Source organism: Gossypium raimondii, chromosome 12 (genome assembly GCF_025698545.1).
Source record: "Gossypium raimondii isolate GPD5lz chromosome 12, ASM2569854v1, whole genome shotgun sequence".
NCBI classification, from domain to species: Eukaryota; Viridiplantae; Streptophyta; class Magnoliopsida; order Malvales; family Malvaceae; genus Gossypium; species Gossypium raimondii.
In genome coordinates, this window is record NC_068576.1 from 47,486,843 (window position 1) to 47,558,931 (window position 72,089).

Sequence of the window (72,089 nt, forward strand, 5' to 3'; positions counted from 1 at the left end):
ATGGCCATTTGCGGGTTCATTTTTGAAGTTCCATTAATCTCGTGTTTACGAAGTTAATTAAAACAGGTGATGGTCGGATATTCTGATTCTGGTAAAGATGCTGGACGCTTCACCGCTGCGTGGGAGCTTTACAAAGCACAAGGGGATGTTGTTGCTGCATGCAATGAGTTTGGAATCAAAGTTACTCTTTTCCATGGTCGAGGAGGGAGTATTGGTCGTGGTGGTGGCCCAACTTACCTCGCCATTCAGTCCCAACCACCTGGTTCTGTAATGGTGAGTGCCGCTTAATTTTTATCTCAGAAATTTGGTATTATTATTTGATTATTTCCTCAATAATCCGTATTTGAGAGATCATTTTTTTCTCGGGTAATTGAAAGATAGATGAAATATCTTATTTGGTTGTCTGGTGTTGTAAGTTACCGTCACTTCAATTTACAGTTTGCTACTTTTTTTATTAATGTGGAAAATTCAATTGTTGTGTTCCATTTATTTGTTGTTGAAAGGCCTTTTTCAGCAAACTGATACGGAGTTGGATGCTTCGCTTTGAGGAATATTTAGTGTGGTGTCTGATTGATAATGGCATGTTGAATTGGCAGGGCACACTTCGGTCAACAGAGCAAGGGGAGATGGTGCAGGCAAAATTTGGTTTGCCACAGATTGCTACTAGACAGCTAGAAATATATACAACGGCAGTGCTGCTTGCAACTCTGCGGCCCCCTCAACCACCTCGAGAACAGAAATGGTGTAATCTGATGGAGGAGATCTCAAAAATCAGTTGCCAGAACTACCGGAGCACAGTTTACGAGAACCCGGAATTCCTGGCGTATTTCCAAGAGGCTACACCCCAGGCTGAATTGGGGTATCTTAACATAGGGAGCCGGCCGACAAGAAGAAAAGCAACGACAGGAATAGGACATCTTAGAGCAATTCCATGGATATTTGCATGGACGCAGACCAGATTTGTACTACCAGCATGGCTTGGGGTAGGAGCAGGTTTAAAGGGGGTATGTGAGAAGGGACATACGGAAGACTTGAAAGCGATGTACAAAGAGTGGCCGTTTTTCCAGTCCACGGTGGACCTGATAGAGATGGTTCTAGGGAAGGCGGATATTCCAATAGCCAAGCATTACGATGAAGTGCTAGTGTCAGAGAGCAGGCGGGAACTTGGAGCGGAACTTAGGAGGGAACTGATGATGACAGAAAAGCATGTATTGGTAGTGAGTGGACATGAGAAATTGTCAGAGAACAATAAGAGCTTGAGAAGGCTGATAGAGAGCAGGCTCTCATATCTGAATCCAATGAATATGTTGCAGGTGGAGGTTCTGAGGAGGCTTAGACGTGATGATGAAAACAACAAACTCAGAGATGCTTTGCTAATTACTATAAATGGAATCGCTGCGGGGATGAGGAACACCGGTTAATGTTAGATTAGAGGATCTCTCTCTCTCTCTCTCTCTCTCTCTCTTTTAGCTTCATATATATTTGTTGTCCTTAGCCCTACCAGTTAATGTCTATCGTGTGGAGTTTGGCGAATGCAATACTAGCAAGGGTGAAATCTGTTTAAACTTTGATTTTCAGATTGAAATTTTAATCTCTATCTATCATGTACTTTGTCTGTTGAACTTACTTAGCAGAGTAGAAATGCTATAAAATATGAATCCATTGCGTCAATTACTAGGAAGAGACTGATTGGTTCAATCAAATCAGATCAGAACCAAAATCAAGGAATCGAGATTGAGCCGAGTAGAAATGTTAGGGGCTTATTACCCAAATAGTAAGCGATGATGATTGAATTGTATCGATATGGCAATGCAGTCTTATTATGCTACTTGCTGCGCGTGTTGGTCGCGTAATTTTATCTTTCTTTCTACAGAACTCTTTAAATTTATGTTTTAATGCTTAATAGAGCACTTGAGAGAAAAATGAGTGAAAGGCGAGTGAAAATTTGAGTGTTGGAGCAAGCTGGAGGAGCCACACGGGCTGAACCATTCCACACGACCAAAACGCATGGCCGTGTGACCCACACAGGAGTGTGGTAGGCCATGTTGATTTCACGGAATTACGCACCGAACTATAGAAAATTATAATTTTTAGGTTTTTCGGTATTCTAAGACTTATATATGACAAAAATAAGAAGATATGAGTGAGTTATCATAGACTATTTAAAAAAAACTCGAAAAAAACTATTGAACCCGACTCTAAAGCATATTTTTGTGAAGATTGAAAATTCCCAGTTGATTTCTTAGGAAATTATCTTGAGTTTCTTTGTTTCTTTCGGTTATACTGTATCTTGGATGTTTTTATTTTCAAGTATGAACTAATTTTCTAAATACCTAGGGGAGATGAACCATATGATAGATTTTGTCGTTTGATTTATATTTTTATGCAATAAATGCTTAGTTTATTGTTCTTAATTATGTGTGCTTAATTCTTGGTTAATATTTCTAGATTATTGATCTATGTTTGATGTACTTAAATCGGTGGTGGAATAGACCCTGTTTAAGAGTAGATCTTGCATAGCTAAGTGGAGTTACATGCAATCCTAAAAATATGACAACATAAATCTACGAGATTAGAATCAAATCTAATAAGAGAATCCATAACACGAGTTAATGTGATAATAGAAGTTTTAATTAAAAAGAAATTTCAATTAATTAACCCAAAGTCAGTTGTTCTTATGCTCGAAAAAGATATTAGCATAATTTAGAGATTTTGTAACGCCCCAAAATTTGAAAATGTGATTGTTGAATTCTATCAATAGTTAGGTGTCTGCTTCAGTGGTTTATAGCGTTAATGGTGTGTCTGAAATTCGGGGTTCAAATCCCATTTTTTGAAAATTGTTAACTGTTTTGAATCAACTTTTACTTTGAATTTTTTTACTTAAGTTAAATTTTGTGAATGTTGTGTCAAAAATGAGCTTGTCGGTTTAATGGTTAAGCTTCTAAATATCGCGCTAGCGGTGGGGACATATTTTTGTGTTGTGCGGTAATTAGGTTAACTTTTAAGTAATTAAACATTTTCTTTCTTTCTTTCTTTATAATGTTTTCCCTCTTACGTTTTGTTTTTAAAATTTTTCTTCTCTTTTGCTACTGTTTCTTTTTCTTTTCTTTACTTTCCTTCCTTCATCTTTCTTCTGCTCTGCTATATTGTTAACTGTCGGATCGTACCATCCCGTGGCCGACTGTGGTTGTCAAGGGTGAGATTCAGTTGTTCTAATTTGTTTGTAGTTGTCTAATCTTTTGTGAATTTGGGGTTTTTCTTCAAGCTCTGAAATTGTGGTTTTAATCTTTTTTTTGTTGTCCTTTGTTATTTCGGTACATTGTGGGGGAAGACCGAGAGACGTCTAACGTCCCTCCAACTATCTAAGTTTGAGTAATTGTTGTTGGTTCGTCGGTAAGCATTAGTTTCGTTATGGGATTTTGCATTGAAGTTTTCGACATAGTTGGTTGATTTCTAATTGTGCGAATTGTTACGTTTAAAATGATTGATTGGACTTTGGTTGTCGTTTTTAGTTTTTGGGATCACTTTTGTTGCTTCTACGTTGAATCCATATAGGGTGTGTAAGGAAAACCCCAAATTCTGCGTTCCGAAAATCATGGTTATCGACGCCACACGACCGTGTGCCAGGCCGTGTGTCAGGTCGTGTAACTTATCATTTTAGAATTAGAGTCACACGGACTAGAGACATGGGCGTGTGTCCAGGCCGTGTAACTTACTGTTTTGGAATTAGAGTCACACGGGCCAGAGGCACGAGCGTGTGTCCAGGCTATGTAACTTATTGTTTTGGAATTAGAGTCACACAAGTCAGGGATACGAGCATGTGTCCTCGCCGTGTGAGAGGATTTTTGGGTCTTGAGTCACATAGGCGTGTGCTTGGTCATGTGCTAGACCGTGTAACTCACTTTTTTGAGACACGCGGTGTAACAACCCGATTTTGGGCTTAGCCAGAATAATGGTTTCGGGACCACAAATTTGACGAGGACAAAATTTTTTTTTATTATATTTTTATGGTCTACGATTTCACGAAATAATTTTTTGAAAAATTTGTTCGAAAATTTTGACGTTTGGGCACTCAATTTAGTCAAAATGACTAAATTGTAAAAAGTGTAAAAGTTGAGTTCTACATGTTAGGGGTGTCTTTATATCGTAATTAGACCATTGGTTAAGTTATGGACAAAAATATACATGAGATAAGTGAAATAGAAAATTTTTAAGTTAGGGGTAATTTGGTAATTTAGTAATAAAAAGAATTAAAAAGGGAAAAAGATGGAAAATGTGTTTATCTTCTCCATGATGAACGAAAATAGCAAGGGGGAAGCCATAGTTAGGGTTTTCAAGCTTCCAAGCTCCATAATAAGTGATTTCAAGCCCCGTTTTTAATGTTCTTTACGATTTTAGAGTTCCAGTAACTTGATTTAGCTTATTCTAGCAATAATTTAACCTAGGGTTTATATTTGGAAAAATACCCATAGGTGAAATGTGTTTCTTTTGATGTTTTATGGTAGAATATAAAGCTTAAAATTATGTTAAACAACTTTTGCTAAGTGGTTAAGTGATTTTAAGTGAAAATGAGTAAAACGACAAAATCGGTAAAAATACCTAATGTTCATAAGTAAGTGTTAGAGTGGGAATTTGATGTTGCCGTAGAAGGGAAAAATGTTCAGAATGTCATAATACATGAGAATAAGGGATGAATTTTAATTTACGAGCTTTAGGGAAAAAGTGTAAATATGCAAAAGTTTAGGGGAAAATTTGTAATTTTGCCAAAGTTTAAGTCAAGGACTGTTTTGATAAATGTGAGTATTAAATAAATCAAATGTGTTATTATAGATCAAGAAAGAAGTGGAATCAACCTTGATCGGAGAAAAGAAAAGATTAAAGACTAAATTGCTAAATTTTTATATTGTTGCATCAAAGTAAGTTATGTGTAAATAATAGCAATATATTTTTTATAAATTGTGAATTATATTTGATATGTGAATTATTATTGAATGTGGAAGGAAAATTTTTCATGAATTATTCAAGTGATAAAGTGTTTAAAATAAAGTGTTAAGTGTAAATTCCTGGTTGAACTTAGGAATAGAAGTGGATACAAGTGACTTGTCACTAGAGACCAGTGTTACAGTGTTACAATGGGTCCCGGGTGCTAGGTGATCTAGCATGTGTTGTAGACACCTGACAGCTTGTGTGAGTAGGCCCGTAGACATTTCCAGTGTTATTGATCAGTGGTAGCTACAGCTACATATCAGTGGTAGCTTCGGCTACATTTCAGTGGTAGCTACGGCTACGTATCAGTGTGGCACTCATGTGCTAATTCTCTACGTATCCGTGTATATTCCGAGTGTTCAACGGGAAATTTACTAAGTGAAAATATATGAGATTATGTAACGACTAAGTGTAATTGAATGATGAATATATGTGTGGAATTGAATTGAATAGTGATCGAAAGTGAAAAAGTGAAATTATGAAATAGTAGAATTAGCAGCAAAATAGTTTTGGACAGAAACAGTTGCATGACTTTGAAAAATCACCAAAAATGATGGAAATCGAATTAGAGGTTGAATAAGATATTAAATGAAAGGTTAATGAGTCTATTTTTACATAAAAGAAATAGAGTAAGCAAAAGAGTTATATATTTTGAGATATTTTAAGTTTAGTGAGACAGGGTCAGAATGAATTTGGAATCCCCTGTTCTAACTTTGAAAAATTGTTAAAAATTGTAAAAAAATAATTACGGGCTAAAATTTATATGTTTAGAACCCTAAATGAGTTTATTTTCAAGTGAAATAAACGTAAGTACCATCTGAATTCTGTACAATGAGATAATTAATTTTTAGTGAAGAGATGTCAGAATTGTTGAGCAATGAAATAGGGGAAAATTTAAAGAATAAACTGTACTTATTAGCTAATCCAAAAATTATGAAAATTTTATGGCAAGAATATATGTGAATCTAGTTTCAGGAAAAATTAACGGATCTTAATTTGGAGCTCTGTAGCTCCGGATAAAAATAATTTAGTGACTCTGACTCGGATAGACATCTTTGAATTACATGTGAGTGAATAGTAAAATTATAGAAAATGTTATTTATAAGAGTGTTATGTACATTAAGGATGTGGAATGGAGAGGAGGAGGAGGAGGAAATATAAAATATATGAATGATTTGTATATAAATTAGTCATATGCCCGATTATATTTGATAAACGTTGAATTAGAAATGACATAATGTTTCATTTCAATTAGTTATTATGAATTGAATTGTAAATTCATATGGCTGAAACCAAAAAATTATTTGTTAGTATTATGCATGACATAATGTATTATTCTATATACATATTCATGGTTGAATTATGATGGTTGAGAAAGATAGATAAATTGGAATGAAAGTTCAAATTGAGTAGAACGCAGGGTTGGGTACTTTCGTTCAGTGATAAAGACGAATTGACAGAAAATACCAGGGATGGACCATGGCAATAAGTGATATGTAATTTCGTGTAAGACCATAGCTGGGCTATGGCATCGGTATATGTTATGAGATTACGTGTAAGACCATTGCTGGGCTATGGCATCGGTATATGTTATGTGATTACATGCAAGACCATAGTTGGACTATGGCATCGAGAAAATAAGTACTCAATTCCGTAAGACGTTCACTAATTTGACAAAGTTGGTGAGTGTTACATGGACTCATATTCAAGTGATAGATTTATTGTGATTGTTGAATTTGAATTCAATTAAGTGATTTCACCAATTGGATATTGTATATGGCAAGATGTGTTAGTGAATTACATATTTATGAAATGATATACGAAGTTCAGTAAATGATACATGAAATTAATATGAAAAGATTTATGATTGTTATTAGTATTGTTTCTGACATAATGTGGATTCTTCGATGTTGAAATGATTTAAAGGATTTATTGAGCATATGAATGAGTATGAGACTCATACGAGTTAGTATAGATATGTACATGTGTCTTATAAGCTTTGAAATGATAAGACTTGTGAATTGTGAATTAATCTGTGTGAAAGTATATGGGATAGATTAGCGAATCTTTACGAGATATTGAATATTTAATATATTACAATGGTGGTAGCTATAAGGCTTGGATCGAATGAGTATCTATTGGGCCTCGTAAGCCCTAATTAGCGATTTGAAGATAATAATTTGAAAGTTTTAATCTGTATGAAATTTTATAACTCGGTTTAATATGTTTATAAGTGTATATGTTCTGGTAATGCCTCGTACTCTATTCCGGTGTTGAATACGGGTAAGGGGTGTTACAATGTGACATCGCCAGATTCGGCCATAACGTTTAGGCTGGGTTTGGGGTGTTATACACGGCCATGTGTGACATTAATGAGGGCCACAAGGCGAGTGCTTGGCCATGTGGACCACACGAGCCAGCCATTCAAGCCGTGTGAATCCACACGGGTGTGTGGGCCAGAAATCAAATTTTTTTCCTAGAGTCATAAACATCGTTCGGATTGAACGTATGCCTATCTTAGGGTCCGTATGATTTGAATTAGACAATGAAATCTAATATCTGGTAATCTATTACTGAATAATCTGTTATTTAGACATATATGTTTGATATGAAATCTAATAAGTAAGTGTGACAGTAATACGTGAGTATGATTTGAAATTGTACCACTGTATACGCATATCTATTATCTGATATATCTGCATTTGCATCAGGTTTGGGAACTTGTAAAGGAGGAAGTGTGGATAGTTTAATAATCTGCCAATTTTGGTGGCTAAGCCATAACCGTATATCTGACTCTGGTGATTTATCGCATTTTAATTTGGCAGCTAGATTGCAATTACTTTGAAACGTGACATATAGTCACTACACGGTGTGTAGGGATGGATGGGTACTTGATACCCTATATGCTGTGTAGGATTGGACGGAGGTGGTGTGTAGCGGTTGGGGGTAAGACTTTGCATCTGTATTTGATATGTTCTGCTACTGAATTCGATGCCCTCTGCTTTTGTCTCTGTGTCTAATTCTAAGAATTGTCTGAGAAATGAAACTGAAATCATACCTGTTATATTACTGATTATTTGATTATATAAGTTAGGCACTGAGTTGTAAACTCATCTAGTCTATTTGTTTAGATGACAAGTAACCCACAGACTTAGGTGGGTCGGAGTGTTAGGAGCTCAGTCACATCGTTTAACTGATTTATTATGTTATTTGGATTTATGCTTAATTGTTATTCTGGGTTGTGGATTTTAATACTGGATTTTATATTTTTCTTTTGAACGTTTCAATTTCTGGGATGGTTTGAATTTTTATTTTTAAAAAAATGGACTTTCCTAGAATGATTGATGTAGCTCTCCAGACTTGGTCATATCATTAGGTCGGGTTTGGGGTGTTACATATTTCTATGGATCAAAATACTAAGTAAAGAAATTGTGTAATTTAGATTGATAGTGACAGATGAAATCTAGGTAAATTCTTTCTTGAATATTGTTTCGCTTCATGGTTGTTAATCGATTATTTTTAATTTATTCCTTATTGTGTTCGTTAGTTAATTAATTTAGTTAATTTTAGTTTTAATCAATCACTCAATTATTAAGTTAAATAATAGAAAGACGATAATTATTAGTACTTTTAGTCTTCGTGGGAACGATATATTTACTCACCATAACTATACTATTAATTGATAGATGCACTTACCTTACTCAACTTTTTAGTTAATTTTGTGGACATCAACCTCCATTATTACTAGACTATGGGCAACTTTATTTCTTTGCCAATGATTTCATAGTTAATTTTAAAATTTTAAAATATTATTTGGTTCACTTTTAATAATTAATTTGATACTTTTAGGTAGATAATTTTCATCTTTTAGTTAATGCATAGAGATAGAAATAAATTTATGAGATTATTTCGTAATCATGTCATTTTTTAAAAGATTTTATTTGCCTCTTTTATATTTTAATATGGAAAAATTATTAGCAAATAAACATAGATGATAAAAAAACTCCAATAGCTATCAACATTTTAGGGCAATTTATCAATAAAAGCCCTTTTTTTTCAAAAATTACCGAAATAGGCCCATTTTTTAATTATTTACCGGAATGGTCCTTTTTCCTGGAAATCGCGTCCATGTCAGCATCTCGCGCTGACGTGGACGCGATTTCGGCCCGCGCGTGAACAGTACCCAACGGTCAAAAAAATAAAATACCGGGCCCATTTCGATAAATTTTAAAAATATAAGGCTTTTTTGGTATTTTGAAAAAATAAATTTTGAATCTTTTTGTACTTGTATTTATTTTTTTAATCAATTAACTCTTCAATATTACATCTGTAACACCCCTTACCCGAGACCGTTGTCGAAGTCGAGCACGAGGCATTACTTAGCTTATCTTACTAATTCGGAGTATAAAAACTTGTTTTGAAAATTAATTTCACTATTTACTGCAAATCTGTCCAATCGTGCATCAGTTACTAAATTAATTATAACTCGAGTTACGGTACTCGAAATTTAATTCCGCAAATTTTCCCTGAAACTAGACTCATATATCTTCCAACTATAAAATTTTTATTCAAATTATCTCATACACTATTTCTTAATACAATTTATACCATTAATCTTTCAATAAACATTTAATACATTAAATCAACTTGTTTCAACAATAACAATGATAATAATAGCTATCTTTCAATTCGATTCGTTCATTTATAATCAATTTACACTTATGATCTTTTAACACTCAATTTGTACATTAAATCCGTAAATAAGTTTTAATAACTTGTATTAAATTTTCGTATTATTTCACTATTTCAAGTCATTTTATTTTCACTTCTCATTTCTCAACAATAGCTATTTCAATTTGCTTTTCTTTACTTATAATTTTACATCATCTCATACTATCAAAACCATTTCATGAACTATATCATTATCTATTTCTTGAGCCGCTAGTTCATACATTTTATTTCCATATGTCAATTTAATATCTCATTTTGATTCATATTTAAGATCATTCAATAAAATTTATATTATCAAAATTATCCATTTACCCCTATTAACTTGACTCGGACCTTGGCGGATACACGGATTCCAACCAAACACACCGATGTGAATAATCAATAACAATAACGATTGTTCGACACACAAAGTGCCGAATCGGTAGCATGATGGCGATAAGATATGATTCGACACACAAAGTGCCGAATCGGTAACAGTAACAATAGTCGGCACATAAGTGCCTGATTAGTAAGCCGGCAAATACCCCGTACTTTTCCATATCCTATGGCATGCCAACTATATCCGACTAGCCCGACTAGTTAATAGGATATTTAACTCACTTTTCAGTACAATTTTCGTCTTAATTCAGTATCAATTATAAATTCCTTATTTCAATCAGTTTCACAGTATTATAATAATTTATTACTTTAGTAATTTCATAATTCAATGCATTATACATAACAATATTCAGTATTTTCATAATTCACTCAGTACTCAAAACAATATCCAGTATTCCCTAATTCAGTTCAGTATCAGTCTTACATATCAATTTCCACTTTCTCAATTCAATTCCAATAAAATCCATATCAGTCACCAATTCCAATATTCCAGTTCAATTCAATGATTCAATTCAAACCATTTCAATTTCTATTCAATAATCACATTTCAATTTCACTTTCTTAATTCAATATTCATCTCAATTACTCACATATAATTACAATTCAATCTAATTTCATTCAGGTTCAATATCGATACTTAATCTCAATAATTATATTCACTAGAAATCTACTCCATTCAAAGAAATATTATCATACCAAATTTCTTACTTTATTTATTTACCATACATTCTAATTAAAACACAATAATTAATAATAATTAGATTTGAATTATGATAATACTAACCGAAATTTCTCTCGAGTCACTCTTTGTTCACCTTCTCCTTTCCTTTCTCGGACAATAACTCTTGCACGACATTAGCTACGTAATTAAACAATTAAAAATCATTAATACACAATTTCATTAAAATATTTCCTTTTGTACCTAAACTTTACCTAAATTCTAATTTAATTCCTTATCAATATTAATTTCATTTTCCCATTCTAACTCCATATTCTCTCTTAATTCTTACTACAAACTCAATTTAACTCTTCAATTTCACCATAAATCCCTAATTTCGGGATTCTTTCAATTTAGTCCCTACTTTTCAAAACTTACACTTTATTTCAATTAAATCCTTTACTAACTTCTAACTTGAAATTCAATCAATTTAACCCCTAACACTTCAATTTATTCAACATGAACATCATCTAATAATCTACTAACTTTCAAAATATCAACATAAATCAAGTAGTTTTTATCTCTAGGATTCCAAAAACATCAAAACTAAGAGAAAAGGGATTAAATTGACTTACCAAATTAACTCTGAACCTTAAAACCCCAAATTTCTCTTTTTCTTTTTCTTTCTTTCTTTCTCCCCTGCTTCTTCTATGTTTCGTTTGCCTATTCTGTTTCTATTCTCTTTTCTATCTTTTATTTCATTTATTTAATTAGTTTAATATAATAACAATAAAATAATAATATAATATTACTTATGTAATAGGCCATTTTTGCCCGGGCCCATACCAGCAAAATAGACCCAAATAATAAAAACAAAAGCAGCCCATTTTCAGCCAATTTAAACCCAAAAAAACTACAAGCCCAAATGCCCAATATTAATAAAAACCCTAGAGGCCCGAATGGCCCAAAACTACACCAGCTTTCAAACACAAAAAGAAACCCCAGTCGCATGTTGTTGCTGCCACCTCCTGCGCACGCCCACCGTCGCTACTCGCCAATCGCCGGCTTCGCGTGTCCACGCGTCTGACACCTGCAAAACGAAGCCACACGCAACAGTACAAGGATCCAAAGCATAAAACGACAGAAATAGAAGTTTAGGGGTTGTAAAAATTTGCTATATAGGCTGAACAAAAGCATTGTAATTTTTTCTTCTGGCAATTTCATGAACTTTAGAAATAAAAGAAAACTAAGTTTTTCTTCTCTAGACCTGTTATTTTATTTTGGTTTTGCTCTATTTTATTTTTTTAACAAAAACAAAATAAAGAAAAGGGGGCTCACCGGAACCTTTGTGACCGCATCGTCGGGAAAGGGTGAAGCTACGCCGCCATCGGGACCGGATCCATAAGGAGGCCGGGGTTCTCCTCTGTTTTGGTCGCTTGCAGGGCTCGACCCTCGATGGCGCTGCCAGGCAGAGGCTGAAAAGCCCATTTTTTACGCGTCAGACACCGGCTACGGAGGCGGTGCGGTCGTTCATCGACGGTGAGTGGGCCTGGAACCCAAGCAGAAAAAGGGAAACCTCCCTTTTATTTTTCTGTGTTCTTTGCAAGAGAATGAAACAGCAGAAAAAGAAGTAAAATTTTTGCTTTTATGGATGATTAAACCGGTGCCGTTTGATGGGGGAGATCTGCGCATGCTTTGCCCTAATGGGTAATTTATGCCTTTAGTCCCTCCATCTTGCGTTGAAGTGCAATCCAGCCTTTTATTTCTTTTCTGATTTGGGCCATAAGATTTACTGCTTGTTTCATTTTAGTCCGTGTCAAAACGCAGCATTTTGGGGATGGGGATTATTTCCCAGTTAGTCCCTATCTCTCTGCGCGCATTTAGTTCAGGTCCCGATTGTCCTTTTTATTTAAAATCTGTCATTTAATTTTGTTTTTAATTTCTGTCTAGTCCCGGGTCCATTTAATTTATTTGTTTATTATTATTATTATTATTATTTAAAAAAACAGAAACTCTTTTATTATTATTTGTTTTAAATTTTTATTTATTTATTATTTATTGTAAACTATTATATATATATATATATCTTTTAAATTTTCATACGCATGTATATATTCTTTGAAACGGTTTGTACTTATTTTTTCTATATAATATTATTTACTTTAAAATGTTTTATATTTATTTATTCTAAGTTTTCTTGTATATTTTTATTCAAAACTTTTATTATGTATTGTTCTTATTAATCATTCATGTTAAATTATTATTTACTTTAGATTGTTATATATATTATCTTGTTTTATTTTCCTTTGGTTATTAATGTCGGTATTAAATTAGATATATTGTGTGTTCCTTGCCATTGTGTGTACTATAACTAGCTTGTTCGTAGTTCCATATTATTGTCATTTATCGATGCAACATTTCATTCATAAACTGTTATTTTATGCTCTATATTACCATTCCATCAATGTAACCCTTCATTCGCACATTATTTTTAAATGTTACATTTTTTACCCAAATTCGTAAAAAGAAAATTTCGAAAATAAGACAATATTTTGCGTTTGGAAATTCAAGAAAACATGCCCTAACGTACTGGGTTTCGATTTCTTGTTTAACCTAAATAGCAAAATATCCTTTTAAATTATGATTTTTGAATAAGCAAAATTTCGTGTTTAGATTCGAGAAGGTCGTACCCTAACTTACTGGGTTCCGATTTTCGTGATAAATCTAAATACACGAATCTTTTCAAACTTGAGTTTTTAAATGATCTCGGGAATTAATAAAGGATCGTGTCCTAACTTATTAGGCATAATCCTTTTTTAAAATATGAGATAGCTTAATATCTTTTAAATAAATAAGTTTTAGCATTCGTTCATGTATCGGGAATTCAAGACATTGCGTCCTAACTTACTGGATATAATTTTTTTCTCGATTAACGTAAAGTATGCCCTCCTCTCGAAAATCTTCAACATTTGACGAATGATCGTATTTTTAATTTCTTTTCGAGTTTTTAAATTTTTGACACCAAGACATTAAGTAATCGACTAGGTACCAATTTTGGGCGTATCGAGGGTGCTAACCTTTCCTCGTGCGTAATCGACTCCCGAACCTGTTTCTTTGAATTTCGCAGACCAAAAGCATTGTTTTAATAAATTAAATCGTTTATTAAAAACAACCACTTTTCGAGGTGACCCAATCATACCTCAGCAAAAAAGGTTGGTGGCGACTCCCATTTTCGTTTTCATTTTTGAAATCCAATTCAACCCCGTTTTCATCAAAAAAATGGTGTCAACAACTTACTTAAATAATAAGTAAATACATAATAATTACTAATATATGTATTTTATTTTTCCACATGTCATCATATACACCATACATTTGTCAACAATTTTGTTTATTTAAAATATAATAATATAATAATATAATAACATAATAATAATATACTTCAAAAAAAATCTCAGATTTTATCATGCATATGCCGCCTCATTTATGGGACTTGGCATATTTACCTATTTAGTCCTTTTAACTTTTCTTTAATTTATAATTAAACTTTTACCCTTGTTGCAATTTAGTCCTTTTTAATCAATTAACTATCGGAACATTAAAATTTCTTAACGAAACTTTAATACTACCCTAATGACACTCCGTAAATATTTATAAAAATATTTACGGCTCAATTTATAATATCGAGGTCTCGATACCTCGTTTTCGACCCAATTTTCCTAATAATTTATTTTAAATCACAAAATTCGCTAATTCAATAATATTTCTAAAATCACACTGAATTTATAATTATTAATTAATAAATTTTTCTAACGTTTTCATCAGATTTAGTGATCTCAAATCACTATTCTGACACTACTGAAAATTGGGCTGTTACAACATCAATAGCAACAAGTACAAAAAAGATTCAAAATTGTTACCAATAAGATTTGAACCAAGGTACTAAGGGAAAAGAGCAAGCATCTTAACCAACTAAGCTAAACTAATTAATTGACATATTATAGAAATACTGTTATTATCTTAATTATATTACTTACGTTCTAACGATTTATCGGACCTATTCCATACACGTGTCAAATCAGAAAAAATAATACAACAATTCTGTAAAAAAATCCGGTGTTTAATTTAAATAAATAAGGAAAATAATGATTTGAATGTTTTAAAATTCAATTTTAAACCGAAAAAATCGAAATTTAGGGGCAAAAAAGAATCTTTTTCGACGAAAACTGCGGCAAACCGCCTTCGGCTGTTTGTCAGCGCGTAGATCTCGAAAAGTTATTTGAAATAAAAAAAATCGTTTCAATCGGATAACCGAGCGAAAAGTTATGGCCTTTCAAAGTTTTCCAAGCTAAAAAATATAAATTGTTCATCCACGTCAGCAAATCGCGTCCTCGTAGGTGCGATTTGTGTCCACATAAGCAAAGCGCGCTGATGTGGACGCGATGTTCTGACACGTCCCCTGACATCGCGTTGACGTGGACGCGATTTCGGGGAAAATGGCCCATTCCGGTAAATAATAAAATACCGGGCCTATTTTGGTAAATTTTAAAAAAAGAGAGTTTTTTTTGGTAATTTGCCCAATATTTTATGCTGATAAAAACAATTCCCTATAGGGATTTGTTTTCATGTGTCGTGCGTAGTGCTTTCCAGCTTCAGGTTTGACTATAGATAGCATTGGTTCAATGTTTTTACTGGTGATGCTGCCCCTACACTCACTGAAATATATAAGCTTTCTATTGTACATTTGTACTACACACAGACAGCCTCGTTAAGTGTATATTTTGAGTGGGAAAGTCACCTCATATCTTTTCTTGGATTTTGACATCCATTAACAACCTCTTTCTCACTCTCTCTTTCTTTATTTCTCAATATATGTATGTGTCATATTCGTGTATATAAATGTAATTCAGGCAACTGTTGCCTAATTAATTAATGTATACTTTACAGTTTAAGCTACCAAGATAGCTTATTTTCCATTTCCTTTCTAATGGTAACTTCTGTTCCCCCTTAAGAACGGTGATAATCATCTCAATTACTTGTTCCTCCAATCACTACTCTACAGTTAATTTCTTCTCTCTGCATAGACAAATTGTATATATAGGTAACATACCTATATGTTAGCTGACTTCAAAAATTCCAGCCAACTTCAGGTCCTGCTGCCCAATCAAACATAACGAAAGTCGGTTTTCCCATGCTAACATCAGCTTTAAATTAAATTAATGGGTTAACCGCGGAAGGTTACTGTGAAAGTGTCTTGTACCACCATTCGCTTTAAGTGGGTCACGCACCCATCTATGCACTACTATATTCATGACAATGGCATATTGCATGGCAGGTTCCTAGATACATAGTTGGATGCCAAGAAACAATTTTCCAACTCATCGCTAGCTTTAAGTTGGAATATTATGTACAATTCACAATATACTCTTCAACTTGAATCAAATCTACACAACATGATTTGGAAAGGGTCTTACACCCTCAATTTGACAGACTGTATAACATAGATAGATAGAACCATTCAATAGAAACCAGAGGAATGAACCTATCAATATTTCCACGTCTCCTTAATAGCTGTCCTTGATTTGTAACAATTACAAAACACTACAGTAGCTTAAACAAAGTCTGCAAGTAGATAAACACATATAGCTAGCTTGTGTCAATGAGTAATAGTTTGTTTGAAAAAGATAGTAGTTGGGTTGGGAGAAGGTGCATTTCAGTGTGTTTGTTGTTGTAGTGCGCATTATTAGGGAGTTAGACTGATAGATTGATCGACAGGTTTTTCTGCACGAAAAGTTATCCCTAGAAATGGAAATGAATTAATGGGATTGCAGATGATGTTACTTTATTGAAATTAAGAAAAAAGTTGTGCGGTGTTTGTGTTGTGTTGGGCTGTGCTGCATAGCGTAGCGTAGCGTTTTTTGTTTGTTTTACTCGACAAGATGCTGAGATACTGTGGTACTAAAGATTCACACATACAATCTCATACTCAAAATGAAATTAGTGATGCTTCACTTTAGTGCAACATCCATTAATTATTATTGGCATTTAGAAAGGTCAATTGCTTGGCAGTTCGGTGGAGGCAGGCAGGGAGATATAATTGACACACACACACACACACACACTCTCTTTATTGTGCGTCCTTGAAAGCATTTGGCCCCCAGCGACCTACTTGCCTTGGTACTGTCAAATATATATATATTAGTCTGAAATTGTGTGTAGACCCCTTTTTTTAGCATTAGATTTACAAGTGTTAGTTTTCACTTAATTATCAATTAGCCGCCATCTACACCAAAGTGCTGATGCTCAATTATCTGCTCATTATGGAAATTTTGGGCTTTTTTACCCTTCATCCCTCAAATATTAAAATAATAAGAAGAAAACCAGTGCTAAAACAAGTTTTGTATTATCTATGCGTATGGATGTAGGTGTATGAACATAAACATGCATGCATATTGCATGGAAAACCTAGGGTTGGCCAGGTTGGTCGTATCCGAATTAGGTTTAAATAAAAAAGACACAACAGTTGCCCCAACCCAAAAGAAATAGATGATAGTATACCAAATTAATTGGGCCACTCAAGATTTACACAGAAAGCTGCAAGCAGAAACATAAGTTAAAGTAGGCAAAGCTGGTAATGAAATGAAAAAGAAAGTGAGATTTTGGTTTGCACTTGTGCTATTGTTCTAGGCTTAGCTATTAGGGATTTTTTTTTTTCCAAATATATAAAAGAAAGTCTACATTACTTGCTTTCGCTTTTCTAGGGCGATTCCCCACTTGTTTCCTTTAATTTATATACATAATATGTGAATCGTCCAGGTCCTACAATCGCATTTTCATTCTCAAACCTGGCTGTTGCCAATTTTTGGATGGACAAATAATATCACAATCTCAGGACAAATTTATTATTCCTTTTTTTCTTATATACTAATAGTGGCCTAGTGAAAATGACCGGAAACGCCATAGGTCACTTCACACCTTTCAATAATCGTACACAATTTTTCTTTATTTTTACAAGATCTCAAATTTTATTTAAATTTATTCATATTTTGTAAAAACCTGTTTGGGCCCAATTATATTTTTTAATATTTAGTAAATATCTATATCCTTAACTATCATTATATATTTATTCTTTTATTAATAAATTAACACATTTTAAATATTTACATTATAATATAATTTTTTTTTAATTTTTCAGATGATATAATTTTAAGTAATATATAAAATAATAAAAATAAACCTTTAGATTTTAGGCTTATAACTATCTATTTGTAAAGCACGATTGGCGTTGGTTTTGGTGCAAACGCACGACAGTCATCTGTTCGGATGAATTGTTTTCAGCCAGTTATAGAAACTTCAACGCATTGGCCATGGATTTGTTAAGAAATGGATACTTCAGTGAGACATTATTCCCACTTTAACCTTTTATTCATATTATAAAAATATATGTATTATATTATAAATTTATTAATATAATAATTATATAAATTCATTATCATAATTTTTTTCATTAATATTTGATATAAAATAATTTTAATATTTAAGATAAAAATATAAAAAAAATGTTATATTATTTTATTAAATTATTATATAACACAAATAGTTTTGAGTTTTATAATAGTTTAATAGATATATAAAATTTATATTAATAAATGTTGATTGGCATGAGTATTGTTATCAATACATGAGGACTTGAGTTGAAATGCGTTCAAAATAATATAAACAATTACAAATATAATTAGTGCAATGTAATAATGCTGTGTAACCCGATAATATTTTATATAATCCGGGTTACATAATTGCGTCAAATATTAGTAATGAAAAGACAATGAAAGTAACAATAATTAAAAGTGAAGAGGCAAAATAATAAAATCTCGTCTCAAATTCATACCAACGAGGGATGGATGATTGGTGGCCTTTGCTTTTAATCTAGCTTTGGAATGCCACATCTGATGCCTCAAACCTTAGCTTCTTTATTCATTTCTACTTTATATTTATCCCACAGCTTTCAAATTTTATCTGTCTTCTTTATGCACTACTTTTTCACCCATTCGTCTTTTTCCTTTTTGATATAAGCATTTAAATACATAATATTCTTCACTAATTTAAATTTTTTATCACTATAACAATATAATGAATTATTAACGGAAAACTAGTTAATTAGTTGTTTTTAGATTTAATATTTCTTTATCCTCTAACATTATAATGGATTTTGTTTTGTAAATTTAACGGAAACTTATCATAGTAAGTTGTTAATTAGTTTTTTACATTTATTTTAATATTATTTATTATTAACAATTTTATTTAGTTTTATATATATAATTTAATTTTTAAGGTATATATATTACAAATGGGAGAGGAGATGTCTTGATTTTAATTAGGAAACAGCTTAACGAATTCACTGATGTTGGGTATAAAAGAACTTTCGTTATTTCATAATAAAACATTAACTTTACGTTCAATTTTATTTTACAATAGTTTTAAAATAGTAATTTTAAATTTGCATAACAATGAACTTTAAATGTTCATATAATTTTTGATTAATATACACTATTATTTATTTCCCATTTATAGAATATGCAAGTAGTTATTTGAAAATAAATAAAATATTAAATATTAAAATTTTATCACACATGCATGCGTGTGAAAATTACATATTTAGAATAAAGAGGTATTTTAAAATGACATATAATAAATAATGAAGCATATGATTTTAAATTAAATAATAATAGCATATGAAATATGTACGTCATTAAAATTTAAAAAGTAGATTAAATTGTGAGTGAAATGAAATTTAAACTTGTAAATACATCGTTTAAGAATACTGAATATATCTTACAATTGTTTAACCTGGTGTCATCATCAATCTTTAGTTGGAGTCTAGGTAATTAACTTGTGATACTAACTTAATCAACAACTTTATCACTATATATACAGTTGATGGAGGTAATAAAGTTTTCATAATACAATTAAAATGTTTTTTTAAATGGAAAATTCATTAATTCATTCCATAAATGGGACCATATAATTCGGGGAAAAGAAAAAAAACAACAAACACCCATCATCAACGATGAAGAACAAGCTCCGTCAACACGACCAAGGTTTCAACCTTAGCATCAATATGGCATTACAACACGTTGACAATCGACTTTGTCACAACTCAAGCGCGGCTAGAGTGATAGAATGCACCTATCACGGTAAAGAAATCAACCTTGAATGGTCCAAAAGGGTGGGCAGAACCGGTAAAAGGGCCAAGCATCCACCAAATTGGAGAGGACGATCACAAAACCATCTCAAAATCACTTGCAAAAATAAGACTAAAAAACTTATACAAGACAAGACAAAAACTTCTTAAATTGAAGACTTATTAAATAATGGAAAACAAACAAACAAAAATATAAAACTTAAGGCAACACAAGTACAAACCAACTTGTAAAATCATTTATTATTCTGGAATACTCTCAAAACAGAAATAAATTAATAAGTCGAAAAAGAGCCACCATTCGAGTATTTACAGCTAGCCCATTTTCCAAAAGAAATTATTGGTGGTCGATGGAGGTTCAGTGAAGGTAGACATCATCATTTGTCCAACACAACTTGTGAAGATAGTGAAGGTACCCATAAAACAAATCTGCAAATTGAAAAGAGAAAAAGGCATGTGAAGTGAATCATGAGAAAAAAGAAAGAGAAGATTAATGGGAGGGAGAAAAAAGTGGGTGATAGTCAGTTCGGAGGCTGACACCGCCTTACTGGACAAAGCAAGAGAGAAGAAGTAAACAACTTGAAGAAGAGAGAGAGAGAGAGAAGCTTTTAGGGTGTTTTAGTGCTCTATTAAAATGTAAATATTAGATCAAAATAAAACTTTGGTTTAGTGGAAATATTAAGGATTTGTTGATGTAAATAGCATGGGTTCAAATTCCATTATATGTATTTTATTTATTGTTTTATAAAAATAAAAATTTTTAAAGCACACTCAAATAATATAACTTATTTTAATTATGAAATGACATTTTCGTAATTTTTCTAACCGAATTAGTGCTCAATATATATACACTTAATAGAGATAATAAAGTATGCATAATACAATGAAAATGTAAATATTAGATTAACATAAATGTTCGGTTTAGTGGAAAAGTTAAGGATTCATGAATGTAAATGACACAAGTTTAAATCTTACTATATGTGATTTATTATTTTTTTTATAAAAAATTAAAGTATATATCATTGAGGAATATAACTTATTCTAAGTATAGGAAGACATTTTGTAATTTTTCTAATTAAGTTGATGCCCGATTGACTCCTAACACCAACTCAAGGGTTTAAATAATAGTATAAATAGATATACAATTGATGGATGCGATAAAGTATGCCTAATACAATTAAAATCTAAACATCATATAAAAATAAAGTTTAAATTTAGTGGTAAAATGAATATTTTATTGAAATAAATAGCATGGATTCAAATGACACCACATGTGAATTTTTTATTAATTTATTAAAAAATTAAAAGACTATAACTTATTTTAATTATAAAATGATATTTTCATAATTTCTCTTATTTATTCATAACACCAATCCTACTAAGAAATTAATAGTAGAAATTGGCGTACAAAACTCATAAAATTAAATAGAATCTCGTGAAAAAAGTAATTGATAGAAGGTGATAATTATATAAAATATGTATAATATACTTGAGATATAAATGAAGAATTCAAGCACGTATTATGAATTAAAAAGAAAATATTGCAATATTTTTCATTAAAACAACACCATAATTAACTCTGAGAATATCTTCAAGATATCTGATCTAATTCGATCTCTTTAGTATCATAGCTAAATTTGTCAATTTCACATTTCACAATTGTATTAATTTAAACAGTATCAAACACTAATTGGCACTACTCGTAAACTTCCTCCACCTAACCTTTTCAACTAAATTCCTTTTGAATCAATCTATGTCACTAATTTTCTTGCCAACTTCAATAAATATTTTAAAGTTTCCATCCTCTATATTAATTTTAAAAAATAATTTAGTACACATAAACAAAAAACTAAAGAAGTTAATATATGTGTTTAAGTCATATAAAAGCATGAGATATTTGTGACTTAAAACTGAGAAAAGATGAAAGTTAACAAATAAAAGATTTGAAAATAGCAAGCAGAAAGGTGGCAATGTTATTAAAAAAATGATGTTTTAATATATTTTTTTATAAGTCTTGCAAGTAAAATTATTTTTTTTAGTGAACTATAGGATAAAGTCCGAATAATCAACGCGATTAATGTGACTCGCACTCAGGCTACACCTAGAGTAGTAAATATCCTTAATTATCAAGCTATCACACGAAGTTCATAAAACTAAAATTTAGATTCACACGTTATAACTTGATATGATTAGTAAATTAGTTCAAATAAGTATTGATTAGTAAATTTAAAGAAAAAAGCCACAAAAAAAAGTTGTAGCTTTCGTTTTTAATCCATAACACATAAAATTAAATTACAAAAGTTACTTAGAAAACCAAATTAACTTAATTTAACGTATGACTATAAAAAATTATCAAAATTGTGAGAATTAGTTAATACAATATCTAAACCATTAAGACCCCACAATTAATTAATTGATTAGGTTTCTTTTAATGATTAGAATCTTATTCGTAATTACCCAAAATACATGATTGAAAAACAAATATTGTAGAGTTTACGAGAAAAAGATGTGGTAACAAAAGGTGACTACTTGATACACATTTACTCTTCATAATTTTAATACCTGAATTATATTTTGATTTGCATTAATCGATAAATTTAGTAATTTTTAATTTGATATCTAAGCTTAAATTTTATTAAGGTATAATGGTGTCATATTATCACATAAATTTTTTTATGATACAAGTGATGATTTAGACCAATTTTAAAGTTTTACTTCATTACTCTTGAGTGGAATCTAAATTGAGAAAAATTATCAAATTCAAAATTAACATGGACAACAAAAATTGAAAGAGATCTAAAATTGTTTTATCCCTTTTGTATAATAAAGCTTGCAAAATTTTGTGAAAATAAAAAACTCACTTATTAAATACACGCCATATTCTTTTTTAAAAGTTTAGAGGTAACATTAAGTAGTATTATATAATTTAACTAACAAAGCACAAAAAAAGTATAAATTAAAACCTAGAATCATATCATCTCATGGCTAGTCTCAAGTTCAGTAAAGAATCGGGTAAAGGGAGGTCAAGGCTTGGCCTAGACCGAATAAAGAAAAGTAAAATAAAATGGAAGCCGATCAAATTATTGCGCAAAAAAAGAAAAAAAAAAATCAAAACAATGCAAAAGTTGCATTGCATTTGCTGTTGTTTGATGGCAAAGTGGAAAAAGAATGAAAGAGAAAAACGGGGGAGGGCTGCTGCAAAGCAAAGGCAAAGACACTTGGCATATGTACAACACCCTGCTGGGGTTGCCACAGTATCAAATTTGCTGTTCTAGGTGCTACCTCTACAGTTTTTTAAAGTTTTAAATCCGCTGCTGCTTACCTATACAACACTGCTCTCATCCTTTGCCAAATATATTTAATTTAAGGTTATTTATGAAATTATAAAAATATATCTTTTAAATAATATATCTAAAGATCAAACATATATTTAATAATATTAAAATATAAGTTAGTTACCACTCCATCGATTTTCATTATTAAATAAAATTTTAATTTTTTAACATAAAATATATATTTTCACCCACATTATGAGTCCGCAAAATCTAGTATATAAAAAAGTTTAATAGAATTCGGTCACTCATTATCCAGGTTTCAACTCAATTGTTAAATAACCAAATGTTCATTATTTTAACAAAGTAATAAATATTATCTTGACGATATTTTATCTTTTATCTTTTTATATACGTATAATGAAATTTGAACTCAAAATATTATAACATTTTATTATTTCAATTAAATCCATTTATCTATAAATTTAAAACTTACCATTGATGGATTGAAAATTTTAATTATAGCATTATAGTTGCATCCCTTCAAATGTTATGTTTGATTAATATCTTAAGCTGTGTTGGCATGTGTTTTCAATTACTATTAGAGTCAATTTTATATCAATATTAAATTGATTTCCTTATCCTTACTCTCAACCAGACTACTTGATTTAATTTGAGTGGGTTGGTTAGCATTAAATGTAGTATTTTGTATGTGTGAATAATTATATTTATTCTGTATGTTGTCTAATGACGAGTGTCAAAATCATTAAATATAAATTTTCACGCTCTAATTAAATAAAATAATAAAGTGATTGAGATTCCTAATTTTCCTGTTTAAATAACTAAAAGGAAATTATGGAATACTAGAATAGGTTTAAGTGTAATGGTGATAGATGGCGGAAGGGACTTAAAAGGACAATTTTGTCAAAAACAAGAAAAAGAAAGAAATTGGCAATCAGCTTTGCCACGCTATCTATAGACGAGTGGAAAGGAAAAAGGAAAATAAAAATATACTCAATTCAACTTCAAGTGCAAATTAAGTGTGTTTTTTCAAGCCCTAATATAAGTATTTATACACTTTTCAAGTATTATATTTAACATGAATCAACCAACTAAAATCAACATGATTCCTCTAAGATTATGCTACCTAAAATTAGATTTTTCTTATTTATAGAATTTGATCATTTCAAGTATTAATTTAACTCTGTAATTTTTCTAATTCAGCTTCTTTTATTGCTTCTTGTTCCGATTTATTCAATTTTACTTGCTTTTGAATTTAGACACTCTAATTTTATCCTGATAAGATTTAAGCAAGAAATCACAAGTTCAATAGTATTCCATTAAAAATTAGCCAAAAATAAATACATTAAAAGCACCAAATTATTTTACTATCATCTAAGCATTCTTTAGCAGCGGTTGAAACTCAAATTAAATTGTTGAAATATATAATTTTGTGCTAAAATTGTTTATACATATCTACAAGTAAATATATGAAAAATATTGTAAAATGTAGCTCTTCGAGTTTTATGTTGATTGGTCGAATTTATTTATTTGTTTGTATTTAATTATGATGGAATTTAATGAATTTGGATCAATTCTACAATCTAGTGAGAAATAGTTGAAAATCGCAAACGATACATATTTAAAATTTTAAAACATACATATTTTCATGTTCTTGGTTATAGATTTACCCTTGTAACAAAGTTTTAACATTAATACATTGTGCAGCAAAATTATTCACAATAAAATTGATTGGCATCTTTTATACCTACAACCCAGAATAATTTATATATTAAAATAAATATTTTAAATTTGAATATTAACATTTAACTTACCAATCTAATTGCTTACAAGTCTTTAGAAATGATTATCAATTCAATACAATCTTTAAAATTCTAAAACATCACGATCAACTTAAATGTTTTGCCTCTAATGATATTATTCGCGAATGAGAGCCAACACCTTCCAAAGACTTCAGGGTTTCTCTAGCACTAGCAAGAAGACTGACAATCTTCAGTAAAAGATTCGAATTTCATAATTTCTCTTCTTAAAGATCCTATCCAAAGTGAAAAGAAAAAGAAAAACCAAAAACAAGTACCATAAGGTTGGCGGAATGGAAAATTTCTCCTATCCAATATATAATCAATTTTGGTTGATTCAATTTAAGTTTTCCTTCAATTGATCGACAAGAACCAACTCTCAAGAAGAAGAATATTGCTGCAAATAACAAGAGAAACCGAGTTGCCGTTTGGTGTATTTTTCACTCATACAAATTCACCGCATTTATATCATCCATTTAACTATCATGTGGGCTAAAAATACTCTCTGTGTGCCGCATATCCAAAATGCGCTAAGTGGTTGCTTAGTTTTAATTAAACATTACACTTTCACTTTAATCAATCATATATTAGATATTTATTTAATTTTAGTTCACTGTGGATTGAGTCTTAGTTCGATTAGGGAAGGACTATAAATAATTCTAAATATTATGTTTAAAATAACATATATAAACTTATAATGAAATTATTTTAAAAAATTTAATCGACTTACATTTAATATTGTCCAACAATTAATTTAGAATAATTTAAATTCCTTTCACGAAGTAGAATTTTCATTTTAAAAAGGTAAAATAATTTATTTGGCGATCTAACTTTACGAAAAAAAGTCATTTTAGCCCTCTATTTAATTTTTTTACATTTTTAGCCCTTAAATTTGTGTTTTTTGTCAAATCACCCAAAATAAATATAAGAATTGATATTTTTAACTTTGTTGACATTACATACGTGTTGATTGTCACGTGAATGACATATTAATATTTACTTAATTTTAAAATTTTAAAAAATTAATTAAATACTGGTGTGTCATCTACATGGCAATCCATGTGTTTGCCGCATCATCAAAATTAAAAACGTTAACTGAAGATATTTGTTATTCTTATAATTTTAGTGTTGGTGCCGGGGATAAAACAAATTTATGAGAGATTAACTGAAGACTTTAAAGGCTATAATCATGTCACTTTTTTAAAGATTCTATTCATCTCATATATATTTTGATTAGCAAAAGAGTTACCAACAAATGAACTTCGATGATACAATAAAATTCAACGATTATTCATATTTTGTATTGACGAAAACAACCCATTAAGCACTGAACGGAACATAACAAGATTATCAAATTCTATAAAGAATCTTTACAATAATTCTCTTTAGAATAATCTAGGAATATTAACAAATAGATGAGAATAAAAAAAACAGTTTTTGAGTTTTTGGTGTGTCTTGGTATATGTTGTAAATGAAAATTGTTTCATATTTATAAGAGTTTTCATATTGATCATATCTACTCATTTTGACGCAATGTTTAAAACTACTCATAACCTCTCCTCAACCTATAAATAGGAGGATAATGCGTCGAACTCACGTCTATATATATTGACAACAATACTCGACCCAATTGAATTAAAACTTATAATTTTTTATTTGTAACTGTTAAAAGATGAAATTGTGGTAGAAAAATAGATAGCAAACACAAACACAAAGATGTTTGGAGGCAGGGTCTTTTTTAGCTTTTTAAAATTATAAATCGAGTGACGACACTATCTCAAGAACCAACCCACTTACGTTTTATATACTTTGAATGGGAGGGTGACAGCTAAAAAGAAACTAAAGGGCATGTCATGAGGAAGAGGAAGAGGAAGAGGCAGAAAACCCTAGCACTTTCACTTTTTCTTCTTTACCCAAACACTCCATCACTTAAAAGAAATTAAAAAGAAGAAAGTGAAGCAATCTCTCTCCACACATATATAATGGATACTTCCTGCCTGCCTCAAGCATGACCCCTATGTTTTATTTTAATTTCTCTGTCCATGAAATCCGAAGACAGAAATAGAAAATAAAGTAGGTTGGCTGGGTTCTTTTCCATTGCACTCTTCAAACAGGGAAAATATTATATAAAATAGAGATGTCACGTTATTTGTATTTTCATTTTTAATAGTTTAATGTTACATCAATATTTTTATTTTAAAATAAAAATCTTAAAATTCAGAATGAAATTATTGATTTCACATTAAAGAGGTAATTTTTTATTTTATACCATTTTTCCCTCTCCAAACATGTTCATGCTCATTTATTGTTAAATATATAGTAACAGATAAAAGAATTTTTTAAAAGATGATTCCTCCAATCAAAAATATATATTATTCTCTTCTAAAGAGATTTTTTTCTACAAAAACATCATCTTTTTTGTCCTTGTGAGCAGCATTAATTTTATCAACTTCAAAGATTCATCCAAAACAGAGTTATCTAATAAAAATATAAAATAACGTGTTTTTAATTTGAGTGATGAAGATGGAGTAAAATCTAATTCGATTTGAAAATTTGAATTAAATAGTTCGAGTTATTTGAGTTAATCAAGTTATTGGGGTTAACTCGAATAAAAAATTAAGTTTTTCAGTTTAACTCGAATATGAATTACACAATTCAAGTTATCCAAAAATCCGAATAAGAAAAGACAAAATTACGTCATTTTGAGTTAAAAGTCAAAACCATTCGGTTAAAAGGCAAAACTACGTCGTTTTGATAAATGTTTACTCATTAAGTAAAACCATTATATTTATTTATATAGTTAAATAATCTTGTACTTCGCCTACTAGTTAAATAATCGGTCCATGTAAACGCAACATTGAGTATAAATAATAGGATTTGTTAACTCGATTCGACTTGACTCGAAATTTTTTGATTCAAAAAAAAATTCAAATTGAGTTCAGTTGCTAAAATAAGATTCGTCAACTCGATTAACTCAAAATTTTTTGACTCGATTCAACTCGACTCAATCGAATATTCACCCCTAGTTCAATCTCTGAATCTTAAAAATTAAATTTTCATTATTATTTTATTATTTTTTCATATTTATTTTACAGCTCATAAAAAATAATTCTTTTAAAATTTTTACAGCTAATATTATGAATTATATTTATCGTGATCGATTTCTATAAATGTTTAAAGGAAAAAGGTTCGCTTGATGATTTGCCTCAATCTAAAACCACACCACTAAATCCAGCCCTACGTCTAGTATATTTTTTTCCATTGTATAGGACTCAAATTTGAAAGTAGGGCATTAGTTATTTACAAGAGTTAAACTATGGGTTTTATTTTAAATTAGTCCCTAAATTTTAAAATATTTTAATTACATCTTCAAACTATCTATGCTATATTAATAATGTATTTCTATCATTAAAATTGTTAAATAACACTTCAAATCTTATGTGACATAGTTTAAAAATTAAAACAAAAATAAAGAGAAAATCTCAAAGCCAATATTATAACATTCATTTTTCTTCAGATTTTTCATTTTAAACTATACAACATATGATTTATCATCTTATTTAATTATTAAATTAACGATTTTAGTTTAAAGATGTAATTATAATGTTTTAAAATGGAAGGTATAATTTTAAGATGTATGATGCTGGCCAATATAAACACATACAGGGGTATGTTGGTGAAAAGCTAGCTCTTCTCAAAGTTAAGCTCCACTTTATTTTGATTGATCCATGACTGTCAAAGAAAGTGGCTGAGCCAAGGGATTTGCAGAGGCATCCCTCTTTCTAAAATGAAATTTTTTTATTTATATATTTTATAATTTATAAAATTTTAAATTGATAATGGTAAAATTATATTTAGTTCTTTAAAAATATAAAAATTTAATTTAATATTTTAAAATTATAAATATATAGACTACTAAAATAATAAAATTATATTTTTACAAATAAAAATATATAATTTAATCTCGTCCTCCAAAATTTTCTAAATATTCTACCAGTTAAAGATTAATTAAATTTTACGTTACTCGCTAATTATATAGGAATATATGTTTATGTTTTTCATTGAATTAGAGCAAGGAATCAACAGTATATTAATTCACTAATTAAAAAATATTTTATTAAAAATAAAAATATTATATTTTTACATAAAATCCATATAAACCATTTAAATACAAAATATATTTGGCAGCTCAACCTAGAATTTTGTATAATTTTACAAATTCTCATATTTTCATTTCAATCATAATTTGATTTGATTTGATTTTTAATTTTATCTGAAACTTTTAATAGGTATATTTATTATATATTTGTATATATTAATAATATTGTTGATTGAGTTGATGTCGGATATTAACTTGGCATCAATATAAAATTGATGACAACACCATAATAAACAATTATATTCATTTAGTATTTTTAATTTGGCGTAATTTTATGTATAATTCCAAACCATATGTTTCACAGTTTATTGTCATTATTTTAAACACACCTCTATATTCTAAATATTTGATTTTTACACGCATACAAATATGATAAAATTTTAATAATATGATAAAGTTTTGTGTACAATTTTTCATATAAAATGTGCAAAAGATAAAAATACTATTATAATAATTTTTTTCATATCAAGAGCATTATAATAGTACTAAATTATGTCGCAACCACAAAAGTATTTTTAGAGCAGTGGTGGAGGCTTTTTACCTTAAGATCTATGGTTTAAATTCTAGTATTGTAGTCTGTTGTAAAAATATAATATTTTAAATATTTTATTTACTATACCAACTCAATTAAGAGCATTATGTTAGATATAATCCTTAAAAGATGGTATATTCGTATTTACTGAAAGAAATTTTAAGTATACTAGGTTGATGACATGTATAATTTGAAATAATTAATTAATGCCGTCCAAACACGTAGACAAATGGGAACCGGAAAGGACTTTGCGGCAAAATCACAAACATCTCCAGGCCTAATATATAGATCTTAACTAAGTATAGCGTAAATCCCATCATCCATTCTAAATTTCCAATCCCCTTTCTAATTCTCCCTCCATCGCCAGTATTAGTCTCTGTGTATATATATCTCACCTCCCATCCCATCTTCGTCTGCTAAATTTGGCTCTCTTACTGAAATCAAATAAAATGATGCCCCCTCAGCAAGACAGTAGCAATATCACCACCCATAATACTCCTGCCCCCATCATGCTCACAACCAGCCGGATGACGGAGAATTTCATTTCTGTTCACGCTCAGCCATCGGCTTCTTCATCCACCAACGTCGTCCCATGTTCTCCGCAGCATCCCATCCCATCCCAACAGGACACGCTAACTCCACTTCCATTTTCAGTTTCGTGTCAATCTTTACGTCCTGTAACTCTCAAGGTTCTTTATTCTCCACTACATATGTTGCACATTTGTTTGGCTAATACTGAATTAAGTAGATAAATAGTTATACATGTATTATAATTTTGATCCATAAAGTTGTTATTTACGGCTGTTGCAGTTTGAAGAAGTGGCATACACCATCCATTCCAGTGTCACAAGCGCAAGTTGTTTCTCCTCGCATAAACCCAAACAGAGAACAAATGTACTGAACGGGGTTAGCGGTGTCGTTCGACCCGGCGAGCTACTGGCAATGCTTGGCCCCTCTGGTAGTGGTAAAACCACCCTCCTCACTGCTCTCGGAGGTCGTTTAACTGGAAAGTTGTCGGGCACCATAACCTATAATGGGCGGCCATTTTCCAGCTCCATGAAGCGCAAAACAGGATTTGTGTCTCAAGATGATGTGCTGTATCCCCACCTCACTGTGTTGGAAACGCTGGCTTATGCTGCTTTGTTGAAATTACCGAAAAAGCTGACTTCACAAGAAAAGATTGACCAAGCTGAACTGATTATAGGGGAACTCGGCTTAGCAGGATGTAGGAACAATGTTGTGGGTGGGCCTCTTCTTCGGGGGGTGTCGGGTGGGGAACGTAAACGGGTTAGTGTTGGCCTGGAGATGTTAGTGAACCCCAGTTTGTTGATGCTGGATGAGCCCACTTCAGGACTCGACTCCACCACAGCACACCGAATTATGGTTACCTTACGCGGCTTAGCACGCGGTGGCCGGACTGTCATCACCACCATTCACCAGCCTTCAAGTGGGTTGTACAGGATGTTTGATAAAGTGCTGGTGCTTTCTGATGGGTATCCGATTTATTGCGGTCAGGCGGATCAGGCCATGGACTATTTCAGTTCCATTGGTTTCTCACCAAGTTTCAAATTTGTGAACCCTGCTGATTTTCTCCTTGATCTGGCTAATGGTAAGCAAGCCTCCCTACATTTTCTTTCTTCTTCTTTTTAATAGGTAACAGAAATTAAGTCAAATAATAACATCAACTTAATTGGACTCACTGATTCATGCTGCAACCTGACATGCTTGGTATATATATTATTAATAAAAGTCTGTATCATGCCGCCTATATGAGTATAACTATCTCAGAATTGACAATACAACTATATCAATGTTGCATACAGGAATTCAATCCATTTACACGTACGTTTTCCTCGAGTTAATAGGCTCCCTTGGGTCATGTAGTCCAACTCTAATTAAATCATTCATAGAAATAAACTCAAGGTCAATGATTTTAAGAAGTCAAAAAGGTAGTCAATTAATTAATTCTGGATTTTATTTTTGTTTCTTTTTTACTCCAACACTTTATGGATAATTGGAGCTCCACCATCCTCTTGATTTGTAAATTCTAATAATTTTATCATCTTTTTGGCTCCTCCCCACTTGGTCATTACTTAGCTTAAATGGTACAAGCAGTTACAATTTCACATGGTCTAATTGCTATTTTGCGGGAGCAGGTATAGCCCCTGATGTAAAACCGGAAGAGCAACTAGAGTTTCATGGCAGAGTAGACAACCCTGATGATCACAAATCCACTAAACAGTACCTAATATCTTCTTACAAGAAGAATATATACCCTATCTTGAAGGCTGATATCAATCAAAACTTGCAAGATTCGACTTTTTCAACAGTTACACCATCAAAATCAAGTAAGTTAAAAAAATCATTAATGGTCTCTCGTCCCACACAGGTTTAAATTAATTTCTACTAGGGCTTGTGTAAAGTGCAAGTATTTGCAGTGATGACGAGATTAGTTTGTGTGTACGCATGCAGGGGGTGGTGAGGTTGAATGGAACAGCAGCTGGTGGGAACAATTCAAGGTATTGGTGAGAAGGGGTGTACAAGAGAGGAAGCATGAATCCTATTCAGGCCTAAGAATATTTCAAGTCATGTCGGTTTCAATACTTTCAGGCTTCCTCTGGTGGCATTCTGATACTTCCCACATACAAGACCAGGTATCAATGCCATGACCTCGAATTCCAGCAAGAGTATAAAAATTAGTTCAATTTTGATTGACTGATGATGACAGAATATTAATTAATATTTTTGTTTGCAGGTGGGGCTTCTGTTTTTCTTTTCAATATTCTGGGGTTTTTTCCCTCTCTTCAATGCCATTTTCGCATTCCCACAAGAGCGGCCAATGTTAATCAAAGAAGGATCCTCAGGGATGTACCGTCTGTCCTCATATTACGTTGCCCGAACAACAGGTGACTTGCCGATGGAGCTTGTTCTGCCTACCATATTTGTAACCGTCACATATTGGATGGGGGGCCTCAAACCTTCACTAGTAACATTTGTACTCACCCTCTTAATCGTACACTTGAACGTGCTGGTCTCTCAAGGACTAGGACTGGCACTGGGAGCCATTCTAATGGACGTAAAACAGGCTACAACCTTGGCTTCTGTGACGATGCTGGTGTTTTTATTAGTGGGCGGATACTACATTCATCACATGCCTGCTTTCATAGCTTGGTTGAAATACATTTCCTTTAGTCACTACTGCTATAAGCTCCTGGTGGGGGTGCAGTACTCAGTGAATGAGGTGTATGAATGCGAGATTGGGAGGCGTTGCAAGGTCATGGATTTTCCTGCAATCAAGTATCTGGGCCTTGACAACAATAATAGGTGGTGGGACGTGGCTGCTTTGGCAATTATGTTGGCGGGATATAGGCTACTGGCTTATGTGGGCCTAAGAGTGTATGGAAAACCTCACTGACCACATCTATCTCCACCCAATTATTTACCTTGTTCAAAGTACGTAAAGTAGAATGAATTAAGATGGTCTTCGCCTCAATCATGCTCCCATTCAGTATGCTACTAATTAATCCAGCCTTGTTTTTCCTTAACCTGCATTTATTTATGCCTTAAATGATTAATTGATATCTAAATTATATTTATTATTGTTATTTTGCCACCTATTTTTCTTTTATGAGTAGTGACTAAATTATGTTTTCATTTATGGTAAAAAAGTTATATTTTTGTTATCCATGGTTTTTAAATTAGATTGGTGATGGAATTGATAGACATTCGATTTTTAATTTGATTGGTCCTTCTGATTCTTCCAATTTAATTAAATTATTAAAAATTATAAAATTAATATATATATATTAAAAATAGAGAAAATCTGATTTCACTCTATTTTTAACTCCATTCAATCAGTTTAAGTGGTTTGTGGTTTAATTGATCTAACCTCTCTTTCTGAATTATGATTGATTCTTAATTTAACCAATCCAAGTAAATTAATTAAGATATCATATGAAAAAAAAAAACAGATAAACATTATCATCTCTTATATATATTCACTTTATAAATTTTTTTCTTTCTTTCTTGTTCCTGTCATCTTTTTCTCACCTCTCACTAACATTGAAAGAAAACCCGAAACCACCATGCAACCTTCTGTTCATCGTCGCCAACCACTTCTACTTCACACCTCTACATGTAAAGAATTAGTGACCTGAACTAACAGTATTCTTTGAGCTTTGTGTGCTGTTTCAAGCACAGGTTCCCTTGGAATTGTAAGCCTCGGCTTGGTATCGGTGGCATTTTCTATCTTTACTTCCATCCTACTTAACCACAAAGAAATGATCAAAATGTTTCAAATGCAACACAGGTTAAAATCCAACAGCAGTTCCAAAAACTAAAGATAATTCAGGGGTATACTGTTGTAGGTGCCTTGTGGATGAAAGTGGTTTTGCTCATCAACAAAAAAAGTTTATTCAATAAACATGCAGCTGAACCATATTAGTAATAGAAATTAATGATAAATTTTCAAATACCAGTATCACAAATCTAATATGGGAAAAGCCAAAATCTAGTTTGCCTCTGTTTCAATTTTATCAGGTTTCTTACTTCGTATATAAAAAACACAACCCATAAGAGAACTTCATGAATATGATAAAAAAGGAGACAAAAACATTATAAAAGTAATAAAGATCCTAAAAGAATAAAGTGACAATGGATAAGTTTTCACCAGGAGGACCTGCTGGCTATGTTAACGGCACTCGGGAACAGATAACACGGTAGTTTTTGAAATTTTGGACACTTTCCAAAGGTGGACACGATAGTAGGACAGGTCTCAATATCATTTCAATTAATTAGATCAAAATTTGAAATACCAAAACCCAAAAAGATTTATCTTCATTTATATAGAGCGGTGGTTAAAGTTCTTGTTAGGCACTCATTTGACACATGTTTGAACAGTGTTACCTCATCCCCACGCTTAATATTATAGAATTGATATCTTCTACTTCTGTCGTATAAATTATCATTTTAATGATTCAGTTCTCCCATAATGATATCTATGCTACTTAGTATCATCATGACAAATGCTTAACAATACACAGGTAAACAGAAAGATAGACTGAGAAATTGAGAAATCTTTATTCCAGTCTTTATTGTGTACCATTACAATTATTTATAAACATTGTATGAGTTGGCTATTGCTAACAACCTTACTAACAGTATAACAATCTGAATGTAACAGAATAACAACCAATTCAATAGCTAAGGTTCCTTATACTATTAACATTCTTCCAACTTCTCTAACGGTAAGACTTGAAGACAATTTCGAAAGCGCACAAAAGACAAAACAGTCAGCGGTTTGGTGAAAATGTCAGCTACCTGATCACAAGCCGGAACTTCACCAACAACAAGTGATCCATTTGCAACTTTTTCATGAACAAAGAAGAGATCGAGCTCCACATGTTTGAACTTAGAGTGAAGAACAGGATTGGTTGCAACAGCAACTGCATTGAAATTGTCACACCAAATGGCAAGTAGATCAACAGACCTCAACTGTAGTTCTTGTAACAACGAGACTAGCCAAGTAACATCACTGGTAGCCGCAGCAAGACTCTAGTACTCAGCCTCAGCTGTAGATCGAGACACTATTTTTTGTTTCTTTGATGACCACGAGATAGGTGTACATCCAAAATACACACAATACCCTGTTATTAATCGTCGATCGTCAAAATCTAACCCCCAGTTGCCATCAGTATAACCCACTAAGGACAACCGATCAGAAGGATGAAAAACTATTCCAAAATCAATAGTGCCATGTAGATAATGTAAAATTCGTTTTAACGCAACCATATGCACATTAGTCAGAGCATGCATGAACTGACACACTCAATTTACAGCATAGGCAATATCAGGTCAAGTAAGAACTATATACTGTGAAGCCCCAACAAGACTCCTGTATTCAGTGGGATCACTCAGACGATCTCCTTCTTCTTTTGATAAAACCGAAGAACTAACCATAGGTGTGTGAACACTTTTTGCATTAGCTAAGCCACTTTTTGCAAGAATCTCTTGAATGTACTTGCTCTGACATAAATGAAGACTTCCATTGGACGACCGTGTAACTTCAACTCCAAGAAAATAATGGAGATCATCCATGTCTTTAAGCGAAAATTCACGATGTAATTGCTGAATAAAACCATCAATAGCGTCAGGAAAACTTCCAGTAACAATAATATCATCCATATAAACCAAGACATACAAAATGGAAGTAGATGTAACACGAGCAAATAAAGAAGCATTAGATTTAGACAAGACAAAACCAGCAGAAAGAAGAAAACTTTTCAATTTATCAAATCAGGCACGGGGAGCTTGACGAAGACCGTATAAAGCTTTAGTCAAACAACACACTAACTGCTCACCATTAGGTCCATATTGAACATACTCTGGAGGTTGTTGCATAAACACTTCATCAGTGAGATCTCCATTTAAAAAAGAATTATTAACATCAACTTGACGAAGTCGCCAGCCTTTAGAGACAACTTGAGCTAACATGACTCGAATAGTCGCAGGTTTGACCACAGGGCTAAACGTCTCCTTAAAATCACACACGGGAACTTGAGAACAGCCTTTGGCTACTAATCGGGCCTTTCGACAGGCAACAATTCCGTCATGATTTTTCTTAACTTTAAATATTCATTTACAACCAATAACCTTCCTACCAAGTGGCAAAGAGACAAGCTCCCAAGCAGAATTTTGAAAAAGAGCATCATATTCAGCTTGAGCAGCCTGACGCCATTCCAGATTGGCAAACGCTTCATCAATGTTATGAGGTTCGTAATTAGAAGCTTCAACAGAAAAAGTTTTAGGTTTGACAATCCCAGTTTTTGAACGAGTAACCATAGAATGCGTGTTGCTCGGATGCAGAGAAACAGACAGAATAGCAAACGGAGAAACATATGAAGATGATTAAAGAGCAGTGTTCGGAGGTAAGGATCCTGAATTGTCTGAAGAAGGAACTGAAACAAAAGAAGTTGTAGACGTAGCCAAAATAGATGACAAACCTAACTCTTGTTGTGAATCAACAACAACCCGATTATTTACAATGGGCACATAAGTAGAGTTATATGAACTGGACGAGGAGGAGTCTGCAACAGTCTTAGGAAATAGAAAACGACTTTCATCAAACACAACATGACGAGATAAAATAACTTTCCCATTAGAGATAAGACACTAATACCCTTTATGTTGAGAACTATACCCCAAGAACGTGCAAGGCTGAGATCGAAAATCTAGCTTATGAGACTGAAACGACAGTAAATACGGAAAACAATAGCATCTAAAAACCCAGAGATGATTATACGTGGGATCTTTGCCATGAAAAATAGAAAAGAGAGACTACCATTTAAAAATAGAGGTGGGAAGACGATTAATAAGATGAACTGCACAACAAAACTCATAACCTTAGAAATTCATAGGAACATTAGCCTATGCCAACAAAGTAAGTCCCATATCAACAATGTGTCCATGTTTGCATTTTGCCACACCATTCTGTTCAGATGTATGCGGACAAGAAAGCCGATGAATGATGTCATGTTTTGCCAAAACCGATTTGAAAGCACGATACTCACCACCCCAATCACTCTGGAACTGTTTAATATCATGCCTAAATTGATTTTTTACTAACCGCTGAAACTGAAAAAAGTAATCAATAGCTTGAGACTTACGCTAAATAAGATAGAGCCAAATATAGCGAGTGCACATATAAATGAATGACAAATAATACCAGTGAGTACCAGAAGCAACAAATGCAGGTCCCCATAAATCGAAAACAACCAAAGCAAAAGTTTCATTATATTCAATAGTAGAGGGATAAAATGACAATTTATGAAACTTCCCTTTTTGACATCCAACACACACATTTGAAAGACTAGTATTATTTAATAAAATCTGACATTTATCTAAAACAGACTTAACCATAGGAACAGAGGGATGGCCAAGTCTTCGGTGCCATAACGTAAAAGTATTACATTCTTTAGAAGGAAAAAAAATGCAGTACCGAGAACAGGAAAAGCCATTGCAGCATGAACTGAAGCAGCCGATGAGAACTTATAGAAACCATCACGAATGTGGCCCCGTAGTAAAATTTATTGAGTCTTGATGTCCTTAATAACACAGTAAGACAAGTGAAATTAAAAAAACACGTTATTCTCAATAGCAAACTTAGAAATAGATAGAAGATTCTTCTGTATTGTCGTCACACAAAGAATATTAGACAAGTGAGGTAATTTATTCTTTATGGGCAAAACAGAATGACCAACTCTCAAAATCTTGTTGGGAGTCCCATCACCCATAAAAAGAGGAGATATACTTAAGTACGAAATGGATTCATTCAAAGTAGAGGCCTCTCGACAAACATGGTGCGTACCCCCTGAATCTAGATACCAGGATGACGCCCCTACAAGCATAGGTATATAGGAATCATCACCAAAATTAGTTGCATTAACATTGGAGCCATTGGAATTCGAAGCATCAGACGTGTTAACATCGGGAATATGAGGCAACCCGACACCTGATGGCACTAAAACAGGAAAAACACGAGCACGTGGTTTTATTCTCCATGGAAAGTGGGACCCATATCCCGGTTCAGACTGATCATTATCAAAAAATCCAGAACACGAATCATGACCAACAGTCCCTGTAAATTGAACACAATTCGAATTTGGTTGAGTAAAATCAACAGTAATAAAATAACCCTCAGAACCATGGCCTTCGAATGATGGATCAAACTGACGACCTGCCATGCGTGGACATGGCTCAACTGCTGCGGAGAGACCCAAGTTATTTGAAGGCCCAACCATTGGCCTAGTAGATCCATCTCCAAAGTCTGCACCATAGCCTGTCGAGCCTGCCGAATACCTTACACCATGCCTAATAGACAGCCCAACAGCAGCATAACCTGCTAAACGCCCAAGGGAATTAGTACCAGGCCCAACAATTATCCCAAATGCACCGCTAGTGCCAACCCTAATGTTATAACCCTCAAAATGTTGATGAGCGGTAGACTGCAAATGTAACACCCCTAACCCGTATCCATCTCCAAAATAGGGTTATAGAGTATTACCAAAATTTACAAATTAATTTACAAACATTTCATTTCATCAAGCATTCATATTTATAACCAATCAAAATCAAAACATTAATGAGCTAATGTTGGCCAATTTAACTTATTAATGCCATTATAACCAGAATCATATCATCCAAAACTACTGATAGAACAAATGGATAGTTTGATATATCTTCGACAAGCTTCCAATTCAATCGAGCTTCCGATAATCATTTCAATGCATCTAATAATTATACATATTACCAATAAGAATTCAATTCCAATAATAAAACACATAGTTATATAATATTCATCACCAAATAACATTCACTTTAATTAAAATTATACAGAATATAGTTTATACGAACTTACTAGGCTAAATTGCGAAATACCAAAATTGAGGGACATTTTGGTAATTTTCTATTTTCCTCAATTTTCACCCAATCTTGACCTAAATTAATATTTCATTAAATTTATTAATTTAAAAATAAAAAATTCATTTCATGCAATTTGGTCACTTTTTGACATTTTATAAATTTACCCTTAAAATTTTACTTTTATTCAATTTAGTCTCGATCCTAAAACATGCAAATTAGCCATTTTAATGAAAACTCATGCTAGTTAAATAATTATATATTTTCCTCCTCCTCCTCCTCTCCATTCCACATCCTTAATGTATATAACATGCTTATATATAACATTATCTATAATTTCACTATTTATTTATATGTTCATTCAAAGCCGTCCACTTGAGTCATAGTCACCAAATTATTTATATCTTGAGCTACGGAACTCCGAATTAAGATCTGCTAAATTTATATGAAACTAGTCTCACATATATTCTTACCATAAAATTTTCAGAATTTATGGTTTAGCCAATAAGTACATTTTATTCTTTAAAGTCATCCATGTTCTGCTGTCTGATAGTTTTGACCCTTCTTCACTAAAAATTAATTGTCTCCTCGTACGGGATTCGGATGATGTTACCATTTGTTTCTATTGAAAATATACTAATTAAGGATTTAAAATTTTAAATTTAAGCCCCTAATTATTTTTCTCAAATTTTTTATGATTTTCCAAAGTCAAAATAGGGGAACCCGAATTCATTCTGACATTGTCTCACAAAATTTATTATATCGCATGATTTAAAATTCCATTACTTACACCGTTTCTTCTATGAGAAAATATACTAAATAAGATTTAATTTCATATTTTTTTCATTCTCTAATTCGATCTCCACAATTTATGGTGATTTTTCAAAGTTAACCTATTGCTGCTGTTCAAAACTGTTTTAGTGCAAGATGTTGATTACTAAGTTTATAACTCCCTTATTCCCTTTCTATACAATATTTCTCATCTCTTTGACTTATTTCCTTTCACTAATATATCAAGAACTTAAGACATTATATAAGAAAACTCTACTATAACATCATTTCTATGCTTTTTCAATAATATCAAACTTAAAAATATATTGAAATCTTGATGTTCTTACCTTGTCCTATTATTTTCAACCTTTAACTTGATTTTCTCTCTCCTCCAGCTTCTCTTTCTTGAATCTAACTTGATATTTTAGCTCCCCATAGTCTCATTGTTATCTTTCTCTCTTGATGGATATGAAAATTCTTTTGATTTCTAGGTGAAAATGGTAAATTTTTGGTGGAATGACCAAATTGTAAAGAAAGCAAAACTTTCTTTCTTTCTCTCTTCTTCTCACGTTGGTGCATGGGAAAAAATGGTGGGAAGGTGATTCTTCATCTTCCTTTTCTTATACATATACTAAATAAAATAATAATAAAATAATAAAATATTATTTAAAAATTAAATTAAAATATTAATAAACTAATATTTATTTATTTATTTAATCTAAAATATCTCCAACATCATCATTACCTTCTAGATTTCTCTCTCTTCTAATTAACCATTTTTCCTTTATAATTTTTAAAAATTCCATCATTGAGTCATCACTTAATTTGGTAAAATTACGATTTAGTCCTCAAAATTCTTCACATTTTCAATTTGGTCCTAATTCATCCATTTTCCTTAGTTTCTAGATTATTCCACCCTTAAAATATTTGCACCATTGGTCCTTCAACTTTTTCATATTTATACTTTACCCTTTAAATTTTGAGTATTTACTCTTAATCAACAAAACTTTTCTCATTTTTACGATTTAATCCTTTCTTGAATTAATATATCATAATATACTTCCCAATGTTGCCATAACTCAAAATTTCCATTTTTGTCATTTTATTTCCTAATTTTACTATATCAAGGATACCTATTTTCTTACTGTAGTAATTTTCGAGATATTACAGTAGTAATTTTCGGGATATTACAGCAGATAGGACACTGCAGCAGAAAGAGATCCATCCCACCATGGATTCGACTGGTTCGTCATCAACGAAAAACCATCACTAGAAGCCTTCATTGGAGCATACAACACAAAACCATCCATCACTGGCGCACCCGAACCATTATCAACCGACCTCGTCGAAGCTCTTGCCCCTGACGCCGGACCACCATACTCGCGATTGAAATTGTAATAGCACCATTGAGCCAAGTGTCCAAATTGGCCACATATCTGGCACTGAGCGTGAGATTGAAACCCTCTCCCTCGACTAACAGGCGGTCGACTACTGCGCCTAGAGTCAACAACCACTGGCATCTAAAAGGCCTCTACGAAGTGAGCATGCATCGGCAGCTCCTGAACCGCTCGAACCTACCTGCTTTCAAACTCCAACTGAACCTCCACAAAATGCTGAAACGGTAGAGGTTTGGACGAGAACGACGCAAGGGTGAAAACGACGTCAAACTTTGACAGCAGTCCGGCTAAAATGATTTTAACCTTCTCTGTGTCAGAGATCCGAGATCTGACCGCATCTATCAAAGCACACATGTTCTGAATCTTCGCAACATAATCCTTAATCGACATCGCTCCCTTCTTGATCAAATGAAAATCATGCCGAATCCGCGAGATCTTTGCGGCCGAGACGGCTGCAAACAACCGAGTAGCAATGGTCCAGACATCATTCACTGTTTTTGCATCGATAAAGCTAGATAAAACAGAAGGAGCAATAGTAGAAAAGAGCCACAAGGTAAGCAATTTATCTTGTTGATTATATGCTAATGCTTTCGGATTTTCCATCAAGGAACCATCTGACGACTGAACGAACCTCGGTGGAGCAAATTATCGTGCCGTCAAGAAAGGCAGTCAAGTTATAACCATCGGTGATGAGGCGAATGTGCTGCCGCCATTGCACAAAACTGTTATCATCAAGCTTTACAGTTTTGTGTCGAGGAAACGTTTGAATCAACTGATTGTTTCTAAATGTGGAGTGACATGATGGTGCAGCAGTAGAATCACTGGAAGCATTGGTAGCCATTTAGAACGCAAGATGACAGGTCTCCAAGAATTAGGCGACTGATACCATGACAAATACTCAACAATACACAAAGGTAAACAGAAAGATAGACTGAGAAATTGAGAAATCTTTATTCCAATCTTTATTGTGTACCATTACAACTATTTATAAACATTGTATGAGTTGGCTATTGCTAACAACCTTACTAATAGTATAACAATATGAATGTAACAGACTAACAACCAATTCAACAACTAAGGTTCCTTATACTCTTAACACATCATAATATCAACCAATTTTATTATTTTAACTAATTGAGGAAGAATTTGCAAATTGATAAAATCCAATGGGCAAAATTTCTATATCCAAGGAAAACCGCTTTAATCCCCGTAAAAAAATTCCTTAAAAAATTCTTCAAATTTAGGCTTCAACTCTCTTGACACTATCATTCACATCCTTTCTTTGCCTTATAAGTCGAAAGTTGCAATTTCCATTTCAGGATCATTCAATGAAATATTTGCAACTTCAAGTAAATTCTCTTCATCTATATTATCTCCACCAATTAATTTGTAATTAAAAAGTCAAAGTAAAAATAGTTTAATAATATGTTTAAATATAATTAATTATAAAAAAAAAAGAAGTTGCAAATCTATATCTCAAAATGAAGTTGGACCTGTTTTGTACTCATCAGTCTCTCAAGATAGCAAACAAAGATTTGAATGTACAAAAACCAAATCTTCAAGGGTAGACGATAACAATTTGTTCTTCTTGACTATTTGTATCAAGAAATAAGTATTCCAATTTCTTTCACAGCAAGATGAAGCTGCAGGCTATGAAAGAAGCCTAAAAGCAATGCCTTGGAACAAGAGTGTAGTTGCACCGTAGTTAGCTGACCAAGACAAGGGGTCTGCAATCACAAGAAAAAGCACCATATTTAGAATACATCCTTGGAATATCATCTTCATTAGTGAACAACTTTCGAAAACATTTATCTCTATGCAATGTTTGGGGCTTTTCTTGAAAAATCATCACTTTCGCCTTAAAAGTCATTTTACAGTACAATATTTCAGAACTAGCGAGTGAACCATAATTTACAGTATAATATCTCCATGAATATCTCTATATTTTTGATGCCTCAAACAATCTACACGCATAATTTAAACAAGAAGCATTATGCATGATTATCAATTGGTAAATAATTAATTTATATGTAAGATTTAGGGTGATAATGGGAGAAGTTGATGTAATCGTATTGGGAATATAATAGGAATAAATAAATAAAAGATGTACTTTCCCATTATACTATATTATAATTTACATATAGTAGATGGTAATAAAACTAAATAAATTAGAAATAAGCATTCAAACACGCCACATTAACAGTAAGACATATTTAAGATATCACCACACGATTCAGGAATAAGGATTATACAATTTTTTTATAGCATTAAAATAATAGTAAGAGGACCCAAAGTTATTGGACCAAAATTTTGATAATATTTCATAACGTTCAAATAGGAGAACAATGCGCTTCAATGCACTCGAACCCACGTCACAACAATGTCAATACCAATTGAGTTAAGACTCAATCGGCGTCGAAAATATAAATTATTTCCATTCAATTAAATCACATGTTTATTGTATACAAGTGTGGGGTAAAAGATAATAATAACACTTACAAAGTCAAAGATAAAAGAAGTAAATGAATACATATTATTTACCACATAGACAAATAACTTTATAAATTTGAATCATATTTTTCATACAGTATATCTAATACTATGCGATAAAAATATTTACAATATCAAATTTTAATTTTGACCTATTAAACCTAAAACAAAAACAAAAACATTACTACGTAAATCTCTACAAGATGTTACATTCGAATGAATATTTCTAAATCAATTGATTACAATTATTTAAAAGAAAAAATACTGATATATTTAAAAATATATTTTTATTCTTTTAAAAATGGTCACATGTTTTTCTTAAATATATATTTTAATATTTTATTATAGTCATATAGGACACTTGCCAATTTCCTAATCTTGTTTGTGGAGTCTTATGTTTAAAAATTGTGTATGAAGTAATAAAATTATTTCTCATTTTTGCATAAAATAAAATATAGTTATGTTACAATAAAACGAAATAATAAAATAATTTAATATACCATATTTAAGTAATTAAATACCCATGATCTAGTTTACTAGTTGTATGTAAAATTACACATACCAAATGCATTAAATATAATTTTATATATTACTATATAGTTACTAACTTTAAGTAAATCGTAAACCAATTTATTTGGAAAATGCTTGAATTTAAAAAAGTAAAAATATTATTAAGGGTGTTTTAATTTTTTATATAAAATCAATAAAGAAAAAATAATTTAAACATTAAAAAATCCTTAAATATAGCCCTTCAATCTAATAAGAAATTAAGATGTTTAAAGCTTGGCCAAATTTTTATTTATTTATTTAAACAATAATATATATTATCTGTGGATAGATGCTAAAAATGAATGTTAAGAAAATTGTAAGCAAAGCATCTGAATCTGATACCGTAAAATAATTACTGAGAGTAGTTAAAGTTGGTGTGATCATCTCATGTTGCATGTTTGATGCCAGTTATTCCATGTTCTCTTTTAACTTCCACCATCTCCTCATTGCACGATTCTAATTCCTTAGCCAATAGCCACTCACCTCAGCTGTAAAACTCTCCCTTATATATACAATTCAACCATACATGCAGAAAACAGAAAATTGCATTTTCCAAGAGGTAGCAATGGCGTCAGTCAAGGCTGCTGGCACTCAACTCTTTGGGCAGGTCAAGAAGGAAGCCACTGATGCTTCCTCCAAGTCCAAACCCGCTGCTTCCAAGCCCGCCGCCAAAAAGGCTGCTCCAAAGCCTCAGGAACCTAAGAAGAAGAAGGTATACACCTTCGTTACATACACATATAAATATTCACCTTTGATGATATTATTTTCTGAAGAATTAAGGACTCACTTGCTAATTTCTTTTGTATCTCTCTGCACTTCAGGGAAAAGGTGGGAAAGCAGCGACCAAGCAGTAGTTACCAGCCCCAAGTCAAGCGCAGACTTTTATGACTTCAGACCCTGATGATCTAAGTTAATAATACTATACATGCATATGTTATGCTCAGGAAACTTAATTAATTAGGGTTTCTTGTAAGTTATGGTGAGAAAGATATTGCGCTAGTTAAATAAAGACAGCATCTATGTAATTATCATTACCAAGGGTATTACTTTTATATATATCATTCATCCATCCACAAACTAGATTCAACATCACTTCTAATATTCAGTTTCAATTTTGGCTAACAAATAAAATTCCATTGTTTGCTAACACTGCCAATTTTCGATTTTTGGTAACCTTTTCTAAAAATTTTAATTATTTTTATCAGTTTTTAATCTTTAATCATCGATTTTAGCATTTTTTAAATTTCATTTTTGCTTATGTTTTTGCATTTGAAAATTTTAATTATTTTTAAGTAATTTAATTAAAATTAAATTAAATAAGAGATGATATCATTATGATTGAGTGTATAATAATCTTTGCATTTCTTTAAAAACTATAATGATGTGACATTATTTTATTGATGCTTAAAACTATATATTTTAGGATAATCCTGATATAAGTTATTCTCATCTATAATATATATAAAAGCAATGGTAAAACTTTTGAACCGATTTAAAATATCTTTTATTTTTATCATATTAATAATTTGACATTTAAAAATATTTATAATTTAATTTAAAATTATGAGTTATAACTCTATTTAAAAATAAGTTGTGATAAATTTATTAACTCTAAAATAGAGTTATAACTTAAATAAAAGCCTAAGTATACTCACTAAAGTCGAAATAATGAATAATTATGGTTAAAATATTATTTTAAAAATTCTGAATTACTTTAATTTTTTCATATTTATTAACATAATAAAATAAAATTATAACTTGAATAAAAATCTAAGTGTATAAATAGAAATTAATTTTATCTTTTAATTATTATTTACTTAGTGTTAAAATTATATATTAATTTAAAGTTAAATTTAGATTTATAAATAACACCTCGCATCAATATTTTAAAAAGCAACTGTTGTAAAGTAAAACTATTTGTGGCTTATGTTCATAAACATATGGTAGATTGTTTCCTCAAAATAAAGTAAAAGAAAATAATTAAATATATAGTTGTAGAAAATAAAAGGTAATCATTTGGTACTAATGAATATTTTTAAATTCATAAATTGAGTTGAGATTTTACCACATATTATATTTATTTAGACATTACAAAATTTCAATATTTCTTGTAGATTTAATTTACCGAATAATTATTCCATAATAAAATTCATCACTTATTGGAGAGGGTTGCAGCATGATAGCTCCTGTCGAGGGGGACAGTTGAGAAATGTAGAATATCTTCCACCAGGTTTTCTCATAGGTTACTAACTAATTGAAACTGATTACCAATTTACGATAAAAACCCATATTAGACATCCAAGACAGAACATCCGCCATACCATTCGCAGCTCCATTGGATGTCTCCCCTGAGCACCACCATGCTTGGAATAAAACATTATCCACTACCAATATCTCTCTTCTTCCAGCATCAAATTCTTCACATTTATTCCACAATACCCATGGCTTACTATCATTATGATATGGAAACAACACTCTTGTTTCACTCTCTATTAGTAACGTCCCATTTCGGCTTGAATTCAAGGGTTCTTGACACAATTTTCTAAGGTCCCGTTGCTCGATACCAGACCCCGTTTAGATTATCAACTGACGGGTTATGCTCCTCCCATCTAACACTAGGACTTGGGTCCAAAATTTGAATACACTTCACCTTGATCCAATTCCTCACCACCCTCAGCATTCCAAAGCCTCACCCCATTGTTTGTTATAATCTTCTTTCACACACAGGCCTCAAGTCAAAAACCATTACCACCTACCATTTCCTCATAACCCAACTCTGCATCGCTCTCCAGCAAATCATGATTACCGCCGGCCACCACATTAATTGCTTCATTCTCAACATCGAAGCACTTGTTTCCTCTTTCCCATTGTTTCAATTGTTCATCTTCTTCTCCTTCCATGGCAACTGAAGTTTTGCTGCGAGTCTCCTCTGAGCTGTTTCCCTTATCCAGCTTACAGCAGCATCGACCATTGCCCTAAAAATAGATCAGTCTCATAAACGGACTAAACTGAATAGCATTTCTGGCTTCTAATACTTGAAAATCTCATAAATTCAATTAATATTGACAAGGAACAATTTGGATATTTACCAGGGTAAAACAACTAGGTTCCAATGTTCCCTGATCATCTCCAGGCAATGTTTTAAAAGATGCATGTGTAACCTCCCTAATCCGGCCTAGACGTTAGACTCAGATTTGAGAGATTCCATTGGCCACCGGGATGATCCGGTAAACTATCGGAGTTTATAAAACAGTTATTTTAAAACATTAATTTATTTCGAGAAGAAGAGATGGTCTATTTTTAGAAAAACTATAAGTTATCAAAACCGATTAATTCTAACATTTTTCTTGTTACGGTGATTATTTTTGAAAATTCAGTTAGTCTAATTATTCTTTTAAAAATTTATTTATAATTTGGCAGCGAAAAAGTGATATTTATCTTAGTTTTAATAAAAACCATATTTCATGTATAATAAATTAAAATCCACATTTCAAAATTTTAAAATTAAATTAAAGAAAACCTAAATCTCATGCATGTCATATCAAACCAAAATCAAAAGTCCCATGCCCCAGTTCGAGTATAAAACCATATAGTCTCCAAATAATAAAATTATCAAATAATATATTTAAAATAATTTAATAAGCAAAACAAAACCAAGTCCCTCCAGATGTCGAGTCTGTGTCCTAACTTGGTAGGTGATCTGTAAAGATGAAAATTAAAAGGGGAGTGAGCTATCAAGCTCAATGTGAGTTCTGTCACAAGCAGTACAAACAGTCGATAAATCATACTAAATAATAACGCATAGAATAACGACAATCAAATAGCAAATCATAGTATTGGTTTTATTTCAGAATAACCATCTATAGTATCTTAGAGAATTCATGATAACAATTTCAAAATATCAGTTTTATTTCAAAGCACTCAACAATTTATTCATAAGTGTAAATATGTCATCCCAGAAAATCAAGTTTGTATGCACATGCTTAATGAATGTTATACAGTTTCAATTTAACAGAAAAGATCTTACCCCACCGCTACACACCACAATGGGAGTTCCCTAGAACTTCAATCACCTACACACCGGGTTGTGGTTTTAACCACTAATAGTTTGCAGATAAATTGTCAGTGGCTGTGGACACATAGCAAAAACATTGTAGATGAAATCTACTTATGGTTGTGGTTACACAGCAAAATAATGCAGGTAAAAATTGTCACTGGCCATGGATGCACAACATGTTTGTAGATGATAGCTGTCGTTGGGTTGTGGATGCACAGCAAAAATATTGTAAATGGAATCTGCTTTTGGTTGTGGGTTCACAGCAAAAAACATCGTAGACGGGATTTGTCTATTGCTGTGGGTACACAGCAAAATAATGCAGATAAACTGCCTATACTTCCTTAATACATAAAACCATATAGTCTCCAAATAATAAAATTATCAAATAATATATTTAAAATAATTTAATAAGCAAATCAGAGCCAAGTCCCTCCAGATGTCGAGTCTGTGTCCTAACTTGGTAGGTGATCTGTAAAGATGAAAATTAAAAGGGGAGTGAGCTATCAAGCTCAATGTGAATTTCGTCATAGCAAGACAAACAGTCGATAAATCATACTAAATAATAACGCATAGAATAACGACAATCAAATAGCAAATCAGAGTATTGGTTTTATTTCAGAATAACCATCTATAGTATCTTAGAGAATTCATGATAACAATTTCAAAATATCAGTTTTATTTCAAAGCACTCAACAATTTATTCATAAGTGTAAATATGTCATCCCAGAAAATCAAGTTTGTATGCACATGCTTAATGAATGTTATACAGTTTCAATTTAACAGAAAAGATCTTACCCCACCGCTACACACCACAATGGGAGTTCCCTAGAACTTCAATCACCTGTACACCGGGTTGTGGTTTTAACCACTAATAGTTTGCAGATAAATTGTCAGTGGCTGTGGACACATAGCAAAAACATTGTAGATGAAATCTACTTATGGTTGTGGTTACACAGCAAATAATGCAGGTAAAAATTGTCACTGGCCATGGATGCACAACATGTTTGTAGATGATAGCTGTCGTTGGGTTGTGGATGCACAGCAAAAATATCGTAAATGGAATCTGCTTTTGGTTGTGGGTTCACAGCAAAAAACATTGTAGACAGGATTTGTCTATGGCTGTGGGTACACAGTAAAATAATACAGATAAACTGCCAATACTTCCTTAATGCATATTGTCCCATCCCATGCAACGCAATATAACATGTTCAAATAGATCAATACAATAGCATTTGATATACTTTTAACACAACAATATAGTAGCACTAGTATGCTCATAATAGCTTGATTCAATAGCAATTAATATGCCTTAGACGAATCAATTCAGTAGCAAAAGTCATGCTTTTTATGTGTTCAGATGAATAGTAACATAAGGCATGTTGTACATACGATCAAAAATATCGATACAATAGTTATATATAAATTGTTCACAATTTATGCAACTATGCATATAAATACCATGATAATTCAATCAATCATGGATTCTAGCATAAATCATATTATTAAGGACTTAATTGAACAAAACTAAAAGCTTAAAAAGTTTAGGAATCAATCAAAGACTAAACTAAACAAAACATAAAATTCTGGGTCAAAACTATAAGTTTTGAAAAATAAGGACACACGACCGTGTGAGATGCTATAGACCATGTGAAGGGTGCTACACAACCATGTGGCCAGGCCGTGTAACAGATTATGGCCATGTGGAAATTGTAAAATTAAGCTACAGAAGAGACATAGTCGTGTGGCAAGTCATGTGGTTCACGAACTCCACTAGGGTTTCTAGGGCACATGGTCATGTGGTGGGTCGTGTATTCACCTATGTGGTAGATCGTGTAGAAGAGTCTGTGTAACACCCCTAACCCATATCCGTCACCGGAATAAGGTTACGGAGCATTACCGGAGTTTATAGATTTAAAAACAGTTTACACATATCATTTACTATTCATAACCGAAATCAAACATATTCAATCATAATGTCCCTTGAATGGGTCATCGAGACCCAATTTATGCTTCAGAAACAAGTCAGGACTAAATCGAGAACTTAGAGAATTTTTTGCAAAATCTAAAAATTTTTCTTAGGTACAGGGGACACACGCCCGTATGGCTCACACGGCCAAGTGACATGCCCGTGTCTTAGGTCGTGTGCGCATTCGATGTGAGGTACACGGCGTTATCCCAGCCCGTGTCCTTACAAATGTAACTCTTTGAATTGGGTTACACGGCCAGTCACACGCCCGTGTGGACAATTTAATTTTTAAAAATTAGGTGCAGAGGTCACACGGCCAAGTCACAGCAAAAATATCGTAAATGGAATCTGCTTTTGGTTGTGGGTTCACAGCAAAAAACATCGTAGACGGGATTTGTCTATGGCTGTGGGTACACAACAAAATAATGCAGATAAACTGCCAATACTTCCTTCGTACATATTGTCCCATCCCATGCAACGCAATATAACATGTTCAAATAGATCAATACAATAGCATTTGATATACTTTTAACACAACAATACAGTAGCACTAGTATGCTCATAATAGCTTGATTCAATAGCAATTAATATGCCTTAGACGAATCAATTCAGTAGCAAAAGTCATGCTTTTTATGTGTTCAGATGAATAGTAACATAAGGCATGTTGTACATACGATCAAAAATATCGATACAATAGTTATATATAAATTGTTCACAATTTATGCAATTATGCATATAAATACCATGATAATTCAATCAATCATGGATTCTAACATAAATCATATTATTAAGGACTTAATTAAACTAAACTAAAAGCTTAAAAATTTTAGGAATCAATCAGAGACTAAACTAAACAAAACATAAAATTCTGGGTCAAAACTGTAAGTTTTGAAAAATAAGGGCACACGACCGTGTGAGATGCTATAGACCATGTGGAGGGTGCTACACAACCATGTGGCCAGGCCGTGTAACAGATTGTGGCCATGTGGAAATTGCAAAATTATGCTACAGAAGAGACATAGTCGTGTGGCAAGTCATGTGGTTCACGAACTCCACTAGGGTTTCTAGGGCACATGGTCGTGTGGTGGGTCGTGTATTCACCTATGTGGTAGATCGTGTAGAAGAGTCTGTGTAACACCTCTAACCCATGTCCGTCACTGGAACAAGGTTACGGAGCATTACCAGAGTTTATAGATTTAAAAACAGTTTACACATATCATTTACTATTCATAACCGAAATCAAACATATTCAATCATAATGTCCATTGAATGGGTCATCGAGACCCAATTTATGCTTCAGAAACAAGTCGGGACTAAATCGAGAACTTAGAGAATTTTTCGCAAAATCTCAAAATTTTTCTTAGGTACAAGAGTCACACGCCCATATGGCTCACACGGCCAAGTGACATGCCCGTGTCTTAGGCCGTGTGGGCATTCGATGTGAGGTACACGGCGGTGTCCCAGCCCGTGTCCTTACCCGTGTAACTCTTTGAATTGGGTTACACGGCCAGCCACACGCCCGTGTAGACAATTTAATTTTTGAAAATTAGGTGCAGGGGTCACACGGCCAAGTCACACGCCCATGTGCTAGGCTGTGTGACACATACGATTGAGACACACGCTCGTGTCTCTGCCCGTGTGAGCAATTCGAAGCATTCTGTTTCTCAAATTTTAAGATGTAGGGGACACACGGCCAAACCACATGCCCGTGCGCATGGCTGTGTGTCATACACGGCTGAGACATACACCCGTGTCTCTGCCCATGTGGACAAAATAAGGTCATTTCCAAGCCTTATTTCTCACCCAAATTTTTCTTGCACCTGCATTAACATTTTAACACATTCCCAAACCAATTCAAAACATTTAAATCAAGCCAAAACCAATTCTTATGCATGACATATCATCACATATTTTCAAGTGACCAACTTACCAAATTGGTCAAATATTCATTTAAGCATATTTATACCTAATATGTATATTAATTCAAGCACACAACACATATCAACAAAATATGGTCTCATATACATATACATCAAACATACATCACTAGCCATTCCAATGGCTAATTACAACCAAATACTAATATGCCATCATTTGGTCAATTTAATCTATACATGTCATTATACCAAGGGAAATTTACTAATTATACCAAAATGAGCTGAAGGATAATGTGATCTTGCTCCGACCCGCTTCCAACCTTTACGAGCTTCCGAGTAATATAAAACAGAAGAAATAAAATATAGTAAGCATATTATGCTTAGTAAGTTCGTATAACGGAAAATCAACTTACCAATCATTTATATTTAAGATAAGCATACAAAATTTATCCAAAGAAATTTGGCACTTTGCCTAAACACATATAATCTCAAGAAACTTGTTAGTCAGATATTACATATAAACATCAAGAATTGAAAATGAGCTCATCATGTAATAACTTTCATAAACATATGCTTTTCATATCATATTTCCATATAACATGTACATTTCCATAACAAATCATATTAAGCTCAGTTTAACCATGTTAGAACTTTGCCCGTTGAATTTATTTGAAATATCGATGGATACACATGTAGTACACTCGAAGTGTACAAAACTGTAATCTGCCAACTCATATTCAGGGGTACCCATTAGGGCACATAATCAGGAAGCACTCTCTCGAGCCATGTAACAGGATGCTCATATGAGTCATGTAACAAGAAGCTTATCCGGGTTATAACAGGAAACTTATAAGAGTTTAAAACAGGAAGCTCATTGAGCTTAACAGGTAACTCTGAAGAGTTATTATTAGGGAGCTCCGGATAGTCGTATAACATGAAGTTCAAGCGAGCCATATCAGGAAGCTCACAAAGAGACTATATCAGGAAACTCACGAAGAGTCATATAATGGGACACTCACAAAGAGCTACAGTATGTTCACAACACATGCAGGATCAATACCGATCGGGATGCGCGCAGGAACCATGTAACAGGAAGCTCGAGAGGGCTTATAATAGGATGCTCATAAGAGCTATGGCGTGTCTGCAACATATGCAGGACTACAACCAATAGGGGAAATCCTGTATCCATCGAATTTCATTTATTCAAACGGGACTTAGCACTTGTCAGACATTATCGGATATGTGATTAATGTTTATACATGACAATCATACATTTCACAATCTTAACATTCAATTTAAACATATAACATGCACCTTTTCTTTTCTTCGATCTAACTCTTTATTTGGTCTTTCTGGATCTATATAAATAAATTTAATTATCAATTTATTACATTTCATATTCAAATCAACTCAATTTACATATTAGGTAAAAGTACCATTTTGCCCCTACACTTTTAATTAATTCTAATTTCGTCTCTAGGCTCGAAAAATGAAATTCATACAATTTAATCTTTATGCCAAGCCTAACCAATTTATACATATAACAATGACATTCCATGTATTTCATAAAAATAAAAATTTTCCATCAATTTTACATCTTTTCAATTTAGTTCCTAAATCACAATTTCATGGAAATTTCCTTTACAAAAGTTGTTTATCTATCAACAACCTTTCATTTTCTACCATAAATTTCAAATTTTCAGCATATTCATCCATGACAAAATTTTAATACTTTGATAACTTGCAAATTAATTCCCAAAAGAGATAGATTAGGTATTACGATCTCGAAAATGTAAAAATTACTAAAAACGAAACATGATTACTTACCAAATTAAGCTTGCTTGAAGTTCTCTCTCTTAGCTAGGGTTTCCATAGAAAATTTTGGGGAAGATGATAATAATATCATATTTTCTTTTCTTTTATTATTTATCATCCTATCATCTTTTTTTCTTTCCAATTTCATCCTTTTTTTCTTCTTAAATTTCCATGGATGAATCATCATAAATATCCACTAACCCTTTTTAATGGCCTATTTACCATATAAGAACCTCAAGTTTTGAATTCCATAGTTATTTGCTACTTATAGCTACTAGAACTCAACTTTTGAATTTTATGCAATTTGGTCTTTTTATCAATTAAACATGAAATCGGTAAAATTTTTTCCTAATGAATTTTTCATACGTTATTCCTATCATAATGCAGACCATTCAATAATTTTAAAATAATTTTCTTTTTGACTCGGATTTGTAGTCCCGAAACCACTGTTCCGATTTCACTGAAAATGAGCTGTTACAGTTTGGGCCGTGTGAGAAACGAACTACCCTAGGGTTTTAGGGGGACATGGCTACGTGGTCCACATGCCCACATGGCAACCCGTATGGCCCTATCCTAGGCACGATTTTTCCCTAATTTGCTTGTAAAAGAACATACACCTATCACCGAGGTCTCTAGTAATATTCCTCACATTTCAATCTAATCTAGGGTACCTAAATCGAGTCCTTCAAATGACATTTACGCAAGAATTAATAACGGTTTTCAAGAAAAATTAATATTTTAGAAGATTTCGGCAGAATTCATAAAAGATCGTTTAATCGATATTAGAAGTAACGTTAATAGAAATTCTACATGAATTTTAAGATTTAAACATCGGGATTGGAATGTTCCTACTGAATCTTGGCAACAATTTGTAATGATCCGATAGTCACGATTGTCGAAAAGTGTATTTTCAAGACTCCGTTTTTGTAAAACGGACTCGTAAATATTTATTAAAAATATTTATAAAGTTAGTTGTGTAGTTAATTAGGTTTTGATTAGGTGAATTTGCATGAATTAAGAGTAATTAGGTATAAGGATTAAAATGCATAAAGGATGAAAGTTGAATTATACATTAAAGAAAAAATAAAGGAACTAAATTAGCAATTAAACCTTATTCCAACAAGTGGATGGTGTTGGTGAGTACATGTGTAAAATTTATATACATATATTTATTAATAAATTATACTTACTTAATATTTAAGTATATATATTATATTATTATTGTAACACCCCTAACCCGTGTCCGTCGCTAGATTAGGGTTACAAGGCATTACTGAGCTTAACATGATTATAGACAATTATTGAACAATCTTAAACACGCAAGAACAATGCTAAATATACTTACTGGGCAATTCAAATTATTGCATAGTTGCATTCCTTATCAACTCAACCAAATTTAATCAAAGGTATACTCGAACAGAAATAATATATATATACTCATTTAATGAAAAACTTAAGTTTCATATAGCAATTTATACATATATATATCTCGTGTCAATTTAGCAAATCTTATATACATAATTATATTTCTTATCACCTATATACTTGAATCAAACAAATTTCAAGACATTCTATATGAATATATATAAATATATACAATATTTACTAATACTGAGTTCAAGACATAGCATTTTTTATTCAACCTTTGCATAAATTTATAACTCAATAATTTAATATTCTCTACTCACTAACTGCATATATACTTTCAACTTTATTATTCTCATATTATATATTTAACAAGTCAAATATACTTTTAAGCAAAGTTCATTATTTAACAACAACCACCCCATCATTAATGTCAAACATTTTGATAAATCACCATTATACATATATATATATATATATATATATATATATATATATATCATGGATACTAAATTAAAATGTGAAACATTTTACTTAATATTTACTATGACCAAGCCGAACATGCATATTCAACCATCACCTTATTCCAAAATATTATAAACTTCAAGGCCAACTTTAATTATCAAGTATATATATGTATATAAATACTAAAACGCATATGCACACAAGTAATTATCTATACAAATATCATTTACCAAAGTTTTTATTTCATCACCTTATAAAATGCATTTGATACCCCATTTTAACATATATACTTGCATATAAAATCCAACTTCTCAAGTTTAACTTTTCATTAGCATTCAAGACCAAATTCCACTCTAAAATAATGTATACTTTCACCTATAACCATGTTATATATATATTAAGCTCATACCTAGTTCGAATAAACCACACACACAACATTTATTTACCTTACAATTTTCCTATAATGTCAAACCAAAACCAAAATGTGCATGGTCTTTAATCCAATCCAAAATCAAGCAGAGCAAGCTAATTAAGCCATATTCGCATGGCTTTAATACAAATATACTCTCAAAAGAAACAATTTCAAATTAGTCTATACATGCCATAGTTTCAAGAAAATTTCAGCTTAAAATATCGTAATTATTCGATAGTGTGATAAGCTTTATTGACGATCCCGAACTCGTAACCACCTCAAAATCTCGGATATCGGCAGACACGATCGACTACTCGACTACTTTCGTTTTCCCCTGATCCAATTTCGTTTTCTTCGTTTCTTGATCTTAACATATTCAAATTTAAACTTTTTATTCATCAAAACATTCAATTAAATCCAAAAATACATAAATGGGAAAACTACCATTTTGCCCCTGACATTTTACACTTTTTGCAATTTAGTCCTTTTTGCACAAAACACGAAATACACAAAATTTTCCCACAATGTGCTAGGGTCGAATATTCATAGGCTTCATACAAGTCCACACAATTTCACTAAACATTCAAAGACAAAACATGTTAATCCTTTACATATCTTTCATATTTCATCATCAACTATCACAAAGCTCAAGCATTCATCAATGGCATATCTCAAAATCACCATCAAATTCTAAAATTAAAGTATGGGTCTTGTAGTGCACAAAGCAACGATATCAAAAACATAAAAATTATCAAAAACCGAAACCAAAACATACATTAATTTTGCTATGGAAGTGCCGAAACTTTAAAAAGCCATGGAAGGTTTCTTCATTTTCACTATTCGGCTAAGAAAGATGAAATATTCATCTTTTCATTACTTATTTTTAGTTATAATATTATAATTTACTTAATGACTAAATTAACCTTAATTAAATAAATTATAAAACATATAACTTAAGGGCAATATTGACCATTTCCGCCTACTATCTACTAAATGGCCTAATTTCCATTTAAAACCCTCATTTTTGAAAGACAACAACAATTGGGTTCTTTTAAGTTTGACCTTCTAAATTTTCATTTTACGCGATTAAGTCATTTTATCAAATTGAGCACTCAAACGATCAAATTTTTATATGAAATTTTTACACATACTAATTCGCATATTGCAAATACCAAAAATAATTTAAAAATATTTTTTTGACTCAGATTTGTGGTCCCGAAACCACTTTGTCCTATTAGGGTCAAAATCGGGCTGTTACAATTATAATAATAAAAAGTAAATGAAATAATAATAATAAAACAAAACAAATAAAATGAAAAAGAAATGGGAAAAGAAAACAAATGTAGAAACGAAACAGAGAAGGAAAGAAAGAAAAGAAAAAGAGAAAGAAAGAAGGAGAAAAGTTAGGTTTCAATTGTTCAAAGCTTAATTGGTTAGTCAATTTAGTCCATTTTCCTATAATTTTATGTTTTTAAAATCTCGATATTAAGTATTACCCGACCCATGTCAAAATTTTAGAAATTATTGAGTTTTTAAATGTTGTCTATGTTGAATAATTTGAGTATTAGGGATTAAATTGATAGATTTTAAGTAGAAATGAAACGAGATTGAATTGTAGAATAAATTATAAATTTTGAGTATTAGGGACTAAATTGTGAAAATTTTGAAATTTAGGGACTTAATTTAAATTAGAGAGTTAAATCTAGTTTAAAGTAAAAATTGAATGAAAATATAGAATTAATTGTGAAGAAATAAAGTTAGTCTCGGTTTAGGGACTAAATTGGAAATTAGGAAAATGTTGAATAAAAAATTGAAATATTCAATGTGAAACTGAATTGTATTGTATTGATGAATTTTAATTGTTTTAATTCTGTGGCTAACGTTGTACTGGAATCCACGACTAAGAAGGGAAAAGATAAAGTTGACGAAGAATAGCTTGGAAATTCTGGTTTGTATTTCTATAATCTGAATTTAGTTATTAAATATTGTATTTTAATTAAATGTTTAGGGTAAGTGATTTAGATGAGTATTTGACATTTTGATATTGAATTGAATTTATATCTATATGCGATTATATGAAAAATTGATATTGGATATTGATTGTTTTTGAATTGTGAAATTAAACCCTATTAACTGTATCAGGCTAAGTCAGATATAGATGACATGCCATAGGATTGGAAGAGTTCAGGGATTTTTTTGACTTCGAGTCGATGAGACACTGGGTGTCAATTTATTACTTCGAATTATCCGATGAGGTACATGGTACCAATTTGGTGTGTTTTGGTTGGATCCGTATATCCATCCGAGTCGGAGTTGTGTTAATAGGGGTAATTAAATGAAGTGATATTATGATTGGTATTGCATAATACCGAATGTGAAATGAAAATGAGACATATGAATTGTGTATCATATTGTGAAAAGTTATTTGAGATAGCAAATGATGAGAATTGAATATGTTATGAATGATTTGTTTATGAATTGATTAATTGAATGACTATTGTTATTGTATGATTAAATGTGCATGTTATATTATTTTGTTTTTTTAATATTCAGATTATAGAAATACCACTGAGTTTATACTCAACGTACAGTTTTGTTTTCCGTGCGCATGTTAGATACTTAAGTTTGATCGCCGATTCAACATCCAACAACTGTCCCAAACTCAAACGTGGTTATGTTATTCCTTTTTGTGTCGGCATGTACCTAGGGCGTCTAAATGTTAACTATTTTGTGGATTGATTGTAAATAAGATTAGAAGTTAATATTGATTGGTTATATATATGAGTATATGTTTTATGTTAAAGTTATGGTATGACAGGTTTTAAATTAGTGCATAAATGAACATGATATAGGTAAATTTGGATTGAAATAGATATGTTAATAAATTGGATTGCAACGATGTCTATTAATAAGTTTTAATAATATGATTGTAATACTTATGAAGGTACATAGATTAGGTATTTAGAATTATTGTTTTGATATGTTTTAATTGTATTTTATTGTGTTTTGAATTGGTTGAACGAATGGTTTTTGACTTACTTAGTGTTCAAGATTGCAGGAAATGGTAAACTTAATGTTTAAGGTTCATTTTGAGTCCACATGGCCAGACACACGGGCGTGTGACTAGACCATGTTAGACACACGGCTAACACATGGGCGTGTAGTTTGGTCGTGTGTCCCTTGCAACTTTAGAATTTCAAAATAGAATGCTCAAGTATTTTCACACGAGCAAAGACACGGGCATGTGTCTCAGTCGTGTGTGATACACGGCCTAGCATACAGGCGTGTGACTTGGTCGTGTGACCCCTACACCTTAATATTGCAAGTCAGTATGCTTACACGGCCTAGCACACGGGCTTGTGGCTTGGCCGTGAGACCCAAGTCAGTAAGCACCTAAGTTTGGACACGGGCTGGGACACAACCGTGTGCCCCTATTTCGAATGCCCACACGGCCTGAGACACGGGCGTGTCTCTTGACCGTGTGAGCCACACGGCCTGGTCACACGGGTGTGTGTCCTCTGCTCATTTGAAAAATTTTGATATTTTCGAAAAAATTCTCTGAGTACCCGTTTTAGTCCCAATTTGTTTCTAACACATATTTTGGGCCTCAAGGGCTCATAAAAGGGACAATATGATTAATTTCTGATATGTATGCTAAATGATATGTAATGTTTGTAATTGATTTGAAAAGTCTGGTAATGCTTCGTAACACTCTTCCTATGACGGATAAAGGTTAGGGGTGTTACACGATCGAAGAATGTTTCTAATTGCAATCACAAATCTGGTTGAAAAACAATTTAAAATCGAGAATAGATTTGATTTGGGAAGCAAAAAAAATTCAATAACAAAATAATGTGAAATATGATGAAAAAGAAAAGGGGGAGAAAAGAAAAAGATGAAGATATAGAGAAAAGAGGGAGAAGTTCTAATTTGGAATGAAAAATAAAACAAAGTTCTAATGTAATTAGGAAAAAGGGGCTAAATAGCTAAGTTTTCAAACTTTTAAGGGGTTGTAGGATAATTTCCCCTATTCTGCCGAAATAAAAGAGAAATGGAAGGAGAATAGGGTGGCTCAAACTTGGTATATAAGGGGGAAATAACTACTTAACCATTTGGGTTGTTACCTATTCTTGTTAAGTTTTTACACCATTTAATATTTATTTAAGGGTTATTTTCATCTAGTTTGTTGAGAATGAAAAAGAAAAAAATGAGAGAGGAGTAAATAAAACTTAAGACCTTTAGAAAGTGTGCTAATTGCTTAACCATCAAACCAAGTTTATTTCTTAATTATTTATTTCTATTAACCCCTATATTTTGGGGTGTTACAACATGCATGTAGCAAGATATCCCATCTCTAAAACATTATTACTTCCCTGATTGTGATCAGGTTTCAATCTTGCTAAACCATCAGTCAAAGACATCATGATGATTCAAGTTACTTCTTCATGTCATACAACATAAGTAACACCATTATACTGGATATTCTTTAGGACTGTCAAACTTGTAATCCCTACTTCATTCATATGCTTTGTCAGTTCTTCAACCTTGTTGAACTTCTTACACTACTACTATACACCTCTGCAAATTATGAAAATTTTCCTTTCCCATGTCATTCCTTACTTGACTATCCTTTATGATCCCCTCCCTACGATAACCTCTACGACTATCCCTAACATCACCTTCATACTTGATATTTAGTTTATACGATTACTGCTGATCACCCTTCATGCACCCTCTAGACTCTTTTCTTTTGCCCTGTGGTGAAATAAAAAAATTTGGATTCTTGTGTTCAACTTTTTAAAAATTAAAGTGCTTATAAAAAATCATATAAACCAATACATAATATTAATTATTGATAAAGGAGTATATAATAATCACATTAGAATCAACAATTTATAAATAAAAATGCTATATTTTTAATAATATTCGATAAATTCAAGATTATAAATACAATCGATCCTAATTTCTTCAACGATTTATATTAATCAATCTCTAAAACTTATTACTCATTTAAGATGTTAGCAATCTTACACAAAATTAATATCTCAAAATCATTCAATACATAAAAAAAATTAATCTTGTATAAAAATTCTAATCTATCACAAAAAGTCACAATCTTAATTTTCTAAAACTAATTAATAAAGTTGTTACTAAATTAGGGAGACACACTTGAGAATATTAAAAATTGATCGCCTATTTTGTAAAAGTTGTAGACAAATTGTGTGAGAGTATAAGAGAAATTTGAGAAAAAATTTACTAGCATTAAAAAGATAAAAGAAAATAGGGATTTTAGGGTTTTAATGAAAAAGAGAAAAATTTATTTTTATATAAAATAATTTATTTTGTGAAACAAATCTTTTCCAAAAAATTTAGTGGGTCAATTTTTAAATTTTTTATGAGATCACCAAGAGCCCATTCACCAATTATATAAATTAAAAGAAAATTATATTTGTGGATAATTGACCCTGCAATCTTCTATGTGACTTGGCATAGAAAAAGTAAGTGTTAGCATAAGTTTCTTCTTTCCTAGGTCTGAATCTAACATGATAAACATTGATTGTATCTCCTGACAACATCAACTTGGAGCCTGTTTACCCTCAAATGATCCATGTATGGTCTTATGAAAATCGAGCTGAATTGAAGAAAGAAGAACATCGAATTGATATGTACGTCTAGAAGCAACTCATTATGAATTTGATAACCTCAACATACTGACCGAGTGTTAAACGTTATCCTCCATCTTTGGCCAAGTTATTACCGCATTTGCATGATAGTCATCAACTATGGTAGAAGAAATTGGAAGTCCCATGCTTTTCCCTAAAAAAATGAGAATAGTAAGATGAGGAAGAACATGTCAGAGTTTTTCCCTAAAAATATAGGACGCGCATGCTAATATATACACATAACAAAGCTACAATATTTTTTAAAAAAGCTAAGAAGAGTATGTCTTAATTTTCCTAAAAAATTGAAAATAAGCAAGTTATTGCTTTTCTTTAAAAAATATATATCGTTTTTAAGAATAACTAGTTATAATGTTTTCAGAATAATTAGCTATAATGTTTCTAAAAAATTGAGAAGAATGTAAGTATTGGTATAACATTTTATATATACATATATATATATAAATTAATTTTTTCATTTTAAATAGTAATGAAATTTAAAGTGTTTGTGCGTGTATATATAAATATATACGAGTTAATTGTACCAAATATTTACAAATTATGACTTTTATCTTAAATCTAATTATATCTTTAAATTATTAATGGTATATCAATAATTAAGGTCCTTCTGCAGGGGTTTTCAAAAATTTTACAGAAGCTATCGTTCACTCTCTGTCGGGTTTACTTTATTTTTAGTTTTTAATTTTAAAAGTTCTGCAACAAAATTTTACTTTTTAAAAAAATTAAAATTATGTCAATAAGATTTTAAGTACCATTAAATGATTAAATTAATAATTTCAATAACAAAAAAAACATGATTGATATAATATTGATAATTTTAAGACGTAATTAAAATATTTGAAAATTTGAAAATCTAAGTGTCATAGGTTAATGATGTCTAGCACAATTATCACTCTATCTATATATATATCAAAGTTGGGTAGATGCAACTTAAAGAAGAATTTATTTATATAGTATAAATGGCAGCAACTTTTCTTTTTCTTTTCCCTTTTATAAATATATAATATGCATTAGAGTATATTAAAAGGGTAAAATACAATAATAGTCATTCCATTATTCAATTCGTTCTATTTTGATCACTCAATTATTAATATTTTCGTTTTAATCATTCAACTTTTCAAAGTTAAATTTTTTAGTTACTCTTCCATTAGTTGCCCAACAAAAGTTGATCGTAGGCTTTGTTTTATTGGCCTAATAACAAATTTGGCATTCAATGTTAACAAATATTGTATCTTGACTCTCTCCTTAATCAGAACCTATATTCCAACATTAATTAGAACAATAAAATTGGACAGTAGGCAAATCAAAAGATTGTTCAATTTTTGTTAACTTTTCATCCATGTGAATCTTTGTAAGTTTATACGATAATAAGAAGTTTCTTTTACAGATGAATGTCGATTAAGCCTTAATCCAGTGTCTCAATCAATATTATTGTTATTGTAGCAATCATAGGACGTACATTTTTACTAGAGAAGAATCATAGATAGAAATAGGCATATGGTGTAAAAAAAATATGTTTTTTCCTAAAATTCTTGGGAGCACAATGGATCGAATATCACATTCACGTCAGAAGGGCTTTTCTTAAAACACAAATACACAAGGAATATGGTAAGAGATAATTAATTAGATATTTCCAAGATTATGATTCTTAAAACATGTGTCAGAGCAAAGGAATCCAAACTCAAAATTGCATAGAATAAATATTACTAATTAATTAGCGACAGACAATCATATCTATGGGTACTAATTAATTCAGTTATGCATCCATATCAATCTTTTTCTTTCAATTCCCATGCATACATAGAATAAGAACATAGGAATATATATATTTACCAGACATTTCAAAACCAAAGAGCATGTGAAAGAATATGCTAATTAAGAGCATAATAATATCTCTAATTAGTACAAATATGACCCCTTTTCTATTAACAGATTAAAACTATACATATTCTCAAGTATATGCTTATGAATCCTCTAGCTACAAGCCTACAACATTTGAAGAGGATAAAGGGATTGGATTCATTTCAATCCATTCGATTTCTAGTTTTATTCTCAAGACATGCGGGTTATTCATTTCCATTCAACTATAGGATATTCTCTAACCTAAACTTACCTGCTAGTCAGCCACCTCCTTTATTACTTTTGTTTTTGCATGCATCCATATACTTCCCCTCAATTTCATGACGTAATACTTGAAACAGAACCATATGCTTAGAATCGTCTCCCCTCACATGCTATGAAATGAAAGGTCGAACGAAACATACGTACACTAAAAACAAATTAAGCATTTGTAGAAGCAGGTATATATATATATAATATATACGTGAAGTGATTGACGTAAGTTAGACTGCACGTACTTAGTGTATAACTGAAGAGATCAAGCATCTCATTCCAATTTTATATATGTATTCATATGCAATTAATGAATAGTGTTAGATATTATGCAAAATATGTATGAACAGAAACATAAATTATACAGTGTAATTCTTTAATCAATATTCCCTCTCCTGAATGAACATATTGATGAAGTTTATATACTCATATGAGAATAACTGCTCCTAACCAACTACTTAACAGATTTGATAACAGACTAACAATCTTAACAATCTTTATACTATTGTTTAACATTCACTCAGCTTCTCAATGGGTATGACCCGAAGTAAACTTTGAAAACGAGTAAACAAAGAGACAGATAATGGTTTAGTAAGAATATCGGCAATTTGATCACAGGCTGGCACTTCACCGACAACGAGAGACCCATTAGCCACTTTTTCACAGACAAAAAAAAGTCAAGTTCAACATGTTTGAATTTGGAGTGTAAGACTGGATTAACTGTAACAGCGACCGCACTTGAATTATCACACCAAACTGTAGGAGGATCAGCAGAGCTGATTTGTAACTCTGTTAACAGAGATACTAACCACGTAATATCACTAAAAGCTGCAGCTAGATTTCTATACTCAGCCTCTGTCGTGGACCGAGACACAATTTGTTGTTTCTTAGAACACCACAAAACAAGTGTACGACCAAAGTAGACACAAAACCTTGTAATAGACCGGTGATCATCAAAATCAATATCCCAGTTGGCATCAGCATATCCAACCAAAGATAGTCTGTCGGATCGTCGAAAAACCAGCCCATGAGTGATAGTACCATGTAAATATCTCAGGATACATTTTAAGGCTATCAAATAAACCGTAGTAGGGGCATGCATGAATTGACAGACACGATTTACAGCATAGGCAATATCCATTCGAGTTAGAACCACATACTTAATAGCACCAGCTAGACTTCTGTATTCAGTAGGATCAATAAGCCGATCACTATCATCTTTAGACAAAGTCGATGAATTAACCATTGGCATATGAACACTCTTTGCATTAGCCAGAGAACTCCTGTCAAGAAAGTCTTGAATGTATTTGCGCTGGCATAAATGAAGACTAGCAGTGCAGGACCTACTGACCTCAATCCCTAAAAATAATGAAGCTCGCTCATATATTTTAGAGAGAACTTGTTATGTAGTTGCTGAACAAAACAATTTATTTCATCAGTTGAACTACCAATAATAACAATATCATCCACAAGACCAAGATATAAACAGTAGACGTGGTTGAAACTTTAACAAACAAGGAGACATCAGCTTTAGATAAGACAAAACCAATAGAGATAAGAAATTGTTTCAATGTTTCAAACTAGGCACGGAGAGCTTGTCGTAATCCGTACAAAGCCTTTGTCAGATGGCACACCAATGGCTCACCATTTGGTCCATATTGAACATATCCTGGAGGCTGTTGCATGAACATTTAATCAGTCAGGTCTCCATTTTAAAAAGTATTGCTTACATCAACTTGACGAAGTTTCCAACCATTAGACACAGTAACTGATAAAATGGTTCGGATAGTAGCAGGTTTGACCACTGGGCTAAACATTTCTTTGAAGTCACACCCAGGAACCTGAGAATACCCCTTTGCTACCAACCGTGCTTTCCGACTAGTAATCGACCCATCAAGATTCTTCTTGATTCTGAAAAGCCATTTGCACCCAATTGATTTTCGACCTGGAGGTAGAGAAACCAGCTTCCAGGTAGAGTTGGCCATTAAAGCATCAAATTCTACTTGAACTACGAATTTCCACTCTGTATGAGCAAAAGCTTCCTTAACAGATTAAGGCTCAAAATCTAAAACGTCGACTGACAAAGATTTAAGCTTAAAAATTCCTGTCTTAGACCGAGTAACCATAGCATGAGTATTTCCTGTAGGAAGAGAATGAATAATTGGAGAAACACTAGATTAACCAACCGGACTAGCTTCTATAGACGAACTTGAAAGACAATACTCTCTTATATTATTCCCACATTCAGCCGGTGAATCAACTGAGATGGGCTTACTGGGATGACACATATCTGGTAACTCAACCGTAATAGATCGGTCAGAATTACAACTTGGATTAGGAGGCAGAGGTACAGCCGATGATGGAACAGTAGTGCTGTTGAGCTCTACAGTAGACTAAACAGAAGAGGTTCGAACAACAGGAACATATGTGGGAGAACGAGAAGATGACTGAATAGTGGCCAGGGAAGATTCATGAAACAGAAACTGATGTTCATCAAACACAACATGACAAGAAACAACAACCTTACCCTCTGGTGTGAGACAATGATAGCCCTTATACTAAGAGTTATACCCTAGAAACGTATATGGCTGTAAGCAAAAATCCAGTTTGTGTGCACAAAAAGACGTAAATACAGAAAGCAACAACAACTAAACACCCTTAAGTGATCATACGTAGGCTCATGACCATAAAGATTCTGATAGGAGACTGACATTTCAAGACCAAAGTGGGCAGTCGATTAATAAGATGCACAGCACTGCAGAATGCATAGCCCCAATAATTCATAGGTAGATTAGCTTGGGCGAAAAGTGCAAGACTAGTCTCCATAATGTGTCTATGTTTGCATTCAGCAACACCATTTTATTCTGAAGTATGAGGGGCAAGAAAGATTATAAAGAATCCCATGGCTAGCTAGAACTGAAGCAAAAGCACGAAACCCACCGCCCCAATCACTTTGAAATTTTTTAATAGTCTTCCCAAATTGAGTGCTGACCATCTTCTGAAACTGAAGAAAACATTCAACTGCTTGAGTTTTATGTTTAATCAGATAAACCTAGGTAAATCGACTACACATGTCAATAAACAAAACATAATATAGATTACCCCCACAGTCAACAGAAGCTGGTCCCCACAAATCGGAGACAACCAATTCAAACAATTCCATATATTCAGTAGTAGAGTGTGAAAACGAAAATTTATGTGATTTCTCTTTCTGACAGACAACACAAACATTATCAAGACATTTTTTATTTGAAACAATTCGACACTTGTTAAGCAAGAGTTTAACAATTGCAGAAGAAGGGTGACCGAGTCTTTTATGCTGCAATGAAAAGACATCATCATCATCCAAACGATAATCTTGGATCCCAGTGTTGTTAATAGAAGGAATTGGATCAAAAAGGATAGACGAACCGGCCGAAAATTGATAGAGACCATCACGAACTTGGCCCCGTAGTAAAATTTCCTGTGTCTGGATGTCCTTTACAACACAATAAGAGGGGTGAAATTTAAAAAAATACATTGTTGTCAATAGCAAATTGAGAAACAAACATAAATTTTTTTCGGATACTTGGCACGCACAAAACATTAGAAAGATATAATAACTTCTTCTTTGTTGGTAGAACAGTATTCCCAATAGACAAAATTTTAGTGGGAGCCTCATTTCCCATTAAAAGAGAAGAAGTACCTATATATGGAGTGGAGACATTTAAATTAGACGCATTCTGACATACATGATGAGTGGCCCCTGAATCTGGATACCATGATAAGGTTCCTATCGGCATAGGAACACATGAGTTAGTTATTATCAAAGTTGGAATCATACTGTGTGGCATCCAAAAAATTAGACGCATGAAAATCAGAGATTCGAGGTAGCCCAACACACTGTGAGGAGTCAAAATCAAATACACGTGCTCGTGGTTTAGTCCACCACAGAACTTCAGGAGCATTATTTTGTATAGAGCCTTCAAGATCAACATAATTAGCATTAGGCCCAAGTGAACTGAGTCTAAACTTTTGGCTAGCATTGACCTGCCCACTATTTGGCCCATTATTCTGTCCACTAATAGGCCCAAGAGACTGACCTGCATTCAGCCCAAAAAACTACCCACTATTATGCCTAAGAAACTGGTCTGCATGACTCGCCCTGTGTGCCACAGCAGAAGGCCTAACACGCCCAGCACAATGCTAGCCCAAATCACGCTCCAACTCACACCCCACATCACTCTGTATATCACATCTAGCATATGAACTATAAAAATTAGATGGGCCACCAGCAGACCTAAACCAAACACCATTTGATCCACCAGTAAGCCCAATTCCATAACCAGTTTCATTAGGGTAAAAATCCCTAGCTTGCGGCGGATAAAATTCCCAATTTTCAAAGTATGGCCAGCCTCCCAAAAACTACCACCAGATCCAGAACCACTAAAAGAACCAGAACGACTAGAAAAGCCTTCACCTTGTAGCCCTTTTCCATTATGAGCAGAAGAAGAAAATCGCGCCGTGGTGGAAGCATTCAGACCGCTGTAGGTGCGATTGAAATGCTAGAAGAAGCGTTATGCCAAATAACCGAATCTGTTATAGATTTGACACTACAATCATGATCGGAATCCATGCCCATGCGAACCTACTGTAACACGCCCTCCACGCATATCGCGCGAAACTGAGTTGACCACCGCAACAACCAAAGGTGGTTCAACTAGATGGGCATGCATCAGAATCTCACGCGCCACTCGCATCTGTCGACTTTCAAACTCCATGAGAATGTCGACTAATCGCTAAAAAGGAAGAGGCTCTGTCAAGAACGAGGCCAAGGTCAACATTGCGTCAAAATCCAATGAGAAACCAACCAAAACAACTTCCACCTTTTTGGCTTCTGACACCGCCGATCCAGAAGCTGCAAGTAATGCACAAATATTTTCTATTTTGCCATATATTCTTTTACAGTTAAATCACCTTTCTTTGTAGAGTGCAGATCATGTTTAATACGGGAAACTTTCGCACCAATTGAAGCAGCGAAAAGACGATTCGCTGTGCTCCATATTTCGCATGCAAATTTAGCAGATGTAAAGCATGATAAAAGAGATGAACTAATTGTAGAAAGGTGCCAAGAGGCTAACAACTTATCCTGTTGATTAAACACAGACGCATCAGGATTTAGAGTGAGTGCACCTTTTGGAGACGCGACGAACCTAGGTGGAGTAGACAACGTGCCCTCCAAGAATCCTTGCAGCTCATATCCTTCTATTATTAACCGGATATGTTGTTGCCCTTGGACAAAATTTCTTTTTTCCAGCTTCACCGTGTCATGGCGAGGGAAGGATTGAACTAGGCGTGCGCTGGAAAATGATGGACTCGTACGATCAACAAAGGTAGAATTGGCTGGTGGTGCCATAATGCGAAAGCGGAAGCACGTACCAGGACTAGGCAACTGATACCATGTTAGATACTATGCAAAATATGTATGAACAGAAAGATAAACTATAGTGTAATTCTTTAATCAATATTCCCTCTCCTGAATGAACATATTGATGAAGTTTATATACTCATATGAGAATAACTGCTCCTAACCAACTACTTAACAGATTTGATAACAGACTAACAATCTTAACAATCTTTATACTATTGTTTAACAAATAGCATGCATGCCAAGAAATGCATTCGTGGATATTTATCAAATACCCTTACTCGGTCTTACCATAAGGATTAAGCATGTTTTTTAATTTGTAATAATGTAGCATTTTAGAGTTGAAAAGAACCTTACTAAGCATATCACATGGCTAAATGTTAAAAGAAAAAAATATTCTCGATTGATTATTACGTAACTTTTCAAATACTATTAGATAATTAATTATTAGTCAAATAATAAAATAATAGGGTTTATGTAAGAAACACTACTAGATAAAAACTAGTAAAAGAATAAACACTACAAAATAATAATTTAACAAAAATTAGCGCCGTATTAATTTGACATAATTTTCCATTTCTAGAGAGCGTGGGGTGAAAGCTAATGTATGACTAAGTCCTTATATACATGCTTGTTCGTCAAAAGGCCGAAAACCAAAACCAGTTAAGCCATTCTTAGTTTTCTCCAAGAATAAATTCTCTATGGAAGATGCGCAAGCATTTATATTTTGTCTGGTATAGATTCCTTCAAAATATGTAAATATTTCATTTAATCAATAAAACATTGGATTATTATATATATATATATATTTATATATATATGAGTGTTGGAGTTTCGTAACTGCCAAAAAAAACCATCCTTAATTAATATTTAAAATAAAAATTAAATAAATGAGACGTATGACGGTTTCTTAATTTTGCTTGTAGAGTTAAAAAAATTTCACGTTCAGTGTATCAAATAATTATTTTAAATGGTAAACTATACTATTAGTCACTAAATTATGGGTAGGTTTTCGTTTTGGTCACTTAACTAAAAGAAGTCATAATTTGGTCACTGAACTATCCGAAAGTTTTCATGTCCTTAAACTATTCAAAAGTTTTTTACTGAAGTCACAGTTTTGTTAAGTTCTTTTTTAAAAAAAGTTTTGCCAACAAGCTCTAAGTGAAAATTCGATAATATATGGTAGATCAGTACCCATCGGCGAGTAGAAGAATATACCTTAGATCCAAGTCGATATAATGGTGAGTATCAGATATCGAAGAAAAAATTGTTTGAATTCTAGTTTGTAGGTTTGTGATATCCAAGATTATTTCATGAAAAAAAAACTGTAGAGAAGGGGAAAGAGAGCTTTCAATTGGTGCAGGCAGTGCGAACAAAGAAAGTCATATAACATTGATTTTAATAACCCAGTGACTTAAATAAAAAAAATTTAAATAATTTAATAATCAAATTGTAACTTTTTTTTAATTAAATGATCAAAATAAAAACTTAAGTCGAAAAACATTTTCTTTATACACCTATATAAAAACACATAAACATATGCTTTTGAATTGAGAAAATTATTTTAATTGTTTATTATATTATTTAATCATTATTATAACAAAATATTATTATATTAGGGATTACAATTTTAAATTTTTATCCAAATATTTTTGTTGAACTAGGACGATAAAAAGCTTATTTTTAAAATTTAATTATATATTTATATTATATTTTGTTATCAATGTCAAACTAACATTTTTTTCATAAATTGATGGTGCTTATTAGTAAGTTTTATGGTAATTCCTGCTAAGTATATAAATTTATAGTACTTAAAACTAATGTCTATCACTACTTCTTTCTATACAAAACAAAAGAATTAAGCATACAACAACAAACTAAACTAGCGGCCAACTGAAAGCTGCATTTGAAGTTACTATCTCTAAAGTGCATGTGGTTGTAATTTCATCATGATTCCTATCTATTTTAGTTTTATGCTTGGTCTGTTTGATTGAAAATAATTTTAGAAAATAATTTATTTTTTGGAAATTTTAATATTTTTTGTGTTTGGATGAATTTGTGTAAAATATTTTTATTATTTGATAGATTTCTTGAAAAAATTCATAAAAGTTGTTTTCAATGAAATAAATATACATTTGAGATTTCGATAAGTAGTGAATTGATTAGAAAGTGATGTTAAGGTGAAACTATAGTAAATAATGAATCTTCATGATGTTAAAGATTAAATTATAAACTTTGTGAAATTTACAATTGAAACAAGAGAAGTGATATGCATGAAATTTTGTTATGTGAAATAAGATATTATAATGAATTATTTGAATAAAGTGTTTATATGGTGAAAAATAAATTACATGGCAATAGGAACTAAATTGAAAATTTTACAAAAGTTTAAGTGCGAAACAATTTAATATGTGAATAAGGAAATTATGATAAAAGTTTAATGAATGTGTTATGAGGTGATGAAATATGCATAAAGTATTGTAAAAGTGAAATTGTGGGAAAATATAGAATTTTTATGATGACAAAGACTAACTTGTTAAACTTGAGAAAATATGTGGATGAAATAATACAAG

At 32.1% G+C, this 72,089-nt stretch overlaps 2 protein-coding genes and 1 long non-coding RNA gene across 4 annotated transcripts in view; all 3 read left to right on the forward strand.

The window, feature by feature from the left end:
- LOC105764585 (phosphoenolpyruvate carboxylase 4) overlaps positions 1 to 1,622 on the forward strand; it is an 11,995-nt gene extending 10,373 nt beyond the window's left edge. For both annotated transcript variants that reach the window (XM_012583220.2, XM_052625458.1), the window contains exons 19-20: positions 67 to 273; positions 597 to 1,622. In XM_012583220.2, the coding sequence (XP_012438674.1) occupies positions 67 to 273; positions 597 to 1,421 (1,032 nt within the window). In that variant the 3' untranslated portion in view covers positions 1,422 to 1,622. The remainder of the gene's footprint in view (positions 1 to 66; positions 274 to 596) is intronic.
- A 28,422-nt stretch (positions 1,623 to 30,044) lies between these two features.
- Positions 30,045 to 33,340, forward strand: LOC105764587 (ABC transporter G family member 21). Its single transcript, XM_012583221.2, has 5 exons — positions 30,045 to 30,424; positions 30,546 to 31,344; positions 31,892 to 32,083; positions 32,208 to 32,389; positions 32,491 to 33,340. The coding sequence occupies exons 1-5, from the start codon at positions 30,185 to 30,187 to the stop codon at positions 33,148 to 33,150; spliced, it is 2,073 nt and encodes a 690-aa protein (XP_012438675.1). The 5' UTR covers positions 30,045 to 30,184; the 3' UTR covers positions 33,151 to 33,340.
- An 11,360-nt stretch (positions 33,341 to 44,700) lies between these two features.
- LOC105764588 (uncharacterized) lies at positions 44,701 to 45,393 on the forward strand. The gene is made up of 2 exons (XR_001124665.2): positions 44,701 to 45,071; positions 45,181 to 45,393. It is a non-coding gene; the product is annotated as an uncharacterized LOC105764588 (long non-coding RNA).
- Positions 45,394 to 72,089: the final 26,696 nt, after the last annotated feature.

Coding starts and splice junctions, on each gene's coding strand:
- LOC105764587 (XM_012583221.2), top strand. CDS start 30,185: ATGATGCCCCCTCAGCAAGACAGTAGCAATATCACCACCCATAATACT. Junction 30,425..30,545: donor TACGTCCTGTAACTCTCAAG/GTTCTTTATTCT, acceptor CGGCTGTTGCAG/TTTGAAGAAGTGGCATACAC. Junction 32,084..32,207: donor AGTTACACCATCAAAATCAA/GTAAGTTAAAAA, acceptor GTACGCATGCAG/GGGGTGGTGAGGTTGAATGG.